This window comes from Cryptomeria japonica, chromosome 2, assembly GCF_030272615.1.
Source record: "Cryptomeria japonica chromosome 2, Sugi_1.0, whole genome shotgun sequence".
Taxonomy (NCBI): domain Eukaryota; kingdom Viridiplantae; phylum Streptophyta; class Pinopsida; order Cupressales; family Cupressaceae; genus Cryptomeria; species Cryptomeria japonica.
The window spans coordinates 44,871,525-44,943,613 of NC_081406.1; the positions used below are offsets into that span (position 1 = coordinate 44,871,525).

Below are 72,089 nucleotides of genomic sequence, written 5' to 3' on the forward strand. Positions count from 1 at the left end.
CCACCTTTGGAGGGGGTATCTTTCAACATCGACATGGGGACACTTGAGCGGTTTTCAGAGATTCCTTTCATCATGAGTATTTTTGCTTCATCTTCCCTTCATGGTTGGGGAGACTTCATGTATCCATCTTTGGTTTTGTTTCTTCCTAAGGTAAGGAACGTGGTTCGACGTTCGTGGAGCAGTTTCTTCATTCATCTTCGAGCTTCTATCATTGGTGCAGATTCCACATTGACAGGGGGCTTCCTAGTCTCTCTTATTCTTCTCTCATATGGGGGGGACTTTTTCCTCACATGGGGTTTTGTCCTTCACACAATTCTATGAGAGTTCTTTGTATCTAGTTTTCATCTCTCTTTCGGGGGAGGGTTTTTTCCCATTGGGTTTTTCTCTCTTTCCCCGCTTTGTGAGAGATTTCATTGCATTAATTTGCATGCATTTGCATTTGTACATGGGTACCTAACATGGCCTTGTAGCCAAAACCCATCTTGCATTGCTTAGTTGCATTGTAGACTTAAGTGCATTCCCCTAAGTTGCACTTAAGGGGGGGTGTTGGTGTAAATAATTATTCATCTTGGATATTATTACACCTTACTTAAGTTTACTTAGGTACATGCATTTCATAGTAGTTTGGGTATGAGACACTTGGGTGTTTGTGCCACATTGGGATGGTGTGTGTAGGAGAATTTCCACCTTTTATGGTGTGATCTTGTTGTTACACTTCACATTCAGTGGGTGATCCACCTCATGTGGAATATTATATTGTTTCTCCTACCTACCCACACCTATCTCCTACCTACCCTTGTTTCTTATTGAGCCACATGTCATGTTTGTGTGCTCACATATCCATATAGCCTTGCCTATATAAGCAGGCTCATATTCATTGTATAAACAACAACGCTTGATGATCCAGTTGACCAATATTTTCTCTTGATAGAATACAGTTTATTTCTATCATCTATTTTGTTCTCTCTTATTTGTGCTTTCCATTGCCTCTTGATCTTGGCAAAATCTCACAGTTTTTGTGGCCTTGTCTCTAGAGACCCCCACTTCTACTTCTCCTATCCTGCAGCCCTCCCCTATTGTTGGATCTGTTTTTGCTACTATTGTTCTATCACAACCTGATGTTGTTGTTGTTTTGCAGCCCCCTACGGCCCTCTTCCAGCCTTTTATTGTCACCGGTGTTGTTGACCCTGCAAGGGGACTTCTAATGGATCTTAGCATTGCCTAGTCTTTGGTTGCTCGCAGGCATAAGGGGAAATCTTCTCCCCAGCCCCATACCACCCCTCGTGGGGGTTTGGGTGGCCTGTCCCCCCCTTCAGTGGGTTTTGTTCCCCGGTTGGTTAGATTCTTGTGTTTGTTCCTTTCTGCCTTTGGGTTGTGGTTCTCTTCCAACATCATCTCTCTTGATGTTGCTTTTTGTTAAGGATCAGTGTCCTAGTTAATTTTGCTTTTTAATCAAAAACAAAGAAGAGGAATGTTGATAATTAGTTAAATGAATGTTGAGCATTTGACTATCGATGTTTCTGATTTTGAAGACTCTTCATATGTTGAAGACGACTCCTCTTGGGATGAGGTTGTGCCTCTTACTTTTGTTGGCCTTGTTGCCCCCCTCGATCCTACTCCTACCGATGTGGCCTCCTCTAGCCATGAAGTTTTTGCTCATATTCTACAGCAACAGTCTACTCTTGTCTTGTAGCAACACACTACTCTAGGTGTCAAGAAACACTCTAAGGGGATTTCCCCCCCTAATCCTACTTGTAATGATGCTCCTAATAGTAGTATTTTCTGGATCATTGTTTGTCATAAGCGAAAAGGTAATTCTTCCCCCCACCCAAACTCTTTTAAGTCAAATTGTTGATGATTCTTTCCACTTTTGAGTTAGGATCCTAGCTTTTTGCTAGTTTGTTGTTGATGGTTTGTTTGGTCTTTGTTTTGTTAATAGTGGCCTTCCCACCTACTATTAATGGCTTGCTCGACCTAAGCTTGTAAAGGGTCAACACCCTTGATTTGTTGCCTTTCTTTTATGTTGCATATGTGTTGTTTGTATATAGGGTCAGCACCCTTGTTTTGTTGCTTTTAATATCAAAAATAAAGGAGAAGAATACTTATTATATAAGCAATTATAAAAGATCCTCCCATAAGGGACACGATCGGGAACTAAATAAAGAATAGAAAGATTCTAAATACCAACTAACTGACTTACAAAATGGAAAATTAATAAAAACTAAATAAACAACTCAAATGACCATTATAGCTAAATATTACAATATTACTTTAATACCCTCCCTTAATGGTCATTCGACTAACTACCATGCAAAAACTTGTCATTATCTGTTGTTCTTTTGGCCATGAATGCATAGAAGGTTAGTCCCTTCTACTCTAAATGCTCTACGACATGAGCCTATTGTTGAGACCCTCCCTGATTGATTTTTTTATCATCCAACTACTTTTTGCAGAACAACTTCATATGACCAAGTTTACCACAATACTGACACACTCCCACTATCCAGAGACACTAAAAACGAGATTAAAAAATAGCTTCTCAAATACATTCCCTTTTTGTTGATAAAAAATTAGAAAAGAAAAAAAATCCCATGATTTGTTTTAAAAAATTGTGTAAAATTTCTAAATACCCATGATTTTTTGGAAAATTGGACTAAACCGTCATAGTACTTAAAATCCTCAATGTCGCCCAAAATCATCAAAAAAACTAGGTTAAAAACCCTCAACTACTTTTGAGAAAAATAGCAACACCCACGATTTTTTTTAAAAATCATGTAAAAACTCAATACTTTTGCAAGAATGTTGTTCGCCCCAAATACCCTAGGGATGACCTCAAAACGCTGCAAAAAATTGATACCCACGATTTTTGATCATGCAAAAAACCCAATCTCGAGCATAAACACCTTGTTGTGAGCAGAACCCTTATCAAGCAGATTGTTGTAGAGAAAATGCCCAAAAAACCTTCATTAGTCATTGAAAAAACCTCTTCCAAACATGCAAAAAAACTAGAAATAAGGACATGCAGCCCTAAAATTTGTGATTTGTAGAAGAAACGCACTGTCGTGCAATTCTTAGAAGCAAAATAACCACGATTTTCTTAAAAAAAACACATGCAAAAACACTAAAGAAAGTCGTAAGAGCGAGAAACTTAGGTCGTGCAAGCTTGAAAGTAGCAGAAATGGTCCAAAAAAACCCTCAACCATAAGCAACTAAAAACCTTCAATCATAAAATGCACACCAAAAAACCATGATTTTTATCGACAAAATCGTTCAAAAACCTTGCTGGTAAAAAACTTCAATCTCTAGTAGAAAAAACCACGAATTTTATTCTAGAAAAAATGTCAAAAAAAAACAATTTTTGTTTGAAAGAAACTGATCAAAAAACTATTAGAAATTTCCTTGAAATTTCTATGTAAATGTAGCATAAATTTTTTTATTGAAAAATTTGCCAAAAAAAAAAGATTATGCTTTGGTAGCATAAGCAATTACAAAAGATCTTTCCATGAGGGAAACGATCGAGAGCTAAAGACAAAATAGAAAAAAAATAAATACTAACTGGCTGACTTACGAAATACAAAGTTACTAAAAACTAAACGACTTAAATGACCATTATAGATAAATGTTAACAATGTTACTTTAATATCGGCATCTAAGTCCACCTTTTAATATGCCTCAAACAGAACCCTTGACATTTAACTATTCTACTGAACGCTTCATTAACAGCCAAGTTATCTCATTGTGCACTATTCTTGCTACCACTACGACTCCATTCCATACCACAAAATCTTTCATGAACCAACTCATGCAACATGTGGACAACTTGCAACATTAGTTTGCTTCACTTATACAACTCATTTCACTTTCCCATAGCTCGCAACCTGCTACCATTTACAACTGTCATAGCCACTATACTCAATATCCTTGTTACACCCTTTCCTATGGCTTTTAAGGTTCCCCATTTTGAAAAATATAATGACAAGGGTGATCCACAATCCCACATTCTACTTTCACTAGTGCAATGATTTACTCTTGCAAGGTAAGACATTTGGCAAACTTTTTCTTTGTTCATTTAAGGGTACAACATTGGATTGGTTTTCCTCTATTCCTAACCACACCATCGTGTCATCCACCCGTCTTATAAACACATTTCTATAAAACTTTGAAACAAACATTGGCCCACAATTCACAATTACCTTTTTTATACATTGCAAACAAGATACTAACAAAAAGTTGTAGACTCCATCCTTCATTACTTGTTACTCTTTTTAAGATCCTACATGCACTTTCTAATTCGGAAGTGCACGGTAGTTTCATCAAAAACCTTCAACCTCTCATCTGAGATAAAATTTTACTTATGTGATACCCCATCATTCCCACATTTGTGCACTACCTTGTGTGATTACCAACAAATCCATAGCTAATTTTAAGAATCCCTCTCTACCTCATCAGCTCTTGTTGTGCCATAAAGGCCCTCTACAACATTCAACATAACTATAAAAAGAATATAAACTTATTTAAGAATGCAACATCCTCAATAGCTAACACAAATACAACCTCACCATATTATTTGACGATGGCCTCGACAAGAAGATTGCAAAAACTATCATTTTACTCCACTTTCTAAATCACCATAGTTCATTCCCCAACAACTACTTTACCATAAACATGATCCAATTGCCTTCTATCTACCTCTTAACACAAAATGCTTCCCTCTTCTAATGCTCTAGCCTTTTATAAATTAAAATTGATTTGATGCTAATGCACTTTCAATAAATGCCTCCTTCCACCCTCATTTGAAAATTTATATGTTATGTTAGTTTTACTTGCATACTATCTAAACACAAACAAAACAATTGGATGTTCTATACACAATTGAAGAGAAGTAGAAGATCCAAGAAATTGCATAGTGGCCATGTTTGTATTTTCTTATTCTTTGAGGGTACTCTTGAGGAGTAGAAGAGCATGTGCTAAAAATTATATGTTATAAGAGGTAGAAGTTCATGTCAACGGTTGAACAAAAGCAATGTTACAAGATTTTGCTTTGAAAAAGAAAAGAATATGTAAATAAAGGATTTGTGGCTCTTTCTTTGGTCCTCTAACAAAGTAGCGATATTGACAAAGAGTAAAACTATGTAATTGTGAGCAATAATTAATTCCCATATTTTAAATCTTAAAACAATGTTTGCATAAACCCTTAATGTATGCATTGATAAAACCAACTTTAATGGCATAATCCAAACTTTGTATATAAACATCCATAAGGCATTCAATGGGCAAAATTTCAAAGCAACATGTAGCCTTTGTGTAGGGTTCCATGTTACATTAGTGTTGTAAAATGTTGTCAAGTCAAATAGAGAGATAAAACTCATTTGTGTCAAAAGCTATGTATTAAAAGAAAAAAAATGATTGAAAATTCAATATGACTTTTGTAAGTGTGGTCATTGCATTAATATGATCAAACACAAATGATATAACAAATTTAATTTGCAGACCAACTCTAAAACGTATATGAAGTGGACAAGTCACCAAGAATAGGCTCCATTGGATGTATGAATATTAAAAAATTAAACGTTCAAAAGTTTTTTCAAGGTCCTAATAAAGATTAGGAGAATAATTGTGTTACTTGTAAGTAAATATGAAACAATTAAAAAAATTTCTATTTATTAAGTCTAAACCCTATTCCCCATCTCAATTCAACTTCAAGATTTAACTAACTAGCTTGCATTCAAGAATGAAAAATGTAAAAAATCCCTAATCCATATTGCACCAATGTCGGTTGTGTTCAAAATAGATTAGTGTGTCATAAATCAAATGTGGTTGCTCACTTCAACAATAAGACTTTGCACTAAAAATTTGTCTTTTTTTAAATGAGTTCATATGGTGATATATTTATAAACTTTAGATGAGCACCTATGAATGAAATTAATTTAGAAAATCAATTACCACAAACGCTTGAAAAGATTCGATGCATGAAAAGCCTCCGAGTGTTACCTTTGCGATTGGCATCCATGATGAGGTCCACTGTTTTTTATTAAAAAAGCAACGTTAACTAGGGCACTAGCCCTTAACATAGAGACTATCAAAGAAAGCCTGCAAGCAGTAAAAAATAACACATCAAAGAAAGCCTGCAAGCAGTAAAAAATAACACATCAAAGAAAGCCCAAGACAAACAAGATCGAACAAGGAAACTTGTCCAACCTTCAACAACTCAGACCCAACTCAAGGAGGGGTAAGGACACCCGATCCTTGGGGGGGTGGGGAGGACTTCCCCTTCCGCCTACGACAAACAATAGTCCAAATGATACTATCATCAGGGTCATCTAGGAAATGACCAAGTGGTAAGGATCCCGCATGTAAACCATTAGTAAAACCAATAGAAGGTTGTTGCAAGACAACAACCGATTGTTGCAAAAAAGGAGTTAGCTGCAGAACTATAGGTTGTTGCAAAGCATCAGCAGTAGGACCACTAGGTGAAGAGCGAAGTTGCAAGTCAGAGGCAACAAGGTCCATCAAGATAGGAGCCAGAACAGTGGAATCGACAACAACATCAACCATAGTAAAAGGCACCTCATCCTCCTAAGAGGAGCCATCCAAATCAAAATCAGCAGCATAGGTGGTCAAGTGATCGTCAGTAGCATCCTTCCACCAAGTAGCAACACCTTTGTCACGTGAAATAGAGCAGTCCACAGCAAGATGGCCCATAGAGAAACATTTCCAACAATGGAAGTTAAGACCCTCAAAATCTAATAGTTGTGTCCAAGGCCAATCTCCAACCATGAGAACCACATCTCCCAAGAGAGGCAAAGAGATGTCAATATCAGCTGGGATGTAAGCAAAGGTGGTGTGACCCATGGAAGACGCGGCATCATCAACCTTTAAAAAACGACCTAAAGAGTTACCAATAGCCTCATAGCAAGAAAGCTCCCAAAAATAAAGAGGGAGATTCGGAAGGCGAACCAAAACTGGACGCACGTTACGCGGTTTAGTGAGAGTGTTGAAAGAAGTTGCCCAAGGCTTAACAACGAGGGAGTGAACTCAAGGCCACAGCTTGCCCAAAACCAAATCTCGATCAACCAAAGAAGTAAATGAAGTAATGAAATAGCCTTTAGCACAAGGAAAAAGCTCAATATTATGAGCTACCAAAGACCTCCAAGAGTCGCTCACCCATCGATGGAGGTCCGGAAGTGAAGGCCAGAGCCTAGAGAATCTGCACACTAAAGCACAGCGTTGGTAGAACCCAATATTGTCCACAACATCCGGCCCACAAACCACCACGAGGGAGGATTAGACACAAAGAAGAGGACGAACCGCCTTGGAGAGTTAGGCAGTAGATCTAGCGACACGATAAACTGTTAAAAAGAATGCATGGTGAAAATTAACTATTGATTTGAGATAAAGCTTGAAAATAATAATTTGCATCTATTTGATGTTTTTGAAAATTGAGATTAATGATAAACTTCATCACGAAATTTTGAATTTATTTCATTAGAGTTGGATTATAGAAAAATCTGTATTAATTAATGCTAGAAAATGATTGAATTGGTTATTATTAAAAAAATATTTTATTTAATACTGAGACAGGATATATGCAAAATGGATATGGTCAAATTTAAATATCCACAACACTTTTAATGACATGGTTGAAATAGAATAAAAAATTGAACTAAACAACAAAAAAATCACGAGCACATAATAGCTACAACAAAACATGATCTAGTGATAAAAGGTGATTTAATCCTTTGTTATAACGATGAGTATGACATTCTAAAGAGAAATAATGTATATATATGCTTGTTGCATCGACTATGCCAAACATACATTTGTGGCCAATAAAACAGTTAAAAGATAAATTGCAATCTGTATGAAAGAAAAATAGTACATCTAAAGATCTGAACAAAAAGTTACAGATGACCTTGATTTGAAAATTTGCAACCTTCTATCAACTTTGCTTAAGATTAAACTGTGGATACAATTCCTCGACTTATATTAGAATAAATATGCTCAAACGAAAGATAATTTTGCTTCTTTGGGGATCATTAGTTATTATAGGCCATTCATCAACCTAAGATGTCCAATTCAGCAACTGGTGCCACAGAAATGGGTGAATTAATTAATTATTTTGCTTGTTATCATGAACCTTGCATCTTTTACATTTAATAGTGAACAAGGGTTCAAACAAATCAAATAAATGCAGTAATAATAGAGCCATGTTAGATTTATACGTTGGGTTAAGATGTTGGCATTCGAAGCACTCCAATACATAAGAGCAATATTTGTACATATAAAAAAACAAAAATTTAAATATGAGACTTCATTTTATAAATAACACTTATATTAGATATATAAAACAAAAGAGTTCCTTGTATCTATATTTTTAGATAACACTGATAAGTTCTCATTAAATAACACTTATATCAAATATATAAAACAAAAGAGTTCCTTGTATCTATATTTTTTAGATGACATTGATAAGTTCTCATGTGTTCATGTAAGGGTCTACCTTGCAAACATTTGATCATTTTTATTTATAAGTGAATTAATTATTTAAAAAATATAGCAATAAATATGTTGCGAGACTAAACCCTGTAACCACAACTACCTTCCCAACAGTAAAACCCCACCCAACTATTGACTAATCTCCCCAACTGTATCATCAAACGACATGCTTGCATAACTCAAAAATTTGATGGGAAACACTTTATCATGTGGGTAGAAAACATTATAAAATGATCAATTGCAGATTATTATAGAAAATACGATCAAGAAGTGAGACATGTAAATAACCAAATCAGTTATGCCAGAAATGGTAATTGATGATATATCATCAGAGAACTAATAAAGAACTTGCCGTCTTGCGAACCAAATCTCTATGAATAGCAAAATTAATCATCACAAAAACATTGATAAATACCTACATCCTCTCCACGAACCAGATCAGTCCAGATGGTCAGCTTCTCGGATCTAAACAATTCTCTTTGTCAGAACCTTATTTGAAAGGCAAGAAATCAATGCCTAGCATAAAAGGTCTTAGAGCTTCTGGAATTTCTACACCATCTTGCTTCTGACAATTCTCTAAGATGCAACATATAGTCCTTTCTGTTGCAGTGAGGGTTGAATTCAATAGATGAACATATTGTTTGGTTTGCTCGTTGCTCTGCAATCAAAAAACAAAAGAAAACAGTTAAAATCAATAACGCATTTTATCCTGCTGCTCTTAGAAACTCAGATCCGAATTTTTATGCATAAGCTAGACTTGCCTTCTTTTGTCCATAACGAATTTCTAGTTTCCTGGACTGGTAATCAGTACAATTGGAACAAGATACAAGCTCTCTGTGTGTCTTTGATGCAGGAAACCATGCTTCCAAATCATACTTTTTGGCAGCAGCATCATTTAAAGCGCCCGAAACAATTGACACAATCCGATATGGAATATTTAACTGCTATGCAGAATTTATGTTAGTGAATCAACAAGATATTTCCTTTAATAAGGAAGCAAATCCAGAGCAAAAAAATTTAAGCCTCCATAATGAGAAATCATCTTCTAGACATAGTAAATTTCAATTGTGCCACAAGAGGTACCTCCTTATAGAAGTCTTCAGAATTTTTAAGCATCTCCTCATGCATGTCCCAAGAGTCATTTCCATTTGGGCTAGTTATGCAAAATTGTTCTACTTTTTCAAACTGGTGCACTCTAAAAATTCCCAGTGTATCTTTTCCATGAGAACCTGCTTCTTTCCTAAAACAGGAAGAATATCCTGCATACCTGCAGAACAAAAGTTTTGAGAACTCATTATCATCTAAGCTAACTGTCAGATCCGGACTGTACTCGTTTGGTTAAAAACTAGTTTGAAAAACAAAACGCCTTACAACATATCACATGTTGATTCATCCCAAACCAAAAACCATTCCTTACACATAATAACCCAACAGCAAATGGATCAAAAGAACAATCACCTTATGGGTAATGTTGTAGGGTGAAGCCAATCACCCCGATGATAAGAACACAATGGCTGCTCAGATGTTGCAATGAGATACTTATCATCACCTTCACCAATTACCTGTCCATTTGGAAGTTTATTATATGATTGTTGAATTTTAAGAGAAAGATCTGAACTGTAATATAAATGAATCATTTCAAAACCTGTCAGTAATAACAACAATTTCAGCTTTTACAATAAAAAAGCCTAGTGAAGTAAGGTCACTCTTTCCAAATCCACAACTAATTCAAAATTAGGTTACTAAGAAAAAGATGAAAAACTACATTTATTCCATGTATTTGTTGAATAATTTTTTGGTACTGACTGGTTCTACAGGAAAGGAAAGTGCATAGAAGGACCGGTCATTCCATCTTGTTGTCATTGAGAGTACAGACTACAGCTATCAACGAGAAATGTCCTAATTTCTTGGTACTGACTACTACTGGCGAGGAATGTCTGGACAGGACTAGTCATCCATTCTGGTTGGAACCCGTAGCTAACTACTATCAAGAGAAACTATAGTTTAAGCAGCTGTCTGAACACAGATTCTGTGTTTAGGTTTTGTATTGGAAAAGAATAAGTTTAACTTAGTTTTACTTCATAGAGGTGTGGTAGATGATAATGGAAACTTATTTCTTTATTGAATTAGTTGTGTTATAATGCTCGCAGTTTTCAAAATGGATTTTGAGGATGGTATAACTGTTGTCTGTGACAGTGGATAAGGAATGGTTAAGGTAAGTTGATTATTTTCAGTTCTGATTCTTTCTTGGTATTATTTGGCACCTGCTGGAATTTTCTAATGCCTCGTATATGTTAAAAGAATTTATTTTGTTCTCTTTGATGAAAAACTCTGCTTTGAGAACCCCGTTATTCTTCACTAGACTAGATTACCGGAGATAATGCTCCTAGAGCTGTATTCACTAGTGTCATAGGCAGACCAAGACACACTGGAGTCATGGTGGGTATGGGGATGAAGGATGCTTATATAGGCGATGAGATAATACCATGCTTTTTCTTGTTCAGCCACATACCTATTTTCCTCCACTTGCTTATTAGGCCATTGAACGCAGCATTCATCTTGTTAATTCATCTCTGGCACATAGAAGATTTTCTTTCATTAGTTTGATACATACACTTACCTTATTCTAGTCAGCATGTTGCTTGTACTACTGCCAAGTCTATTTCTTGTCATCCTAGTATACTCATTGCTCCCTGCTTGGCAGAGAATTTCAGACGAGTTGCAGGTAGATTCACTTACATGCACGCCAGATTGCTGTCAACATCCAAGTGTAATTAGCCTTGGAATTGTAGTAGATCCCAACGATTTTAAGCCCCAACAAGTCTACTGGAAGCAGTAAATTCCATATTAACAGCATATATCTTCCATGAAAGTTTCAATTTTGCATTAGGGTCCAAAAAATGACCCTGAGGACAGGTATTTAAAGTTATTGTCTGAAAGATTACAGTTCTTTGGCAGTCACAAAGAAGCCATCAAGCTGTCTGTGGGTTTGCTCTGAGACAACATGTGGTCATACAAGAACTTAACTGGTCTTTTGTAATACAAGATGGAAGTAAGGAATACAAGTTGTTTGATGGGAAAATATATCTCAAAGGCAGTCCAAAAATATGTGAGAGCTCTCCCTTCAGATTATAAATCATGCAACAAATTCTCAGAAGATATATGACAAAAAAAAGACTGATGCCTACTTGCAAAAAGTAACATAAATATACAAATGATGCCTGCTACAAAAAGTAACATAAGTATCCAAATGATGCCTACTTACAAAAAGTAACATAAATATCCAAAATATTTGATGCTGTCAAGAGAATTTAAAAACTAATCCCTTCTTCAACTTACCCAAAAGTTGCACCCATATGGTTTGTCATATCTAAGTCTCATAGGCCTGGCAAGAACAAAATTGGCAACAAAAAAGGTGAAGTGAAACAACAAAAGCTGACAACAGATTATATTTCTAAAATTAATGATCTTTCTCATCTTAAAGCCTTTGAATTAGCTTCCTTTTTAATCCAAGTATTGCTTGCTTCAAATTGGAACCAAGGGCAACTATATATATCTGTATCTATATCTATAGATATAATGAATGGCTTGCAATGGTTTTATGATCGTATGAATTTTTTCTGTAGTAAGGGACCTTGCAAGCATTAAAACTAGTAGATCTTCAAAGAATGATATGAAAATACTCAATCTGCAACATCCAAACTTCATACATGTATGTTTCTACAGCAAATGATGTGAGAAGATACTACAGTATTTATGTAGTGCCAGAATTCAAGATAGAACAGGATCCTTGAATTTTGTGGAATTGTGCAGTGAACAGCTGATGAATTTTGCAGGTCACCATGCAAGGTACTTACAACACTTAATTATCAAATGAGCATGAAACTTAAATTATCAAATGAGAATGAATAGTTTCAATTTTCAAGTTCCTAAACCAAAATGAAAATCAGAATAGTAACTATAAGAAGGTATTAAGTGGCATTTTATCGAATTTCAGATAATTAAAAAAATCCTTGTTGAACATCATTTTATGGGACATATCAAATAAATATTGCTGTAAGATCTCATGAATTGAAAAACTCTATTAACGTATGCCAATTATGCTGAAGACAGCAAACTCAAGGCCGATAAATATAATAATAAAAAACTAACACAAACATTAATTTGCATACCTTGTACAGCTCTTCATCAAATTGCGCTAGCTGAGCACATTCTGCCATAATTTCCTTCCTCATAAAGAAAGGTGTCTGTAATGGTGAATATCCACGCTTCCTCAAAAATGCAAGGCCAAAATTTATCAATGCTTGATTAAGAAGTACACCGTCACCTTTTAAATAGTATCCTCTCCCTCCTGCTATATCAGCACCTAATGTACAACCAAAGAAACAGTTAGGCTTCAGCAGATTCAAATTTCAGTGACTAATTTAGGTTCCACCTTTTTTAAGCAATATGTCAAAAAATAATGAGCACTTGACAAGACCTCATATTTCTATTTCTTACATGTGTTGATGTTATTGTAGCTATGGTCGGATTCCTTTAAGCTGACATAGAGAAGATAAATGTCTAAGTGGATGAGCCGACCTTGAAGGAACAATTCATATTCAATATGAAATAAAATTAATGTTTATTAATTAATGCATGAGTCATGTTCTTAAGGGCCGACCCTTTGTGAAAGGGTACCACTCATGTATATATATATGAGGTGCGACCTCATTCACACCACTATTCGATTATTCATTGAATACAAGAGCAGTCCAAATAAATAGCAGAGCAAATCGAATAATTGAAGAGCCGTTGGCATACCAAGACTACTAGGTCTTTGCATAAGAATTGTGCTCGGGGGAGCCGATAGCGAGATATCGTCTATGGTTGGGAAGGCAACAGTTCTGAGCCGTTGCCTGTGGTTAAACAAGCACCCAGTTAACATTTTTGTTTGCTTACATCTCTGATCTTAAATTCAACATGGTATCAGAGCCAGGTTGCGAAATTTGATCAGATTTGTTGAAGCAATCTAGACATCTCCTCATCCATGTTGGAGCTTCTGTGGCGTCAATTTCCTTCATCGAGTGGGAATCATGGATGTTCAAGAGTCGTGAATGATAATCAAATTGTATCTTGGACCCTGCATCAGACCTACATTCCATCATCCATGCGAAGGATTTTGAAGGGCAGATTGGCATCCATCCATGACCCTCCCACCTATGCCCTTGGTGATCAACAGACGGTGTTGGGCATTCACGCTACGCATTTGATTGCGATTGTGCGCATTCACCCTCGACCCTCACCTTCGTCTTTGTCATCGCTCACCCTCTAGGCGAGGTCTACGTCTTAGTCGGCGGCTCTACGCAACAACGCGTCTCACCTCCTCCATGCGGGCTGCACAGAGAGGCGAAGGGGGTCTATGGGAGCTCCTTCGCGTGGCCTTTGCAGAGCGGCAATGATTGGGGGTCTACAGCACTCAGGCAACACCCCTTCGCACGCTTAGCCACCCTACGGTCATGGGTCATCCACGTCATGACACCCCTCAACAGCGATAGAGAACATATAGAGGTAGCAGCGCAATGTGCACAGAGAAATGGGCTCTCCTCCCCAGAAATCCTACAGCAAATTCGAACTGTCTAAACCAGAGAAATTCCTCGAGCTCCAATATATCAAAATATCGGATCCTTTGTGTTAGCAGCTTTCCATATGTTGGCCGCATGGAATAATGTTGGTGTGGAACAAGATATGGAGAGCTTCAGAGAGTTCTTTAAGAATCCTTCTTTCAGGGCTGATGTGTCATGTCCCCATTTCTCTAGTGGCTATATTGATGTTTGAATTTGCTTAACATCCATCCCCACAAGCGAATTCACAGTGTAGGGGGATGATTGTTTAGCCAAAGGGGTCATTTGTTTAGACATATTTTGCTTTGGTGAACTTATAATAATATTACTTTATAATTTTATGTTATAAAGTTACTTTTTTTCTAAATATAGAAAAAGATTAATAAAAGTAACTTATAAGTTGCTAATTAATTCAATAAGTAACTTTATTTAAAAAGTTACATGACCCTCTTCCCTAGGCAATTTAATAACTTAAAAGGTGGTCAAACTTCATGTTGAAGTCACCCTTGAGGTTGAGCGCTCAATTGGAGGGAGAATAAGATTCTTTAGCATCTTTGGAGATGCCTTTTGGAGGTTCGATGAGTTTATGAAGCTTTTTTTGAGAAGAGGCAATTCATTCTTTGTTTTGTGTTTTATGAATTTTATGCATCCTTTGGGTTGTGGAGGTCTGCAGCAGCATGAATTTGCCTGAGCAGCCTTTGGAGGACGTGACTCCTTCAGATTTAGGTGGTGTGGACGAAATCCCACACTCCTCTCTTCACCACGGCAGCACCATTAGAGGGTAATTTGGACTTTGGAATTCAATTTACTCCAAGATTTTAATCTTCACAGCATAGTCAGGTCTGTTATATAAGATCTGAGCATTTGGATCAGAGTTTGCAGCAAGGAATAAGCCACAAATGCAAGCCATACAGCTCCCTTGTTCAGCCGTACCATTCACTTGCTTGGGGTTTCAATAAAATAAACTAAAGGGTTTTGGCACCACTATTGGTGTATGAATTCATTGTTGGAATATTAATAAGTGATCACAGTTAGTTTGGTGTGAAGAAAATATCAGATTTGGGCAGCAGCAGCAATTCTTTGAGGAAAAGAGACATAATTTGAGAATCTTGCCTAGCAAGAATTTGGAATTTCAACTGGGTCTGAATAATTTTTCAATATTAGTTTTTGGTAATTATCCTAGAGTTAAATAAAGTCATTTGCAGCCATTTGTAGCAGCTGGAGGTGTTTGGATTAGTCACTGCTTCATTCCAGGCTCAAATTCCACCCTCAAACCCCAGCATTGGACTCCTGGTAAGCCTTGAACGGCTTAATTCTATCAAGAATCCTCTTTATTGTTTATTTGTGCTTGCTGCAATTAATAATCAGAATTCTGGAAACTATTATCAGTTCTATATTTATTGTATTGCATTTATTATTTTCCATGTATTGTCAAAATTACAATAAACTTCCAAAAACTCTTTTCGCTGGTCAAAGAATTTGAATTTGTTAACAATCAGCAGTTTGGTTAAGAATTCTAGTCAGGGATCTTTCATGATGGCCTTAAAGTTTATCCTCTTTAGTGAAAAATTGAGCAGATTCTTTGTGGATGGTCACAGAATAATTCAGTCTACTGTGTTGACAGCTCTGAGTGATCCGTATATGTTATCGTTGAGCTGAAGATAGATGATGAGGGATGGTGAGGGTCGAAGGCCACGCAGCCATCAAATCTTCGCTAGATGCTTTGGTATGAATGGAAATTCCATTGCTGAGCAAAATTAGAAAAGAAAAGTACTCTTTGTGTTTGAATAATGTTCATGAATTTTTCATTAAGTCATGCTTCATCATTGAATAGTGAATCATGTATTGACATTTCCCCTGACTATCATTATCTCTCTCTGAGATGTTTTGGACGAATCAGAGATTGCATTCAAGGAAGGAAGATTGCTTGCAATTCTTCGCAGAGGAAGAATCAGCATTCAGAGGGAGTCTGACATATCGTGAAAAGTAAACTTGGACGAAGAGGTCAAAAAGTTGATATCTGCTTCAGAGGGAGCATGACACTTCAGCTTCAGAGAGAGCTTGACATTTCAGCTTCAGAGTGAGCTTGACTTTTCAACTTCAAAGGAAGCTACATCTTTTGGTTAATGCATTTTTCTTTGTGATGGAGAAATTTAAGGTGAAAGCCCTTGTTAATAAGTTCTTCTCTGTGAGGGAGAAGTTTGAGGCGGAATCCCTTATTATGCATTCTTCTCTATGAGAGAAGTTTGAGGTATCAGCCCTTGTTGTGCATTCTTCTCTGTGAGAGAAGTTTGAGGTATTAGCCCTTGTGCATTCTTCTATGTGAGAGAAATTTGAAGTTCCAGCCCTTGGTCCAGCCTCTGCGAGTAAGTATGGTGTATCCACCCTCTGCAGGTAGGCATGGTGGATGCCATGTGAGAGACTCCATGACTTAGCACTTGTGTTTATTCACCCTCTGGGAGTAGCCATGGTGAATGTCATGATGAGATGATGACATCACGTTGAGTGATTCCGTGATGAGCACTTGTGTTCATTTGTATTTCCATTCATGGAAGCAGCCATGATGGACCCACCCTTTGGGAGTAGCCATGGTGGATGTCATTTCATGACTATATCGAGAAAGATTCCTCCCTAGCTAAGAGGGAGTGTTGATGTTACTGTAGCTATGGTTGGATTCCTTTAAGCCGACATAGAGAAGATAAATGTCTAAGTGGATAAGCCGACCTTGAAGGAACAATTCATATTAAATATGAAATAAAATTAATGTTTATTAATTAATGCACGAGTCATGTTCTTAAGGACCGACCCTTTGTGAAAGGGTACCACTCATGTACATATATATGAGGTGCGACCTCATTCACTCCACTATTCGATTATTCCGATTATTCATTGAATACAAGAGCAGTCCAAATAAATAGCAGAGCAGATTGAATAATAGAAGAGTCATTGGCATACCAAGACTAGTAGGTCTTTACATAGGAATTGTGCTCGGGGGAGACAATAGCGAGATATCATCTACGGTTGGGAAGGCAACAGATCTGAGTCGTTGCCTGTGGTTAAACGAGCACCCAATTAACATTTCTGTTTGCTTACATCTCTGATCTTAAATTCAACAACATGTGCCATCTAAGTCAACAAGCTTCTGTGTCAGCAAAACGTCAGAATTAATTAAACTGTCTGGCATTTGTAAGAAATTATCTTCTTAGCTTACAGTCATAACTCCCAACTGTCTTAGATACACCTAGTTCCATGGGCATGCCTGGACCAAACTGAAAATAAAATTCTAAAAACCCTAGGTAACCTTTAAAAGTGTCTTCTATGTCACTAACAAAACACAAACACTCACCTTGCACCCCTCATTCACCAAAAGCTTGACTCTTCTCATTGTTCAGAGTTACTACTTTTTTCAATGTGTTCAAGCATTGTAAGGGCATGTTTGGTAGAAATAAAATCCAACTACCCTAGCTAACCTTAAGAAGCCACTTTTATGTCACTAATAAAACACAAACAACCTCCCACCCTTCATTCACCCAAAACTCATTCTCTTCTCATTGCTCAGGGTTACTATTTTTTAAGTTTTAAAGCATTAAGAATATTTGTCAACTAGGTGTCACAGAGATCAAAACTACTTATCAAGGAGATTCATTGTTGACGATAAGTTTTTCTTTTAAAATTATTTTTGAACTCCTTTTCTTGAAATAAACATTTTATTGTTGTTATTTGTTTCCCTGACATATCCTAGGGATACATTACTTCTTTTTTTTAACGTACCCTAGGGTTTGGCTTTTTTTTCAATTTTCTTAATATATGTTTATTTGAAAACAAGTAGGTAAAGGTGTGTAGGATGGCTGGCAGCTCTAGCCCAAAGGACCAAAGTTTGGCTAGGGCTTTCAAATTTCACTCATCATCAACATGTCACAATGATTGACTGGCTCAGTGATCTTCTTGAAGGTGGCAAAAAGATCTTCTTGGAAGTCCCTTGTTGTCTAAGTTTGATCAAGTGAATTTCAGGCACTTCAGAGCAAATCATTAATCATCAACAGTCGTGATTATAGGTGATATAGGAATTAAATTTGGTCATTTTGAAATGTCAAAAAATGTCCAAGTCACTTGTAATTTTGGCAAGGCATTTAAAAAAGTCCAAAACTTCAAAAAACAAATTGTTCGTAGGAATGTGGAACTTCAAAGCAGTTTTGCTAGTTCACCATTTAACTTTCAAAAAACTACGAGCAGTCTTCAAAACTTGATGTGCCCGAAATAATGGGGGCCTCAAGCCCCAGTGTTGTTTAATAACACCCCCTATTCGTGCATTTCATTGTTTTCCAATAAATCACAGGTTCTTTTTATATGGCACTTAGTTTGGGTTTGTGGCATGCTTAGAATATATTTTCTCTGCCTGGGAATGCGCAGGTCTATTGGGACGATACGCCCGATAACCTACGGCAGGGTAAGGACAAAACCCCTTCCCTGATTGAGTATAGTCTGAGCTATCTCTGTTTTGATACATCCAGAATCACAATCGATAATCATTGCAGGTGAAGAGGGGAGTGAAGATTGCATTTGTCAAAGCGAAGCAGATTAGAAACCAATCAGTCCGCATCATCAGCAATTCATATAGGACAGACCAGAATATCGTGTAGCTGGCGTCAGTCACCAAGGGCCACGGAATTGGATATGCAGCGAGTAGGAGAAGAAACTGGTCATTCGTTAGTGGTGCCCTTCCATTGGCACCCAGAGCTGGGGCAGATCAATCCATAATGACACAACCATTTTATCGCTGAGCCAACTGTTAGTGGATCTAAGGTCCAAAAGTATGTTTTGTATTTCCTGAACACTCTATGCTCAGACTGATAACTATTATTAATTGTGGTCCAGTTGAACGTTCGACTGATGTATATAACTTGCAGCCTAAGAGTGGAACAGCAGATGACATGGCTCAATCTATGAAGGAGGTTCATGAGCAAGTGAGAAAGGCTCTTCAAGATACCTCCCAAAAAGTCAAGGTAAGAGTGGATGCTACAAAGAGAGATGTTCATTTTTCTGTAGGAGATTATGTGATGGTTCATTTGAACAAGACAAGGCTACAAAAGGGAGTTCCAAGCAAACTTCAGATGAGGAGAATAGGCCTTTGCAAAATCTTGGCTAAGTATGGGTCTAATGCTTACAAAGTTGATTTGCCTACTGATGTTTCTTTGTCTCCCATTTTTAATGTTGCAGATTTGATTGCTTTCAAGGGGGCAGCCACCTGAGGAGATTCAAAGAGTTTCAGATGTTGCACAATCCCTTTTTGATCCTTCTCTCCCTTCTCTTTCTATTCCTCAAGCAGAACAGGTTCTAGACTCCAGGATTCTCGAGAAGACAAGGAATCACACCTATATGGAGCATCTAATCAAATGGAAGGATAAGCCTATCTCAGAGGCCACATGGATACCTGAAGCTGACTTTCAGAAAGCTGGAATACCTTCCTCTTTGCTGCCTCAAGGAGTCACATGACTTCTTTGTCTTTGGGGGAGTATGGTGCAGGAGCACCTAATTGAGTAAAAACTCTCCTTTTTGAGGCTTTCATGCTTTCATGTTTGTAATTTCTTGTGTTAGGTTTATGATGTTGTTTTAGGTTGTTGTGTGTCTTTTCAAATGGTTTTGATCTCATTTTGTGCTCAAGAGGTCACGTTTTGTCTTTCAGGGTGTGAGTTGACAATTTTGGGTTTCTAGGCCAAAAAGGGCAAAAATGTGAAAAAATTGTCTGAAAGGTCTAGAAATGCTTTCCAAAGCATTGCAACATGTTTGCTAAGTGTTTTTAAGCATGTCTAAGGTGTTTAGATAAGTTAATGAGGTTAGGTTGTCAAAAATGTCTTTTGGAGCAAGAAATGTTGTCATTTGGGCTTGTAAAAGTTGTCAAAGTTGTCATTTTTTGACTTTCCTAGCAAAATGAAGTTGTGGAAGCCTCATGTCCGTACTAGGGCTTGATCACCTACTGGAAAAACTATAAAAGGCCTCCCTTTTCCTTGGAAAGGGTTGGTGATTGTATTAGCAAAAGAATCCTAATAGAAAAGCATGAAATTCTGGTTTTTTTCACTGTGTTTTCCTTCTTTGGAGTAACAGTCCGTACTGTAGCATATTGGTCCGTACTATACCTTCTGATAAGTGTTCCTATTACTTGTCCAATGCTCTCCAAGTGATCATTGCATTGGTTTTCCATTTGCAAGTAGATTAGATAAAAATTCTTTCATTTTGTGTGCTCACTGCCCTGTCAAGGGTTTGGGGTTTAAAAATGTAGCAACTTGACTAATCCAGGCCTGGGCTCCCACCAAATGGATTTGGTCAAGTTGGCATGCATGTACATGTTGATGTGTATTCTGTACACGACCTAACACAGAATAAAATACCCAGAGGTATCTTATCCTCTCTCGATTAAAGCCTCCAAATGCTGAAGATGTCGCGAAAAGGATCAATCGGGATGACTTCAAGGTTCTTTGTTGTAGGATCTCTACGTGTGGATAAACACCAGTGGTCGTTGTGAATGTTGTTTCTTCAAGGGGCCTTACGTACTTTCAAAGAAAGCTTATCCGTGTTACTCTCTTTCCAAATGCAGGAACAAGATTTTCCTAACACTAACAGATTTTCAAAAAATGTCAAAAGGTAAGGGTTTCAAGGAAGGGATGCTTAAACTATTCCTAAGAATGACTCAATGAAGACTAGACTTGATAAGATTTTACCAATTTCAGTTTCGCCAAGAAATTACAACTCTACTGGAATTGATGCGATCTTCTAAGGGGATTCAATAGTTTTTCAAATCATCAGGGATATAGATACTATCATAGAGATACATATCAATACTTCCAGGAATGATTGAATTCTTAATCAATCTCAAGGTTTCCAGTTGACCACACAAGGCGTCCTTACAATCAGTAAGAAGCTAGTGGTTTGGAATGTGAATCTTACCAAAGATCAAGCACAACACTTAGTCTTTCAAACTTAAACTTAAGTTCTATTTCAACTGAGAGTGATTCAAGAAGATAAACAATCATAAAGATAGCCACAAGTATTGCAATAAAACACCATAACTTCAATATTTTATTGATCTCATAGCCAAATAGACAACAATTGTTCAAAATTCTTTCTTCCCTACTCAATCTTGCGACAACAATAACTTTCTAACTTTCTTCTCTCTAAGCTCGCTCTCTTCTCTAACTTTTCTAACTGTAACCCTTGAAATGAAATGAGTGAGGGTATATATAGCATCCTCAAATACAATGAATAGCCCCGATCAAAAGAAGATCAATGGCTGAGATTTTGACACCTAAACCCTAATTAGGGTTTGTTACAAAAAAAGTCCCCATTTAGATAAACATCACTAATCCATAGCCAATAAAGAATTGGCACAAAAACCGATGAGACATAGACCAATAGGAATTAAGCTCCCACATCATCTTATAACAATTTTTCATCTAGAATGTTGTTCCCTTTCCTATGTTCTTTCTTAGCATATTCAATGAATCTAGACACAATTCCCTCAATCTCAGCAATGGGAATCTCAAGAAGATTCTTCATTCGTTCTTCCAAGTGAAGGACTTGATCAAAAGCAGTGAGAAGAGCTGTCTCCCATCCAGGTTCAAGTTCTTTGGTCTTCTCAATCAGGAACATAGTAGTGTACATCTGATCTCGTTGCTTATCTGTGATGATGTTCTCCTCTTTGCAAAAGATGACCTTGACTCTCTCCTCCAACTCTTGGATGTCCACATCTGTCTCAATCTCGATCCGCCTATCAAGAATGGTACACAATACCTCAAACACCTTATCTTGAATTGGATGAATGATACCTTCAACTCGACTGCATCTGGTGTTGATGTCTTCAAAAAGGACCTCTTTCATCTGGAGCAGAGCTAACCACTGTAGGAGGTTATGGGTTCCTCCATCCATTATCTTTACTTGTGTCAGAATCCGCCTTGGTGTTTGTCTTATTACTTGTAGGACAAGAATGATAACATCTCTAGTGTGAGTGAATGCAGCTACAGTTATCATTAGATTATAGATAATCTCAAGGACCTGGATAGCTCGATGAACTATCTTCATCAATCTTGTTGCAAATTCAACGGCTACCGTGTGGGATTTATCAATCCAAGAGCTCATAAGCTGAACCAAGCTCTTCACCCTTTCTGCCTCGCCTACTAATTCAAGAGGGAGTGCATGTAAAGGAGATACTACTGGATCCTAACGTCTCGAGCTGATTAAGGTGACTAAAATAGTTCCTCCAAGCACTGACCTCCCTTTCAAGCTTCTTATTCTTTTCCATTTCTTCTTTAAGTTTATATTTAAGTGCTTCAAATGAATCAGTTGCTTCTTCCATTGCTTGATCAGAGGTAAGTGGACCAAGCTTAAATGTTTCTAGGTCATACTCATCTGCAAGAATCTCATCCTCATATTTGTCCACCACTGGTGTAGCTACCTGTACTTTCCTGGATCCTGTCTCCAATTCATCACTCCTCTGATCTTCCTTGATGGGAGCCTACCGACTAGTAGATCCTCCAGCTTTGGGAGTCATCATTTGATGCCTACACAAAAAATTTAAAATTAGTCTTTAAGCATCATACCTTAAAGTATAGAACTTAAGACCTTCCAAGGGAATAGTTCAAAACATTATTTGAAAATGACATGATAACTCAAGAATTATGAATGAAAATCAGATTGCACAAGACTTAGATTTTCAAAGGATTGCTATGAGATCAAAACAAGTCTTGAATATAAACTTCATTTAATTCTTCATACCTCCTTTGAAAGCTTAACTATGAACCTTGAAAAAAATGAAGGAAGAAAATCAGACTTTGCTGTATGAGGATTGAATTGCTGGCCTTCTTGGATGAATTATGTCTTGATCAACCTTCAAAAGAACGTCACCTTCACTAGCTTCCAACACTTAGCAAATTCTGGAAATTTAGCCTCCAAACTGCTGGGATTCACTCCTTTAATCTGCTCCTCAAAATTCGCATAAGAGGTAATGAATGAATGATTTGAATTTTGGAACAACACTCCTTCTTTATATAGGGCGCTCAACCTAATTTAGCATTAGGCTGACCTAGCAAATAAGGCAAAAAATAAAAATAAAAACCACTAAAAAGGAGGCCGACTTGCTTGTAAAGGCAAGTAAATATGTTTTGAGCGCTCACCTTGTATTTTTTAAAATTCAAAATTAGTTTTAATGCCTTCAAGGTGGATTTTCAATTATTTGAAGGCCTAAAAATTAATTAATTAAATTGCAAATGCTTCAATTCATGCAAATTTAATTCAACCTCCCAAATGTCTTGAATTTGGGTAATTTAGTACAAATTGGGGAATATCAAGGTTGGATTGAGGCTTAATGAAGCTTCCTGATGATTTCGCCCTAGACCCTCTGATGATTTCGCCCTGGACCCTCTGGAAGGGTCAGGAGCGATTTTTTCAACTTGGTCCCGAATATCCCATTCCTTGACTCCAAAATCTCCTGGAAGGTGAGTTCATATGTGTCTTGACCTAATTAAGTTGTTGCATTTCAATTTTTTATCATTTGTTATGAGCATTTAGGTGAAAATGTAAATTTCGCCCTGGACCCTCTGGAAGGGTCAAGAGTGATTTTTGCTTATTAGGTCAAAATTCACCTTAATTTGATCGTTGACCTGCTCCTAGGTAACCTCCAGAGTTCATTTCTCTCCATCACTAGGTTAGCTCACCAGAATTTTGAAGGAAATATTGCATTTTCAAGAATTTCGCCCTAGACCCTCTAGAAGGGTCAGGAGCAAAATTCTCTCCTGAGCTCAAAATTCTCATTATTATAAGTCCAAAACCTTACCAAGGCATTCCAAATGGCATCTTTCACTGAGGTCCAAGCTTAGTTTCATTCAAATTAGGAGGAAAAAGGTGATTTTAGGGTTTTTCGCCCTGGACCCTCTGGAAGGGTCAGCAGCAATTTTTCCTCCTTAGGCTTACTCCTTCATCAACTTAACTCCAATCCACCTCACAAGGTTAGGCAATGATCCTCTTCATTCACTCCACCCAAGTTTTGCTTGTTCTTGCAAGGTAAAATAGGGGTTTTTTAGATTTTCGCCCTGGACCCTCTGGAAGGGTCGAGAGCAATTTTCCCTCTCTGACCTAGAATCATCAACTTTTGAAACAAACAATTACTCATCAAAGGTCTTAAAGGTCATTTCTACCTTGGTGTATCCTTGCCTTAGCACAAACTTAAAAGGAATATGTTGATTTTATGATTTTCGCCCTGGACCCTCTGGAAGGGTCAGGAGCGAATTTTGAGTTTGAGGCTTATTCCTTCATGCCTTTTAACTTCAAATCACTTCTAAGGCATAGAACATCATGCCTTACTCCCCTTTAAGTCCGGAAAAGCGAAATCTTGTCTTAAATTTGCAAGAAAAAAGGAGAATTTAGAAATTTCGCCCTGGACCCTTTGGAAGGATCAGGAGCGAATTTCTTCCTTGGCTTCAAAATTTGCATCCTTAGCAATCCAATTCAACTTCAAGGCAATTCAAACGTCTTGTCAAACCCATGTCTAAGCTTGGTCTAGTCCAATCTTTGGAAGAAAAGATAGGTTTTAGGATTTTCGCCCTGGACCCTCTGGAAGGGTCAGGAGCGAAAATCCTTTTCTAGGCTTGGTTGCTTCCTCTTGACCATCTCAATTATCTTCAAAGGGCAAAACATACTTCTTCACATTCATTCAAACCACAAAAACCAAAAAGATTGTTTTGACCTTGCAAGAAAAAGGTGTTTTTTAGGAATTTCGCTCTAGACCCTCTGGAAGGGTCAGGAGCGAAATTCACCATTTGGCTCAATTCCTTCACTTTTTGATGATTTCTTGCACTCTTAATTCACTCCCAAGGGCAATTCTTTCAGTGTTTGACCTTATCCCATGCTTGGCTAGCAAAATTTGATAGCAAAATGTGCTTTTGAGAAAATTCGCTCTGGACCCTTTGGAAGGGTCAGGAGCGATTTTCACCATTTTGACCAAAATCCTTCATTTTCCTCCTTGAAAGTTCTTTGCTAAGCGGGATTTCACCTTTCACTTGTGCTAGGAATAGGATTTCATATCCAAGAAAGGCTAAAAATGAGCTTATAAGGGATTTCGCTCTAGACCCTCTGGAAGGGTCAGGAGCGAATTTGCCTTTCTTGGCTAAAATCTCCATCACTCAATGCTATCGAACACTTCTCAAAGCAAGATCATGTCCATTCCTCTTTTCAACATGCTTTGGGCATCAAAATTTGGTCAAGTTGAGCAAGAAATGCCTCCTATAAAGTTTTTCACCCTGGACCCTCTGGAAGGGTCAGGAGTGAATTCCTCAATTTAGGCTCAATTCCTTTTCCTTTCAAGTTGATTTTACCTCTCAAGAAAAAGACACTACTCTTCCTTCATCCATGCCAAGCTTGACTAGATTTTTGCAAGAAAAATAGAAGGATTTGAAAATTTTCGCCCTGGACCCTCTGGAAGGGTCAGGAGCAAATTCCCTCTTTTGGGCAAAATCCTTCATTTCTTCATGACTTCTAACATACCTAAGGGTTTGAATATGCTCATTCTTCCTTTCATGATGCCTTAGGCTCCTCAACTTGACCAAACAAGGCAAGAAATATTTCCTATAAAGATTTTCGCCCTGGACCCTCTGGAAGGGTCAAGAGCGAAAATTAGGTTTTAAGCAAAATCCTTCATTCTTCAAAGTTGAAACTTCTTCAGGAGGCAAAAGGGAGTTGTCCTTGTTTCATTCATGCCCAAAACTTGACCTTTTTCATTGCAACATGGGAGCTATTCAAAATTTCGCTCAGGACCCTCTGGAAGGGTCAGGAGCGAAAATTACCTTCCTTGTCCAAAATTCTTCATTTTGCATGCTTCTAAATCTTCAAACGTATCAAATGATGTCCAATCTTTCCCCCAAGATACCCTGCACATCACAATTTAGCCAAAATTAGTGACAAATAAGCTCAAATAAGATTTTCGCTCTGGACCCTCTGGAAGGTTCAGGAGCGAAATTTTCATTCCAGGCTAAACTGCTCAGTCTTTAAGTTTCAAACCATTTCACAAGGCAAGGTTAGATAATTTTCAAGGCCAGGAACCGGATTGCAAGTCGACTCAAAGCAAGAAATTGTATTTAGGATGAAATTCGCTCTGGACCCTTTGGAAGGGTCAGGAGCGAAAATCCTCTTTCAGGCATCATCTTGCTCTCCAAAATCAATCAAATCCCTCTCTAGGCAAGAACACATAAATTCATCTTCAAACATGTCAAAACTCAGCCAAAATTGTGAAGGAAATCCAGTTTACAAAGATTTTCGCTCTGGACCCTCTGGAAGGGTCAAGAGCGAAAATCAAGCTTTGAGCTTAATTCTTGACCTTTTAAACTCCAAATTTCCCTAAGAGGTAATCAAAGACCTTCCTTCATGCATCCCCATCAAAATCCTATCTTTCATCAAGAGAAAATGAGAGTTTTTCAAAATTTTGCTCTGGACCCTCTGGAAGGGTCAGGAGCGAGAACTAGGTTTCCAGGCTAGATATTACCTTGATTCACTTCATTCTCCCTTTAACTTAACCAAATCAACTCCCTTTCTTCACTGACTATGATTAGCTGACTCAGACTCAGAAACAAAAAGGACCTTACCAAGAAAGACCTTCTTTCAATCTAGACCTGACCTGAGACCTATTCATCCTGCCTCTGAACTAACCAATTTGACTCTCCTGAAAGGCATGTTTCATTTTGGCAATCTTGAATCCTCAGGCAAATGACTAACAATTCCCCAAAATTTGGCTAGACTTAGCTTGAAAAAAAAAAACGTGCTTCCAAGGTTTAGCCCTAATCCAGCCAGCCCAGGCAAACCACTCACTCACTCAAAATCCTAAAAGCAGAGAAAAAAAACAAGCAAAGAGAAAGCAAAACCAAAAACAAAAGAGGGGGTCCCGATTCTAATGGGGCGATGTGTGAAATGGTCACAACAGTACATAGTGTATATATATTCATTTTATGCCAGAGTTATACTTGGAAAGGTGAATGTGAGCACTTATTAGGCAAGTTGTCTAACTTGGCTAGTATTCTTCCTCAAGGCTCATAATTTGGATTCTAAGCATCAATTGTTGAAACCAAACATGGACAGAGGTCTGCACCTGTCCTAAAGGCATTTTGAAGGAACTGGAGCTCCAAATTGTACTCATTTTGCATCATTATGTGCCACTGTTTGTAAGGGGCAGCGGATTCCCTGTTTTGGGAAAATAAATGGTTTTTGGTATCAAGATTGTTGTTGAAGCTCCTCATGCATGGAGACTTCACCTTGTTTGTTCAATGCAGTGTTAAATTGATTGTTTGAAGGTCTATCTATGTTATGGTGCAGACATTTGGTAGTCTTAATCCTCCATTTTGCAGACATAACAGTGAATTGACAGAAAAATAGTGAAGGACAGTGAATTTTGCTCATCTACAGCTTGATCACCAAGTGTTTCGCATAATGCTTGTTTATCAGTGGCAAGGAATGCTTTAATTTGTTGTGGCAGAGGTCACCTAGTAGTGTGGGAGTTTGAACCAAGTTTGGTAGTGAGAACCTATGGTAGATGCATCCAAACCCTCACTAAACCCTACATTTAAGCCCAAAATTGAGGATAGTCACTAAACCTGATTGAAGGAGCCTAAGACCTGAAAAATCCTTGAGCTTAGACCTCTAAATTATCATCCATGACAAGTTTGTGGAAGGATTTGGCCATCGTTGAACAAAATGAGCAAAAAAGTGACAATTAGCCCTCCACGGGCTACAAGCGTTTTTGACTGCTAAAATGCATTTTTCAAGAACCCAATCACCTTGAACTCATTCAGTTTGGAGAGATCTTTGTAAGACAGTCCAAGACAATGAATGAACTTTGAGAAACCTCCATGACATCCTTGTGAAGCGTTTTTGGGTTTTGAGACCTAAGGAGTTGGTTTGAGCAAGTGAATCTAAGAAGCCAAAACAAGAAAATGAAAACAAGCTTTTTGAACAAAACCTTCATCTAGTCCCCTAAACCAATTGGAGGTGCTTGTAAGGACAGAGAATAGTTAGAATCATGCCCAAAAGGACAGAGGAGTGTGTTGGAAGAAATATAATGGTTTGGCATAGCCAATAGTGGATGAGCAAGGGAATGAGCTCACTCAAAAGGGGAGTTTGTTTGGAAAGTGATGCATGAGTTGCTTGGCATTAAAACCACTATATGCTGGCTGTCTGAGAGTTTCATTAAATCTGAGAATAACTCTTTCTGATATTTGACATCTTTCAAAACTCCAACAATGTTAAAAGGGATGATATCGAGATAGTTACAATGAATAATCATTCTTTGATTACTTCATAAGAGAAAAGGCAAGGTCAATTGGCAAGTTTGTGGTGAACTGGAAGTTTAGTGCACTTTTATGATGCATGTGGAGCAATAGGTGGAGATCTGGAGTTTGCAAGACGACGTTCTAAATTAAAAACTAGTCGTTTTAAATCGACTAAAAAGATAAATAGCTAAATAAGTCAACAACTAAGATGACCACTAAGAATAGAAGATGACCATTATAGAATAGATATAAATATTATTTTAGTAAGAGGGAATTGGAGGAATCATCCATAAGATTGAAGAAGACAAGAAAGTCAATGGATCAAGGGAGAAATATCTAATTTCAGAATTAATAAGGGAGAAAGTCAGCAGACTTTGATATTTAGAAGGGCAAAATTTAGGGCAATCCCAAAAGGGGACATTATATACAAGCCCTATTCACTCTATTTGAATAGATGATCATTGAGGTACGGCTAGAAAATGTAGTCCAATTTATTACAAATAATATTGATGCTTGTGTTATTGGAAAACTTTGATGAAGTATCCCATAGTGTTTAAGAACCAATGTGTGACACATTGTCTCAATCTAACACTGGAAAGCATTAGCAAACTTTGATGGGTTAAGTATCAATTGCAGAGGGCCCGCACATTTACCAAATTTATAGACAATCAAACGAGAGTGCTGAGAATAATGTGCACCTTACCAAAGGGCAAAGAACTTCTTCATCCAAGGGTGACAAGAGTTACTACTCACTTACTTCATTGCAATTTTTTTGTTCACAAAAACATATTTAAAATGAAAGATTGTTTAAAATAAGTGGGTTAAATCTAGCATCGCTAACCATATGGATGGCACGACCATGCAAACTATGTGTCTGATGAGAGCTTTCAAGTGGAGGAGAGATACTAAATTGTATACTTTTCAAAGCCTCTAATAGGAGTTTTCAGACTGTGCACATGCCACAATGGGAAATCATTAACAAAAGATGGTATCAACAAAGGCATTCACCCTCAATACCACTAGATACTATCTCAATCTAGCATTGTTCGCTAGCAACTCATTTCAAGACAATGTAGAGGTCATTGCGATCCACTTCAAATGCATTGAGCTAATGCTGCCCAGTGCATGATCTATGAGTAGCTATGTCTAAGTTGCCCATAAACAAGCATACAATTTTTTTAAGTAATTGCAAAACTTGACACTTACTCTATATTGCACACATAAAGTATATCTATCAAGTTTTAACTAAATCGTTTATAATAGAATTTTGATAAATTTGTGTTTTTCAATGCAATGGCAGTAAGATTTTTTTAACGAAACAACCCAAAAACTTTTGATGGATATTGATGGGTATTTTAAGCAAATCATGCAATTTGTCTACTTTTGAGCATACCTAAATTGTGTTTTAACACATACATTCATAGGAGCACAAACTTTTGAGTCAACTACAGATAAATGATTTGGTATTTGTTCACCACAACTCACACCTTAAGCAAGAAAAATCAAGGTTAAAAAATCTAGCAACTGTAATTCTAATTTCTAATACTTATTTTGCTCACGTCACTAACTTGTGCATTCAATTTGATTGTATCAAGTGGCACTAAGAAAGATCAAACATTTGAACTTGACAAGATTCATTTAGATTCTTAATGATGAAGAACCACTTCTTGATAGGGATGACCTTTTTAGCACCCTAGAGTGGTCATATTAGGTGATGCATGCACCCCTAAGCATTCATTATCACAGTCTATTGCCCTCTAGTGTATTGTACATTGTCAAGACAATGTCATTATCACCCTCCTTTTTTAATTAATTTTTACTTTGTAGGTTGACTTTTTACAATGTAGAATGTAATTGGCTTTCAAGTTTGAACTTCAATGTCAAATAGTGTATGCCATGTAGCGTGCAGTGTAATCTAAGTATTAAAAATTAAAGAAAAAACATATACCAAAATTCATGGTGTAAACTCTCATTTCCTCTCTGTTGATTTTTAGTAATCAGACTGAAAGTAAATAACTAAAACTGAAAATACAACACATAACAGCACAAAACAATACAAGAACAACACAGCAGTACCCTGGGAAAAATTGGTGTGAGCTGCCATGGATAGATTTTTTAATGAAGAAGCTGCTTTTTTTCCAGGAGCTGTGTGTTTGGGTGTATGCCTGATATCTTCTAACTGGGTCTTTATGCAGTGCTTCTGTGGGAATTATTTAATTATGGCAGTATCGTAAGGTTTTGATAGTGCCAGGTTTGAGTTATTACATATGTCGTTTCTATCTTTGAAGGAGTTGAAAAAAATTCATTCCTTGGTGATAGCATTTTGGAAGATGCCATTAAATTTTATTTTGACCTCTGCAAATCTGACAGTGGATTATTAGTGTATGTCGGATATTCTGAAGCAGATCTTTTAGAAGTCTCTGGATATATATAAAAACGGCTCTGTATTCTGGGTTGCATGTTTTTTACTGGTGATTTGAATTCGTCCAAAAAAGGTTTTGAAAAGAAGTTTAAGATTTTTGAGAAAATGAGTTTTGGATGGAGTGAGACAAGTTAAATAAATTTTTTAAAGTATAGAATATATAATTCAAAGAATGAATGAGGTTTGATATACAAGATTTTCTGTGTGCCGCAGTTACAGTGGGAAGAAATTTTTCATTTGATTTTGTAAAAATCTTGTGCTGTAATGTCATTCTAAAAGTGCAGAGGTGTATTAAATCTGTCTTGTTCTTCAATATCAGTGAGGTCAGAGACTCAAGGTTTCTTTTTGTAGGAATTGGTGCTCTCTGTGAGTTGAAGCCCATCTTTGTATACTGAGTTGGTGCTCATCATGTTGGTGCCCGTTCTTGATAATAAAAGCTTCTGAAAGGACATGGTTTTTTACCCAAAAGATTTTTCCACGGGATACCTTGTGCACTTGTGTGTTAGTTGTTCTTCTTATGCTTTATGTTTAAAAAAATTAAAGTTTCTGCAATAATGATTCACCCCCTCCCCCTCTCAGTATTGTCTGTGTATTTTTCACTGTCTCCAATCTCAAGAAGTTACAAGTTCCTATAAGTGAGCAGACCTAAAGTAGATACTCCTCTATCCACTCAATTAAGTGCAAATGGTTGGCTGCGAAAAGGATGGAGTCGATTTATATGAATTTTAACTTGCACCTTCTCCCACATAAGCACTAGATTACAAGGAGGTAGCAATATAAAAATGCGATGCAGCCCCTAAAAATGCCAATTTGGATTCTTCTGTTACACAGCTTTTCTCAATCTCAATCAAGGATGAGAGAAATGAGGATTCTTCTGTTACACAGCTTTTCTTATGTGAATTTAACTTGCACCTCCTCTCACATAAGCATGTGGATTACAAGGAGGCAGTAAAAAAAATGGGATACAGCCCCTAAGAATGCCAATTTGGATTCTTCTGTTACACAGCTTTTCTCAATCTCTATTGAGGATGAGAGACATGAGACTACTGCACATGATGGACTTAGTGCAGCTGGTGGGGCAGCGTGGGGTTGCTTTTGGTTCTAATGAAGCAATTGATGGCATTGATCTTCTCAATGAAAAGCAATTTGATTAGTGAATTGTATTGATTTGAGTCTTGACATTTGACACTTTATTGTCAATTTTTCATACATACATACATACATACATACATACATACATATATATATATATATATATATATATATATATTCTGATTTTTTTTTGCAGATTATGGCTAATTTTGATAAATGTATATCAACACAGATTTTATATATATATATATATATTCTGATTTTTTTTTGCAAATTATGGCTAATTTTGATAAATGTATATCAACACAGAAAAAATCAACAAACTGTAAACCCACAGCTTAGTTCCCCACTCTTCAACATAAAGACTTGAAAAAATCAATCATTATGGAGAAAAAAATACCTTTCTTTAAGTCTGCAATTCCAAGAAGCTGAACAAGCTCAACATGATTTTTCAATTCAGGATCCTCCCTACATTCTCCCCAAGTACGGATGACAGCATTGTTTGCCTGCAAATTAAAAATGAAGGAAAAACTTGTAATTACAAAATCTATATTTTATTCAACAAATAAATACAACTCCAAAACAAACTGGTGATGACCTACCTCATCATCACTGATAGGTACAGAGTCATGTACAAGGTTCCCAATGACTCCCAAAAGAGAATCTAGGGCAGCTTTTGCTTCTTGGACCTCTATTTCCTTCTTGGCTGATAACTTTTTGTTCTCTTCTGTTTGTTTTATGACTTCAGATGCATCCTGCTTGGCCTGCCAAAAACAAAACGTGCGCATAAGTTGAAGCTAGTGACATATTCAAATAAACCCATGGAACTCTATATAACAAATGAAAGCAACAGAAAACTAAATTGTTATGCCCTTCACCCACTGGTTGTATCAGATAAGTGATTGCTGACTTGGGCATATGAGATCCTCAACTTAGTCATTTGTTACTTCCTAGCATTATTATTATAACTTATAGTAGTTGTAAACCTCATCAGGATTTGGGGATCACTGATGCAATGTCTAGGCAGTAATGAATAATTGTTGATCATCATATTGCAATTTTTGTTGAATTGTGGAGGTTGCACCATCGAAGTGGACCGATCTAATAATCAAGAGTGCCACTCTTATTTCAATTATTTGGCATCAATCTGCTATTTCTTGGGCATTTGTTCTACTATTCTGCTTTGTGATTAAGAATTTCATTATATAGACAGTCCCCTGGGTACATCTGCTACAGCAGCAAAGTTTTACCAAATGGCAAGAACTATTACACTTCTTACAAACTCGAATTCCACTACATATCCCCAATTTCTGTCCAAAGCGCTACGTTTCCAAGAGATTTGTCTAATAGAGATTACATGAAACCTGATACAAAATGTGCAGTACAGCTCGATGAGACTCTGTATTGATTCAAGGTAGTAAGTTAAACAAGGCAAGGGCAAAGTATGAGCTCTTTGCCTTGGATTAGTTCTCTATTTGATCAGAGGAAGTTTACCGCCCTTTTCTAATGATTGAAACAGAACAGTGCTCCCCGGGGACATGTCCTGCCTTGGTACCCCCATCCCAATCCCCAAAATGTGTTGGGAACTTAAGGACTGACACGGCCCCTTGTACTAGCAGTGACTCAAACTCGAGACCCGATTTTGATACAAGCCTACCAATGGCATCTGCTGATTATGGACAGCTATATATTTTCTATGCTTTTGTCATGTTAGAGTTGAAATTTGGAGCCTTTGGGCATTTTGTTATGATCCTTATATAATATGTATGCACATTGACAACAAAAGCATTTGAATTTTGTTAATTTGTTTGTCAATAATCATGTGAATTCTCAATTCAAGTCTAATGTCATATATTTAGCTTCTACAATGCCTATTGAATGTTTTATCAATGTTAAGATATGAATATTTGAATTTTCTCTATATTTTTTAAAAATTTCCCTACTTTTTAATAGTCGTCCCCTGCTGTCCTCTAAAAAATGGTCCAAAAGTCCCCCATAGGGGAAACACGTCCTGCTGTTCCTTGCCATCCTAGTCGTCAAAACTTGGGGGAGAATAGATACAGAATCAATTGTATCAGTTGCAGATCAAGTGGATACTTGTAACACAGCATTCCAATTACGTTACACACTATGAATACTCCCAGTTGTTCCACTTAGAATAAACAACACACTTGTTAAGATTGCAAACTTAATAACAGAGTATTCAAAATAAATTCATAAAAATATTTCTAGAAGATATTTTAGAACAGTCAAGGTGACGAGAGTAGGATGATAAGCATTTTTCAAGAAGTGCGATAAACCTTTTGAGACCATAACATTGTACATTTTATAAAGATTAAACAAATTATTTAGCACATACAAAATCAAGATTTGAATTTGTTATGGACACTCAGAAGAACAGAAGTGAGAACTGACCATCCAAATCCAGAGAAGTAAAAAGATTCATCAGATTACTGCTGTTCAAGGGATAAAATAAAGCTAGGAAAAATATAAACTAATAATAAGCAGGAAAGGAAGGAGTGGAAATCTGGGAACAGCTGGAGGAGTGGAAAGTTTTTGCATGGTGGCTCACTATTCTTTGGAAGTGAAATTCATAATGAAGTAGAATGTCGGGCATGGCTAGCAAGTTTTGAAGCAACAATACTCATAATTTTAAAAAGTTTGTAGTAGGTGGAGATTCATTGATGCTAATCAATACACTTGAGAAAAGTGCAATCCCTAATTGGCATCTCAATCATTTTGTGTAGGAGGTTCAAGGCCTGAAAATGCATTCTATAGATATAAGGTTCTCCCCATTTCAGAGGCATCTAAATTCAGCTGCTGATTATTTATGCAAAAGATTAAAGTTGATAAGGACCAACCTACATAAGAAATAGACAGAAGTCATTGAAAATTGTAATTGTTTGAAAAGTATTATTCTCTATGGAATGAAAGTAGTTTGCACTAGCAAACTGGATCAAACTAGGTTTGATTTGATTAATGCTTTCCATAAAAGTGAGCACACAACAAATACAAAGACATGCAACAAGCATCCTAACATTTCAAAAAGACACAAAAAAGATAACATTTTGAATATTTTTTGCTGCTCTTTCCCAGTGAAATTTTCAAGCCACGTAGAAGTAACTACTCCAGCATTGTGCAGGTATATTTTAGGTGAATGTAAAGATCCTTTTCAAGAAAAAAGAGTAAAATACAAGGTAGCTAGGGATTTCCTCAAGAAATTGAGTAACTAATTTGAATAATTTTTGCATAAGAGTGCATTAAAAAAGAACCAAGTTCATGAGAATCTGCCATCAATTATTTTAATCTAAATTCAGATATTGGTTTTGCAGATATCTCTGTTGCATCGTGGGTTTCAAGCCCTATAAAGATTGGACCAGTAGAGCTTCAGTTTTGTTTAACTATGGTTTGTAATGTTGCTCAAAGCTCCCAGTAGCACAAGAAGTTTGATGCTATTGCAATTTTTCCAGCAAAGCAACCCAACATGAATTTACGTTGTTGGTCTTCAACTTAAAGCACACAATGACAAGCCTTTGGTATATGTGCTCTCATATGTGCACGAAAAAAAAAATGATCACTACTATTCATAACAGGGAACACTGTCAAATATATTTTCCACTAGCTCTCTAATATCTGATCTACAAACACAACTGAGATTCTAATTATAATTTTTGTTACCACTTCAATGTGTTTTCATTTTGGAAAATTTAAGTTAATATCCACGTATTAATCTGCTTTAGTTTACCAAAAAAGATTGAACATGGTGATATTCAGAAACCCTAATTCGAATGCCTAAATACCAAATACAAAACTCGAATGAAGAATACAAAATTTCATTGTTAAATGAGCCTATGCTCAAAAAAGTCTTAAACTAACACTAAACTGCATCATGAATCACCAAACAAGAACTGAAATTTACTCACAATTTTCAACTTAGCAACCTCCTTATTTATCTTATTGAATTCTTTCCGTAGAGTATCCAACTCAAATTGCCCTGCAGTAATAATTAACACCAAAATTAACCAAACCCAACCAAATACCAAACATAAAAATCCCAACCAGGAATTAAAAATCTTTCTGCGAAAAAACCAAACCTAAAGTAAAGCTGAATACCAAAATATTCCCAAACTCGGTAAAATACTCTAAAGATTTAATCATCCTATACTAATTCTGAAAATAAGACGGAACTACGACATGTAATGTAAACGTCTGGATTCAACTGCATAGAATAATTCCTTTCCATCATTTGGAGCCTCACCAACGACCTCCTCGTCAAAGAAGAAGCGTCCAATATTTGCAACCTCGATGACCAACTCATGGTCGGCGAAGAAGCCTTCCACCGTTTCAAGCTTCACTACCAGACTTCATCATCACGAAAGAAGCCTTTGGTAACCAACAGAACAGTAAAATCCAGACACACATAAATATTTACGGATCTGCATTGCTAACAAACCCTATCAACTATAATTAAAATATGGCCAGACAGAAGCCATTTCAACAAAAGGTAAAAAGACATACGTTCACGCCATGCTTTATCAAGCGCAATGACTTCATCGACGACCTCCACTTTGGCGAAACGCCGCCTCTGTGACTCCCGCACGAGCTCGGGATTGTGTCCCTTGTCTTCTCGAAACAAATTTATGTCCAACATGTTGAAAAATCTGTGACCTCTGAGGCGGTGAAGAGAGTAATTTAAGAGGGAAAATACAGGGGGTCGTGTGAACAGCGAGGGTCCAAACCGGATTGGGGGTTTTAGAGTAGCCGTCTTTAATTAGGTCATTTACAGCAGAAGGCAAAAGACGGAATTCCTCATCGTTGTAAAAGAAGAAAAGTTATGTCACTGTTTATTCAGCCAATAGGCCTTAATATTGTGCAGGAGCTTTTTCGTCGCCCCGCAATACCAGTCACTATCGCTCCCGCTATACCACCCGTTATGCCAAGCCGGCGAAATAAAAAGTTTTAGTTTTGTTTTGGGATTATTTTCTATTCGAAACGAGCAAGGGTTTTCGATTTCGAAATTTGTGTTAAGTTTTGTGTACGTTTAAAATCTGTAATTAGTTCCTGCCATGGAATTATAAGGGAGCTTAATCAATTACACATCACATTATATGAAATGGACAGAGCTTATATTGTCTATCAATGGTGGAGATTATCATTCAAGACATGATCGTCACCGTCCATGGTCTTGGAAAATTACGAGCTCCGCCAGTTATTCTACTTTTCCCGGGCACCGTACAGAATAATAAACGCGTTAATTTCACGAATTGATAATAAAAATAGTGAATATTCACTATTAAATTTGTGCCTCTTAAGATTATATTCTGTCTAATTACATTCACTAACAACAAATAAGGTTATTAAATTGAAATTCATAACTTGAAATTATTATATCTTTTTAATAATTTTAATTTTAGAAGTTTTCAAGTATTCTATTTCGTCTTAAATGATAAAATGTAAAGGTAGCTTTAAAGAAAAATATAAAATTAAGAAAATATTATAATTTAAATTTTATATTTTAATAAAAATTCGATTTTTATTTTATATAATTTTTTCTTTAATTTACAATCTTAATAAATAAATAAGATACATAAATATTTTATAAATGTTAAAGTTATTTTATTTTACTTATCCGTTAATTATATTTTTTTTTTAACGTCTTTTTTTTTTTTTTTAATTAATCTTTTGTGGTTACTATATATTTTTATGTTTAAAAATATGATATACAATTTATAAAATTGTTAGTTTTTTAATTTTATTTATGATTACTTTTTAAAAACATTTACAATAGGTAAATTCTTAATGTTTTCAGCTATTATAAGTTATATGACCATTAATATAGGTGTTTCATAAAATCATAAAATAATACATAATTGATATTTCATTAATATTATGTTATTTTCTTTAATTTTTAATTTTAAAAAATAATTCAAGTTTAGAATTGGTAATGCTTCTTTAAATTCTTAGAAATCATAATTTTATTTTTTCCATCAAACGTGAAGGTAAGAATAAAGTTGGATATAAGATTAAGTACATTTTGATATATAAATTAGTAGAAATAATAATTTTTTACATTTAAAATATAAAATTAAGAAAAAAATAATAATTCAAATTTTATGTTTTTTTATTAAATTAGTTTTCTATTTTACTAAAATTTGTAAAAAAAAATAATTATATGCTTTTCTTTAATTTTAAAAATTAAATAAATAAGATACATAAATATTTTATTAATTTAAAATTTATTATATTTTACTTTCAAAAAATTATCACATTTATAATATTTTTATATTTGAAAGTATGATATGCAATTTATAAAATTACTATTTTTGTTAATTTTATTTATGAAAAAATCATTTATTACTTTCTAAAAATCATTTATTATAATAACAATTAAAAATTATTTGAGAATTAACATAGATGTTTCATATAACTATATATAATTAATATTATTTTACTATTATGACAATGTAAAAACATAAAAAATATTAATATTATAATAATAATTAAGTATTATAAGAATAACATAAGTATTGATTATAATATAATGGTATTACAAGCATAATATCATAATACAAGATAATAAAATAATAATATTTAAATATAATATATAATTGTTATATTTAATTATTATTATTTTTATTATATTTATTTGTTTAAAAAAAGTGTTCACCAATTACATTTAAATATTAAATGTTAGTATTTATTATTATGTGTCCTTATTAATATCATTTGTTTATCAATTATAGAATATTTGAATCTAAACTAATGAGAAAGATATACATTCATGTTTGAAATGGATTATTTTCTACAACATTCTAAAATGAAAACAAAATTTGTAATTATTTTTAATTGACTATCATTTTAAGTTTGATTATTCAAACCAAACTAGATGTCCATTCACCTTAAATTATCCATTTCCATGAAGATATTTTGGTCTCACGTTTGTGTTCATATTTTGGCACCCAACCTTTCGTTTTCATGCAACTATAAGGCAAGGACTTACAATGATTTTCATTAAAAAAAATACGTGTGCACTTTGGATATTCTATGAGAGGTACAAGACCATATTGGAACAAGTGTTATGCTGAACTAACAAACATGATCAACCAAATAGGGTTGCCCACTCCATTCTTCACATTAAATGTATCGGACACAAAGTGGTCAGATCTACAACAAACAAACAAATAAACATGAATCGTGTCCAAAGGCATACAAAATGCAAAGAGGGATCATGCTTACACAAGAAGAGGAAAAAACTACGATGTCGATACAAAGCTCCATGAAAAGAACAAATTATCTCTACCTTCTCATTCGACAATCTAATAAGAAGAATCTACAACAAATGACGATAGGTTAAACATGCACAATCCATAAATTATTTCAACATGGAGAGCCAACATAAATTGTCAACCTCTCATCTCACAAACACTTGTTTTGAAATACATTGCCAAGTATGCATCAAAAGCGAATAGAACATTTGAGCGTTGTGTTGATATGCTAACAAGAATATCTACAAACCAAAAAATAGAGGATCCAACCTTGATTGCATATCAAAAACTCATGACAGAATTTGTGGCAAATCATGGTATAAGAGCACAAGAAACATGTCATACGCTCCAAAAATCACCCCTTGTCATTATAATTAACTTTTTTACATATGGGATTTGTACCCTCCAATATACTATTCAAAGTATATTTTACTATTGACGTAACCAGTGCAAGCAGAAAGATTTTATTTTGGTTGTCCTTTATTTGTGACTGGACTTTTACCGCCACATCTTTCACTTTATTTTATTTTGTATGTACTCCAACAGACTTTAAATTGTTCAACAATATTAAATAGCAACAATATAAACTAATAATAAAAAATATTAGTATGCTGGGAATTAGCTAGTAAGAAGCGTTGTCCGATTTTAAAATACACAAGTTACAATGCTTGGTCATAGGAATAAAGCTTTGATAAATAAATTGTATTGAATGTAGGAAGGAGATTAGCTTAGGATTTGTAATGGCTATTATTTGGAGTCCTCATATTGATTTATTATATGTAAAAACATCTTAATTTCTCTTATCATTGAAAAAAAAAAATATTTGGGATCCTCATATCTCTCTCTCTCTCTCTCTCTCTCTCCTCTCTCTCTCTCTCTCTCTCTCTCTCTCTCTCTCTCTCTCTCTCTCTCTCTCTCTCTCTCTCTCTCTCTCTCTCTCTCTCTCTCTCTCTCTCTCTCTCTCTCTCTCTCTCTCTCTCTCATCTGTTGGTTTTGGAAATAAGCCACACCCGAATCGCGATGGACTGGTCCAAGAGGGGCCAGTAGCTCAGTGGTAGAGCACTCCAGCAGCGTATGGAAGGTCCTAAGTTTGAGTCCTAGTTGGTCCATGTCTCAACATGGTATCAGAGCCAGGTCCATGCTAGGAGCCTCAAGCACACAAGAGGTATGGCTTAAGGGGGAGTGTTGGTGTTGGAAATAAGCCACACCCGGATCGACGATGGACTGGTCCAAAAGGGAGCAATAGCTCAGTGGTAGACCACTCCAGCAGTGTATGGAAGGTCCTAGGTTCGAGTCCTAACTGGTTCATATCTCAACATGGTATCAGAGCTAGGTCTAGGCTAGGAGGCCCAAGCACACGAGAGGTGTGGCTTAAGGAGGGGTGTTGGTGTTGGAAATAAGCCACACCTAGACCGACGATGGACTAGTCCAAGAGGGGCCAGTAGCTCAGTGGTAGAGCACTCCAGCAGCGTATGGAAGATCCTAGGTTTGATTCCTAGCTGGTCCATGTCTCGACATGTTATCAGAGACAGGTCGAGGCTAGGAGCCCCAAGCATACGAGAGGTGTGGCTTAAGGGGGGTGTTGGTGTTGGAAATAAGCCACACCCAGACCAACGATGGACTGGTCCAAGAGGGGCCAATATCTCAATAGTAGAGCACTCCAGTAGCGTATGGAAGGTCCTAGGTTCAAGTCCTAGCTGGTCCATATCTCAACAAAGTCATTGGTTACACATCATCCCCTTTCCAATTATCTCCCTCTCTATCTATTTATATATATATATATATCCCTTTCTATCTCTATCATCATCTCTCTCTCTCACTCACTCAGACACACACACACACACACACACACACACACACACACACACACACACACACACACACACACACACTCATTATTTCCTCATCCTTATATCTATTTCACTCTCCCCCTAAACTATACATAACATATCCCTCTCTCCCTCTCTATTGGTTAAGCACCTCTATAATCTCCTATATATCTCACTCTTGATCCCTTAGTCTCTCTCTTCCCAACTCCCCCTCTCACTCTATAGTTGTATCTCATTATCCTGACTCTATCTTTTTCACTCCATCTCCTATATTCTCTCTCTATATATAGTCCTCCATAACTCTTTTTATATATCACTTCCTATATGTTTACCTTTCTATCTATCCATCTCCCTCTTTCTCATTATCTCCTCTCCTATATCCTTCTATCTCTCCATATCTCCTTATCACTCCCTCTTGAACTACATCTCTCTAATTCTCCTCTATCCACTCTCTACTATCTCAATCTATCTCACTCTCTCTCATACATACTCCATGCTTATCACACCCTCTCTCTTTCTCTCTCCTCGTGTCTCTATACTTTTATTACTATCGCCCCCTTTATCCCCTCTCCTCACACCCTTTCTATCTACATCTCATTATCTCTACATTTGTGATTCAATCTATCTCACTCTCTATCTATCCTACATTATATTTTTATCTCTATTTCTCTCTTCCTTGATCTCCCACAATCTCCTCTCTTTCAATCCATGTCTTCCTCTACCTCTATCCACATAATTATATATCTTTATATCTCTCTTTATCCCTTTATACCTCTTTACTTCACCATCTCTCTCTCTCTCTCTCTCTCTCTCTCTCTCTCTCTCTCTCTCTCTCCTCTCTCTCTCTCTCTCTCTCTCTCTCTCTCTCTCTCTCTCTCTCTCTCTCTCTCTCTCTCTCTCTCTCTCTCTCTCTCTCTCTCTCTCTCTCTCTCTCTCTCTCTCTCTCTCACATATCCTCCTATCTATCTCTCTATTTGTGCATCTCTCCCAAGTTATATTCCCATATATCTCTATATACCTCTCTTCCTTTTCCTAAATATTTATATCCCCCTTTCTCCACTTCTTTATGTTTTCCATTCTCTTCCTTTCCCTCTCTATCCATGTCTCCTTATATATTGATTTCTCTATCACTCTATCTCATTATCTATATATCTACATGTATCTCTCTCTACCCTTATATCTTCCCCTCTCTCTACCTTTCTCCATATATCACCTTTCTATATCTGTTTTTATCTTTCTGCTTCTCCCTCTCCTTTCCATATTCATCTCTTTCTCCAATTCCATCTTCGTCTCCTTATTGTATATTACTCCATATATCTATCTTTATCTAGATTATTCGCTTCCTTTCAATATATTTATTTCTTCCATCTCCATACCTCTATCCTCTCCATCTCTATCACTATCGTTATCATCCTCTATATCCCTATCTCCTTACCTCCTCCCCATCTCTCATGCTCTGCCCTGCTCTAACTCTCCCCCTTTCTATCCCTATCTCTCCCTATTGACCTTCCACACCTATTTGGCATACCCATTGCACACCAAGGTGTAATTGCTAGTTGTTAGTTTGTGTTTTAATGTTATGTTGGAGCAGGGAAAAAGTGTAAGTTTTTAAATCTGCAAGTCTATAAAAAAAGGTTTATATGTGATTTGATGAGGTTAAAATTGGTGAGAACAGATCATCATGGAAAAATTATAAGTTACTAAGGAAGAGAAGAGAGATTTATATAATCATAAGGTAAGAGAAGTGTAAGTTTTATTTATCGTAGAGAAGAGAAGCTTAAGTTTTTTGTCAATGGATTTTATTTGGATTTAAAAAAAATTCCCTGCTACACTCTCTCTCTTTCACATGTCTTGTCTAGACTTCCACATTTTTGCATACACCATATAAACATTCCATGTACACCATATAAATAGTCAACGTACCTTGTTCTATTAGGGAAAGGATCCAATTACCATCCATTGTCAATCACGATTCAAACCTTGTTCATCCAATTTCATAATTACTAATTTTAATATATATATATATATATATATATATATATATATATATATATATATATATATATATATATATAATCTATTAAAATATTTCACATGTATCAATAGTGGTCTTTGAACTTTCAATACTTAAAAGTTTTATATTTAATTGGAATAAGTATTGTAACTTTATTGGTAGTCAAAGTATGTAAGTATTGGTAATAACATTTATTAGAGGAATATGCATTGCATAAGTTAGTGCAAATTGTTTAGATGGTTGTAGTGCAAGGTTGGGGAATCTTTTCTTTTTACTATGGAACGAATGTAATAAGAGTTACAAGAAGACAATCAATAGACTATCAAAAGAGAAATACATCAGACAAAAAAGAAAGATAATAACAACATATACAATTTTTGTGATTGATACATGACTAATGAAAAGCCATAATACAATCTCAAACTACAATATAACATACTATTGCAAATTGCAATATAACAAACTACTGCAACTAATGCATGAGCAATAGACTAGTCGAGCACAAGGCAACTGTCACTTGCACAATAAAGGCCTAATACCCTAAGCTACAAAGATCTTCTCACTCTTGAGTAGCTGATCAATTTGGCACTTGATGCATTGAATTTGAAAGTCCATCCTCAAGTTCTTCTTGGAATCTGCTTGCAATCAAGAGAAGATATAGCTAAGACATTAAAATATGTCAAAGTAAAGATTTAGAACTACAAAATTCAAGTGATCATCGTGGTTATTAAAGACTACCTTACAATGGACGCTCCATAAATGAAATAAAGTAGTCTAACAGACCCCTTCACCAATAACATTATTATGTTGTCCAATGCCAAGTAATGCTTATTTCCAATTAAGACTATGACCAAATATAGTTGGCAAATAGAAAAAAATAAAGTTCCATAGTTTTTGAACAAATTAGCATCTCCAAAAAGTATTTTTTGACAAAAAGGACAACAAATGGATTGAACTATAATACACTTCAACTTGCCACCAAAAGGAAACTTGCAATTATGTAATATCTTTCAAGCCATTAATCGTGCTTCAAAGTTCATCCCTGATTTCGAGATTTAAGCAAAGAGTTTTGCCCTAAAAAATTTACTAAATTTATAATTCCATTTGATGTTCAAACGACATTTTATGGGCAAAGTAGGAAGCAACTGCAAATATATCTTTTTTAATGAAAAAACAAGAAGGATAAGAAGATAACCATAGTCAATCGTTGAAAAAGTTGCATTGAAATGGAGTACATAGTTTTATAGATAAATCTAGCCGCACCAAAGATTCTACAAAGATAGTAAATGTTTATATTTGTTATTCAAATTAAATTGAGATTTAACAAGATACCATGGTAACCAATTCAACGTATTAAAATCTCAAAGATCTTCGACTTTATTGATACTTTTTTCTAAAGAAAACACAGTCATTTTGGAAAGCAAGTTGGGGCATCTTTAAGTAGGTTTTCACCTCTAAATAACTACTTTTGACCTTTATGCACATAATGAATCATTATACACTCTGTGTAACTATCTAGAAGTTGAAACAATAGTTTTGAGTTCTTGAGTCACATGTGAAGACAACCCAAAAAAATGGTTGAAATCCAATGTACCATTTAGAAACTTCGAATGTGAAAAGTTACCTTTAACTACAACAAATACCCTTCATGTATTCAAATTAGAATTAAGAAATTATTTTATGTTGAATTGTTTTTATTTTAAAATTATAATAAAAATTAATTAACAATTCAAATATATGAACAATGAAAACCTCTTTCATTTTGAAAAAGTTTATTGAATTTTTTATTTTATTCTTTATTGTTTAAATTTATTTATATGTATTTTGTTTTCTCAATTAGAAATTTTAGTTATTTTACTTAAGTATATAAATTGTAAGTGTATACACCTAGAAATGGTCTGAAGATAATTAATTAAATAAGCAATTATTTAATTAATCCCCCTTCCTAATTTAATTGAATTCATTAGGCCATTTGATTAAATTCTCCCTTTCGTCTACTTATTAATAAATATAATGATTTATTTAATAGGTCATTTACATAGTCCCCTTTGATTAATCAATTCAAATTAATTAATCATCCCCCCGCTTCAATCAATTCTTCTAATCCTCTAATTAATTAAAACAAATCAATTTATGAGTTGTTGAGAATTAATTAGTCTTTTCCTATTATTTGAATTTTTAAATTCAAATTACCCACATGTCTCCTAACTTCTAACCACCTAACCTAACCATCCCCTAACCTAATCCATTCCACCTAACCTTGGGTTTGCCTAACCCTGTCCTATCTTGCACATTCTAACCTCCTTATCCTAACCTCCTATGGTGTGGATATTTTCTTCTTGAGGCACATGGCACGTTGGCCACATGTCTCCTCTCTTGGACACTTGTCACCACAGAGATGACAAGTGTCTCTTCCTCCAACCTCTTCTCCAAACTCCTCCAATTTCACCCTTGATATCTTTAGACTCAATCTTGACCGTTGATTCCTGCCACCTCACCCCCTGGTCTTGGAAATCCTATAAATATCCCCCATTTTGGAGCAATAAGGATCCCATCTCATAGCAATTTATGCATTATTACTATAGGCATATCATTTGAGCATTGTTGTTTTAACCAATTGCATCTTAGATTTAGTTTAATTTGATCATTTTCTAGCATAATTGTTGAATCATGTAGCTTAATCAATCTCTTTTATAGCTTAATTGCATCATCATCATAGCTTAATCATGCATATCATTAGCTTAATTAGTCTGTTGGATCAATCTAGCATAATCAATCTCATCTTTGCATATCATTATCATTTCAAATCCTTCGTCTAGATGTAGTCAAGTCACTGGGATTGCTTATCCAGATCTAAGAGCAAATCCATACTCACATCTCTTAGGAGGTGATAGGTTGCTTTGTCATGGTTCATCTTTGTTTGCTTATTATTTGCTAACCATGCTTGTAATGATCTATTGAGTGTTTTGTGTTGCAATTGTAGGTATCGCACATCACAAGCACGACATTTTAGTGCCCACTGTGGGGCCGAAAATCTCATTTTTGGCCTCTTAAGCATCATCAAATCTTCATTTATGGTCGGGTTAGAATCAAAATCTCGTACGAGCCCCTTTTCATCCTCATACGAGTTCCTTTGTGTACTCAGACGAGAATTCGTTCTGACTTGTACGAGCTTTTAAGGACTCTGAAGTGTCGTACGAGCTCTGTTTTGCACTCGTGCTGTCACAAAAGGACACTTGTATGATCAGGTAAATAATTTCGTACGCAATTATGCTTTTGTCTCTTTAAAACAGTTTGCATTTTAGGGGTTTCAGGCTTCAATTTGGTTATTACTAATGCTAACCTTGGTTTGTTTGTGAGTTTTTCGGCATCCTAACTGGTTTTTGCAGAACGATTATCAAAGATTACGCTTGTCAAAGCTTCATCTCATCCAAACATCATGACTACTAATGCATCTATTTTGCAGTTTGCCTAGGAGGACTCAACCAAACTTTATGTCTTCTTTAAGTTTTCTAGGCACACTTGATTTTGCTAATGGAAACGAACAATCATGTATTATGTGTTTTGATGATAGGCGAGTAGGCTCTCACCTTTCTTAGGTGATCAGAAAGCTAGACTTATCCTTTGCTTTCATTAGTGCATATCTTTAGCGGGCCTGCCCTCCCGAGGAGCTAATAACTCTAAGCCATTAAGGTCGGTGAGAGGGGAACGACCCAAGTGGGAACGGTTAATGCCAAGTACTCCAACCCACTATAAAATAAATGCGATTTGATGAAAATCAAGTCAACGGCAGTGCTCGGGAATAGCTCTCCTCCGTACCTTCGGGTATATCAAACCTTGGTTTTCAAGGCTGGGAGACCTCTTAATTGAGTATTATACCCCGATGCACTTAACATATCCCTTACTAGTTCTGGTTAAATTAGAAGCTACCTGATTCACCTCTGAAAGGGTGATAATCTTTGTGCAAGAGAGATGGTAAGTCTCCCAAGACACTTGCCATATCGTGCACCCATTAGCATTTGGAGTCGGATAATACGACATTGAGAATCCATTGTGTGAGACTTAGCGGTCGTATTCTGATTGGGTGTGTACCTAAGCTTGCAAGCAAAGGTTTTCTCTCTCAGCCAACTTCCTTAGGTAGCGTATTGTGCTTGAGGCCACTTATCATATCATGTGTTTGCTATGTATTCATCCTTGAAACAAGAAAATCAAATATTTAAAACTGGAAAACATAAGCAAAACATCAAACTTCAATGATAAAAAATATGTCCAAACAACATTTTTTTACGTTTGTTCTGTCTTGAGTCGTATGAGCTTGTGTTTTGTCATGCGAGACTTCTTGTTTGTCATATGGTTTAGAAAGTTTTGTCGTATGAGTCCTCTGGTTTATCATTTTGCTCAGTAAGTTTTGTCATACGAGGTCTCTGGTTTATCATTTTGCTCAGTGGGAATTGTCGTATGAACTTTTGCATTGTCATATAAAATTCCTGATTTGTCGTATGGACCTGTATGTATTGTCGTCTGAAGCTGGTTAAACTGTCGTACGAGTTTCTGTCTTTGTTGGTCTAGAGTTGTCTTCTTGCACATCTTTTTTAGGTCTATCATATTTGCTCGGTCAATTATAGTGATCATAAACACCTATTTATCTGTCATTTTATGCTTGGGTTGTCTTATTGGTTTACTTGGTCAAGTTATCATTTGTCAAATCGGATTCCAAAGCTAGACACCTCAAGATTTTCAAGTACTCAGATTCAACAAGTTCAAGATCTAAACATCTCAAAGTGCATTATAACCCTCTTTGATAAACTGATCACTCAAACATAGTTTCTCATCAGGATCTTTCATCCGCTATCATGAAACTACAACATTTGGTCAAGATAACTTTGTCAAACATCATAGGATATATCGTTCCTATTGGACTTGGTTTTTATCAAATCATCATCATTGGACTCCAAAATCAAAGATCGAAAAACTTGCAAACTTTTAAACACTTGAACCATCTTTTCGGGTCATATCACTCTATCACATTTCCATTGATAGTTGATCACTTATCAAAACAAATTTTAGACAATCGAATCCTAGCACAATATCTAGCACATGTGTATGCCCGTTCTAACCAGGGATCAAATACGAAAGATCGCATAAACGAAAATTGAAACATTGGAAATAATTGAAGAGCATATAACCATGGAACATGAAGATGAAATACAAGTTGAAGGAGAAATAACAAAACAAAATATCATAGACATAAAAAAGATCCTCAATTTGATAAATTTATGCAAAAATTATTGGAGGGAGAAAAAGAAAAATATTTCCTAATGTTAGCAAAATCTGGTGCTACACTTCCCCAAGATTTTGATGTGAACAAATTGGCACAAAAGAAAAGTGTCCCTCCCCCTAATAGCGAACAATATGAGGATATTTTTGGTCTCGAAATGAATGACACGTCAATTCCTTGTAACACCAGAACCAATGAAGAAACTTACATTCCCAAAAGAGATGCCGTAGAAATTCTAAATAACTTTCAATCCAATGAAGATACAAGAAGGACTAGAGATGATACAAGAAGAGATCCAGAACCTCCTGGAATACAAAATCATGGTTATGCAAGAATAAATCATGTTGATAATCCTATCACAAATCTCACACAACAAATACAAACACTGCAAACACAAATTCAAGATATGCAAAGAGGAAATGTTAGAAGATACTCACTTTAAGAAATTTGTCCTTATCCATTCAACATAAATCTAAACATGATACCATTTCATACAGGTTGTGAAACTCCTAGATACGAAAAATATGATGGACGCACTGACCCTCAAGATCATATATGAGATTTTTGCACAATGATTATGGAGTTTGCACATGAGGATACCTACTTGATGAGATTATTTCCGAAAAGCTTAATTGGACTAGCTATGGAATGGTTCTCCAAACTTCCACGTGGAATCGGATCATTCTCATAATTGGTGGATAGGTTTGTTTCACTATACTCTTACAACATACAACATGAAGTAACAATGTTAAACCTATGTAATGCCAAACAAAAAAGTGGAGAACCTTTCATGATATTTTTACAACGATGGAGACAGTTAGGTTCATGATATCCTCGTATAGTACCAGAGAATGAAAAAATGGACATATTCATCGACAACCTAAATGATCAAATGAGTTATCATCTAAAAATACAAGGAAATCAACGTTTATAAAAGATGATTGATAATGGAATCAAAATGGAGGAAGCCATGATAAAGAAAGGTGAGTTGAAAATATGCAAAGATGAAGTTCATCCTCCTAACAACACTAACAACAACCACAATGATAAGCCAAAGTTTTGGATTGGAAATCATAATGTCGTCAATGATGGAATAGTGAATAACAACAATGTGAAACCAAAGCAACCGGTTTTTAATTTATCCCACCACTCAGCAACGGCTCGGCAAAACAACTATCACCAAAAAGCAACTATCAAAAATTTCTTTCGAAGATAATTTACAAACATTGGTGAACCCCTTGGATCCACACTAAAGACACTTATTGCAAACAAATTGATTACTTTTCCAAAAGAAAGGAACTACGAACCTCAAGTAAAACCACCTTGGTGGAATGATAACCATTATTGCAATTTCCATCGAAACAAGGGACATCACACAGATAATTGTCAGTGGTTGAAACATGTCATCCAAGATTTGATTGATAATGGAGTAATAACAGTGGATGGACATACAACAAATGAATATCATACAACTTTTACAACTCCGCTTCCAAACTATGAGAAGGGTGAATCATCAACAACAAATAATAGTAAGGGTAAAGCAAAGGTAAACTACGCTCACACCTATGATAATGTGGTAAATGTGATTGTAGTTAAAGAAAAGCAAAATCAAGAACCTACTCATGCTATCGCAAGAAGCAAAGCTAAAGTTGTTTTGTCGGGTCCTACAACAAACACGTCATCCACTACAAAACAATATAATCTAGTGGAACAATTATAGAAAATGCCTGCACAAATTAAAACTTTTAAAGCTTTCACCTGCACACAAAGAAATTCTTGAACGAGCATTAGTAGATACAACAGTGTCTAAAGATTTGGATATCGATAAATTCCAAACCATGGTGGGACACCTCACGCCCTCACTTCTTATCATTCACCGAAGAAGATGACATGTCCTTGCAACATCCCCATAATTCTCTCTTTCATATCGAAGTCATCATTCATAAGACACGAGTTAAATGTGTCCTAATAGATGGAGGAGTTGGCTTAAACATTTGCTCTTTGAGTCTTATCTGTGCTCTAGGTTATTCAAAAGATGCAGTTGATCCCCAGAAAAAGATCACCATTAAAGCCTATGACGAAGAAGAACATTCCTCTAAAGGAATTATGAGGTTACCCCTCCGAGTGAGACCTTTACAGAAAGACACAGCATGCCAAGTTCTAGACTTGGACTTATCATACAAAATACGCTTGGGAAGACCCTGGATACATGACATACAAGTCGTTCCATCAACATACCATCGGTGCTTAAAGTTTCCCTACAATGGGCAGGAAATCACGATCTCAGTAGATTCAAATCCATTTTAGTATTGTAGTAATCTCAAACCAACTCAAGAAGTCATTGTTCCTCGTAATAGGGAGGCATCATCTTCAAACATGCAATCTAAAAAAAAATCATTTGCCTCAATTTTGTCGAGTATGGAAAAACAAATGTAGCTAAGAGATCGAGGGAATGGAGAATATTCAATATCACAGTTACCCCTTTCTCCTAAATCCTTTGGAAAACCATCAAAATATAAACAACAACCAATTGTGAAACATCTTTCGATATTTGATGGAGCATTTGTTAGTGCTGGAACCTTATCGAAATAGAAGACAAAGATGTACTACAGTGGCTATACAAGGATGAAGAAGTTCAAAAAAAGATCAACAATGTCTTCATACCTACAGAAAGGTATGGAAAATGATTTAACATCCTCAGAAAAATGGGATACACTAGAACAAGTCCTACAGGGAAAAGAAAATAAGGTATATCAGAACCTATCCAACCTTACACTCAATAGGCTACAGACAAAACAAGCTTAGGATATGGACAAGTTACTCTACCAAAAGACACATCTTTCAACCAACAACAAGAGGAATGTGAAAACAGACAAGAACAACCGGCAATTGAAAGAGAAGAAACATCAGCTAAGCAACAAACACAAGCAAATATGAAATGGGAAAAGAAGCAAGCTTCAAATCAACAGGAAAAACAAACTAAAAGCACCTCTCAAGCAACATTCAATCTCAATCAAAACAAGCACAAACCTAGTAATAAACAAGGAGAGCTCGTAGAAAAGATGACAAAACTCAATCTCGGTACTGAAGAGGTTGAATATGAAAGAAAAAATGATATAGCCACAAAACCTAAAGAAACAAATCAAATACTATATCAACAAATCTGTAGATTGCAGGCTGCAAGTGATACATATTCTAATGAATGGGAATGGGATTCCTATCACTCTGAAGACTTAGCTGAAGAAAATTGCTTTGAAGAAGATGTAGGAGTCGATGCAGTTCACACGTATGCAGGGCAAACGTTGGGAACTAGTTCACTTGAATTAAAATCACATTCGGTTGACTTGGACTCAACCGACGATGATCAAGAGCTTCTTGTGCAAGGTCATTCTGATGAGAATATCGTTCTAGACATCGACATACATATTGAAAACTTTGATACATCCATCAAGACCCTTGATACTCTTGAAACATCTCAACCTGAGGACCCCTACCTCTAATCCACCCTGAACTTATTGATTGGGAAAATGAAGGACAAATTGCCATTGATACTGACCATGCCATATATGTATATCTTAATGCAATCGAACCTGCAACAACTCTCACCAGGAATTTCAACAACGCATCTTCCAGTCAAGTGGGTGCCAAATCTCCTAGTCGCAAAAGGGAAAATAAAGAAAACAATATCAGGTCTAATGTTGAAAACCATTTCTTGGCAACATTAGATTAGGAAAAAGTAAAAAGAAAGGACGCATCTAACAGTGAAAACCTTCTCGAGGCGCTGGAAGATGGGAGATTTGACACTTTACCTGCACACTATCAAGAAAGGTCATCCATTTTGATCGAACCAACATAGACGGTTAACATTGGGACAATAGAGCAACCAAAGTTCCTACATCCAACAACTTCTTTGTTAGAAGAATAAATGCAACAATATATGGAATTCTTCAAAAGAAGGCAAATCAATTTCGCCTAGTCATATGCAGACATGCCAAGGTTAAATCCAAAGCTTATTATGCATCACTTAAATGTCAGTCCAGGAGCCGAACAAGTTAAACATAAATTAAGAAAAATGCATCCACATATTGCTCTCCTAGTCAAAGCAAAATTAAAGAAATTATTGGATGTCAGATTCATTAGACCTGTATCATATCCTCAATGGGTATCCAACATTGTTCCTATTTCAAAACCAGATAAAAGCATCAAAATATGCACAGACTTTAGAGATCTTAATAATGCATGTCCAAAGGATGACTTTCCTTTGCCTAACATTGACATCATTGTAGATTTAACTGCTGGACACTCCATGTTTTCTCTAATGGATGGTTTCTTCAGATACAATCAGATTAAAATAGCACTTGAAGATCAAGAAAAGACAACTTTCACATGCCCATGGGGTACTTTCTATTGGAACGTCATGCCTTTTGAACTAAAGAACGCAAGTGCTACATATCAAAGAGCTATGACAACAATATTCCATGACATGATGCATACATTCATGGAAGACTATGTGGATGACATCTTGGCCAAATCTTACAATAGAGAAGACCATATAGGAATACTAGAAAAGATCTTTGATAGGTTAGAACAGTATAAGCTACGACTCAATCCTAAGAAATGTGCCTTTGGTGTCACTTCAGGCAAGCTATTGGGATAGATTGTTTCAGCTAAAGGTATCGAAGTAGATCGAGCTAAGGTAAAAGCAATCATGGAAATGGCATCTCCCAAAAATATCAATCAACTAAGATCACTCCAAGGAAGACTCCAGTCAATCAGAAGATTTGTTGCTCAACTGGCAAATAAATGTCAACCATTTACTCATCTATTACACAAAAATGTTCATTTCAAGTGGGACCATCAATGTGAGGACACATTCAACAAGATCAAGGCATATCTCATGCAACCACCTGTCCTAATATCATGAATTTCAGGAAAGTCATTATTACTGTATGTATCGACCACTGAAGCATCGTTAGGAGTTATGCTTGCACAATAGGATAATGAAGAAAAAGAACAAGCCATCTACTACATCAACAAAACACTAGTGGGATACGAGCTCAACTATTCTCCAACAAAAAAACAATGCTTGGCAGTAGTTTTTGCTTCTCAAAAATTAAGACACTATCTATTATCTCACTCCATCAAGTTGATAGCTAAAATCGATCATCTTAAGTATTTACTCAACAAGGCAACATTAACAGGACAATTAGCAAAATGGATCATGATCCTGAGTGAGTTTGATATTGAGTATGTTGACAGAAAAGCTATAAAGGGACAAGTCATTGTAGACTAACTAGCCGAGGAACCACTTCAAGATAATCATCTTTTGTAGATTGAATTTCCCGATGTTGATATCCTAACGATCACCACAAAAATATGGCAATTATACTTTGATGGTTCATATACACAGCATGGATCAAGAGCAGGTACTCTATTCATCACACCACAAGGTCATACAATCCCAAAAGCATACAATTTTAGCTTTCCATGCACCAACAATACAACAAAATATTAAGCTTTGGTTACAGGTATCAATATGGCTATAGAATAGAACATTACACAACTTCAAGTCTTTGGAGACTCTCAGCTCGTCATCAATCAAATCAACGATGATTATCAAACAAAGGATGAAAACTTGATGCCTTATAAAAAGATGGTTGATGATATCAAGAAATATTTTGTAGAAATAACTTTTTAGCAGATTCCAAGGAATGACAACAAAGCAACAGACACCATGGTTACACTTGCTTCTCTACTTCAGAAACAGGAAAATCAACAGCGTTATGAATTCCTGGTAGAAGAGTTGTTTTACCCTGCTCATAATTGTCCTTATTCCCAAACTATATGTCACCTTGTTGGGCATGATTCCTCCCGTTACGGCCAAACTTACACATACCTGAAAGATAATATCCTTCCTCCTAACCTATCAAAAAATCAAAATAGAAACTTTATTCGCCAATTCTCCCATTATACTCTCGTCGCAGATACCTTGTTTAAACGAGGTCTAAACGGTACTCTTTTAAGATGTCTCAAACAAGAAGAATTTGAGAAGGCCTTACATGAATTCCATAACGACATTTGTGACACTCATGCAAGTGGTCTTACCCTTTCGAAAAAACTCATACGCTTGGGCTATTATTGGCCAACTACGGAACGAGATTCTTTTCAGATAGCTAGAACATGCAAACAATGTCAGATCCATGGGAATTTGATTCATGCATTGTAAATGTTGATCAATTTACAATTCAATATGCAAGTTATATTTCTATTTATCTGATATGTATTATTACGTTCTTTATTGTATATGTCTAACTATCTTCTTGCTTGTGGCAGATGAGAGGAGCATTTTTATATTTTCTATGTCCTATCTCAAGAATGCCACTTACTATAAGTATATGACAAAGGAGGCACGATCAAGCAATGCCTTGATCGGTCATGACCGATCAAGACATTACTTGATTGTACCTTTTCGTTAATACTAACAAAGGCATGTTACGGTGAATGCAAATCGGTGATCACAACTGTAGTTATCGGTGTATTTAACCCAATGCTAATGACCAATAGTATATCGGTGGCTGTCAATGCTAACAACCGATAGTTATCGGTGTGTTAGCCTTGACAACCGATAACTATCGGTGTAGACTAACACACCGATAACTATCGATGGTTAGTTCATTGCCACCCGATATATTGCGATATACTCTATATGCAACCCGATATAATATATATGCAATCCGATATAATATAACGTGCAACCCGATATAATATATATGCAATCCGATATAATATAACATGCAACCCGATATAATATATATGCAATCCGATATAATATATATGCAATTCGGTATATATTAATCAGTGTGATCATTATTGTTATTCATCTAAATACAAAATTCATTATATAGATGAATATGTGATTATCCATAGATTGCTCATATGCAAATATAGAATCGCTATCAAGGATGAATTAATTGCTTGATGATTTTATCATAGTTAACGATATGATAAATGATTGAATGAGAGACTTCATTTATCTCTCATTCAATCATTTATCTTACCAGAGCTATTAAGTATTAACACTCCCTCTTAGCTAGGTAAGATGAATGTAGACAATATATTCAAGCATCATAATTTAATTGATAGTAATCATTTTAATCATTCATGAGAATCATACCATCTATCCATTTGGTATGTAGTATCACCTAAACACGTGATACTGAAGTTTATCACATCAATCTTGCAATTGATAGGATATCACCTAAGCATGTGATATCAGTATTGCCTACACGCAATACTTAAGGATAATCATATGAGGAAGCTTTAATTTCTCACCTTATCCTAGTTGTGATAAGTGCACTAACACTTTATACACGTTTTATCACAACATAATCATGGCACATCCATGACATACCAGAGATCCAACATGATAACTGGTTTGGACATTATAAGATCATTTGGACAATGCCAACAAAGATATTTAATCAAGGCCCAATCGGTTATACACATACCGATTTAAATAATATTACTTTGCTTATTAATCATGCATACAAGGGTTAAATGAATAGTGTATAAAGCATGGTGATAGTAAATAATTGGTTTACCAAATATGTAAGACCGATAGGCTATTTACATATTTGGTTTTAGTTAGTCGGCCTGTAGGATTACTATCGACACTATATATATTATCAACACTCCCTCTTGGATAGGGAAGATAAAGTTACCATATCTATCATCTCATTTCTTATGATGGTCAGGGTTCCTTGTGAGGTTTCATAATCTTACTCTACATAGGATTATACAATTCAAATATGAAGTATCACCTAAACACGTGATACAACGGGTTAGTCATATTGTAATGACATGATATCACCTAAGCACGTGATATCAGTATTGCCTACACACGCAATACTTAAGGATAATCATATGAAAATAATTAACTTTTCAACATATCCAAGTTGTGATAAGTGCACTAGCATTCTATTTCAAATGTAATATCACAACACAATCATGGTACATCCATGACATACCAGAGATCCTATCACGATAACTGGTTTGAACATCATAAGATCGTCACCTTATGATGTTCCCATACAAGTGTATAATATTTGAGAAGTCATCACTTCTTGAATATGAACATGGGAGGTTACACCCATAGAAATCCTAACACGACAAAGAAGTTTACACATTAAACATCTTATTGATATGCAAGTATAATTTACAAAACAGATTACCTTTCTATCATACCCAAACCTTTTCTAAAGTGATCAACCTTCACTCTGGAAAGGGGTTTGGTCAGAATATCTACAGTTTGGTCTCCTATATTCACATACTCCAATTGGATCACATTTTTGTCTACCATATCTCGCATGTAATGGTATGGGATCTCAATATGCTTGGATCTATCATAGAACGCTGGATTCACTAAAAGTTTCATGCAGTTTAATTGTCGCAATGTAGGTTTCATATGATCACCAAACAATCCCACAAGTAACTTTCTAAGCCACACTACTTCTCGAGCAGCCATGGAGGCCGCAATGTATTCGGCCTCGGTGGAACTTTGCGCTACAGAAGACTGCTTTCTGCTGATCCAGGATATCATGGTTGATCCCAAACTAAAGCAACACCTAGAGGTGCTTTTCCTGTCAGTCACACTTCTGGCCCAATCTGAATCTGTAAATCCGTGTAGATTAGGATCAACTTTCTCATACTTGAGACCGAGATTTAAGGGGCCTTTTAAGTATCTCACAATGTGTTTTACTGCAACCAGGTGTATCTCCTTTGGCTCACACACAAGCTGACTCAAAGCATTCACTGCATAGCAAATATCTGGCCTTGTATTTACCAGGCACACAAGAGACCCAATCATCTGCCTATACATGGTAGGATCTACCAGATCTTCATGATGATGTGGCTCCCTCTGAAGCCCAAGTTCTTGCATCAATCTCTTGACCTCCTAGTCCAAGGTTGCCTCTGATGGATTGTCAGACTCCCTCTGAATGTTAATTCCTCCTCCTCTTTTGAAAAAGTGTCTCCAACCACTAACTCAGTCTCATAGCAGCAATTTCCAAGTTCTTCCTTCCTTGAATACAATCTTTATTCAATCTTTCGTCACCCTTTTGCTCCTTGATCCGTACCAGAAGCATTTTAAAGAGAGATTAATAATAGTTCAAGGGATCAAGCTACTTGTAGAGAAATAGACCAATGCTGGAAGCATACATGATTCACTATTACCAATGTTATTGCATGAATTTATACCACACATAAAATTCATGATCATTAATCAAGGGTACAAACAAACAAATAAATACTTATCTCTTAATTGTTGGTATGAATTGTGCTAGACCTGTAGCTATGATTCATCTTCACCGCCTTCAATGTTGCCATCCCATGCAACCAACCTCATAATTTCCAAAGATAGAGGCTCCCCAACTTCTAGCGATTGCCTCAGTTCACGTGCCTTGCTAGAATGAAACTTCATATTGTTCAAATCTTGCAATTTGTGTCCAAAGGCTCACACCAACTGTGGTCACAATCTCCTACGCTTAGCAAATGAGAATCGCCACTCAATCTTGAAGTGTCAAGCAATAAGAGGATCCCATGTCCCACAAACTTTGTCAATACACATGCCTCACTAAACCTATATTGTCACCCAACAACATAATATAATATGGCTGCCAGAGTTAAGACATTCCATCGCTCGACAATAACATCTAAATATGATGCCAGTACTGGAAAACTCTAACAAGTACTCGTATAAATTGTTTTGCTTGCAAGACTCGACATTTTAGGAATCTTCAATTGTTAAAACTCTCTGCAAATCTTTCACCCCTGAACCTGATATATATATTTCACTATGCTATGTATAGGAAACTCATACCAAAACCGCAGTATATATTTGAACTGTTGTGTACTTAATATATCATTGATTTCCCATCTGGTCTTCTTTATGTCTTTGTCTATGGATTCAATTCAGATCTTAGAATCCTTACCTGATTTTACCAAGGGATAAATTTGCCTTCATATACTTATGTTATAACAGTAAGTCAAATTTCCCCTTTTTTTTTAAATTTAAAATTTGGGCAGGCGATAATCTTAATCATTCTTATCGATTCATCATACATCGATAATTGTTTTCTATTTCACTACTGCTCCAAGACATTCCAAATACCCACGATTACTCCCTAGCAATTAGCGGTTTGGTAACACCATAACCTTATATCGATTAACAGTAAAAGTGCCCATCTCTAAATTTATATTTATCGATACTCCTGTAATTGTTGTCTCTGAAGGTCGTGATCAATGTATTTCATAGTCATTTTGCTTTAAAGCTAAACTGCAAATTTGTCCGATTAAAGTAATTGATTTATTATGTCGATATTCATGCTCATCCAATGCTTAATGATCAATCCAGACAATCAGATGCCTATCGTATCCAACCTTCCCGATGGTGGAGGATAATTGATATGCTGATTATGATTATATCTTGACAGCGTAGTTTATAATGTTATTTGGTCTTCCTCCATGTGAATAATAATCAATGTGCTTTTGTTTGTTCCTTTAAAAAACATAATTCGACAGTTATATGATATGTGCAACAACATAAACGTATTTGTATTCCTATGAATCAGACTAGAAGGAAATCATGATTTTCCATTTGCCATATATCATCTCCAATGTCTTTTCACCGATGACCACCATTGAGTTCCGTAGCGATGGCCCTCACACCATTGTCATATTCTCGGTAATCAACAGACATGCCTATGCATCCGCAACACAACAAATTCTAATAATATCATGATCATCAACCATTCCTTGATTGAGACCATAAATATGATCACAAGGATTTTAAACTGCAGACCGGCCCAATTTTGAACTTGTTCAGATGCCATGTTCAATATAGCGCTAGCCATTAGAAGAATTGTGATGTTGAATATATGCTTTGCTATGAATTTTCCATAAAATTGAACAGCCTTAGGTTCAATTCAACCTGGCTCTGATACCATGTAAATGTTGATCAATTTACAATTCAATATGCAAGTTATATTTCTATTTATTTGATATGTATTATTACGTTCTTTATTGTATATGTCTAACTATCTTCTTGCTTGTGGCGGATGAGAGGAGCATTTTTATATTTTCTATGTCCTATCTCAAGAATGCCACTTACTATAAGTATATGACAAAGGAGGCACGACCAAGCAATGCCTTGATCGGTCATGACCGATCAAGACATTACTTGATCGTACCTTTTTGTTAATACTAACAAAGGCATGTTATGGTGAATGCAAATCGGTGATCACAACCGTAGTTATCGGTGTTTTTAACCCAATGCTAATGACCGATAGTATATCGGTGGTTGTCAATGCTAACAACCGATAGTTATCGGTGTGTTAGCCTTGACAACCAATAACTATCAGTGTAGACTAACACACCGATAACTATCGATGGTTAGTTCATTGCCACTCGATATATTGTGATATACTCTATATGCAACCTGATATAATATATATGCAATCCAATAAAATATATATGCAATCCGATATAATATAACATGCAACCCGATATAATATATATGTAATCCAATATAATATATATGCAATTCGGTATATATTAATCAGTGTGATCATTATTGTTATTCATCTAAATACAGAATTCATTATATAGATGAATATGTGATTATCCATAGATTGCTCATATGCAAATATAGAATTGCTATCAAGGATGAATTAATTGCTTGATGATTTTATCGTAGTTAACGATATGATAAATGATTGAATGAGAGACTTCATTTATCTCTCATTCAATCATTTATCTTACCGAAGCTATTATGTATTAACATGCACCAGCACAAGAAATTTATGCTTTGGCAACATCTTGGCCTTTCTGTCAATGGGGTCTTGATCTAGTAGGAAAGATAAATCCTTCTTCATCTAATGGTCACAAATTTATCCTTGTCGCTACAGAATATTTCACAAAATGGATTGAGGTAGTACCTCTCACAAATATCATAGGAAAACAAATTGCTACCTTTATCTTGAACTACACCATCTGTCGCTATGGAATACCCATGACCATTATCACTGATAATGGGCGATCATTCAAGAATTAGGATGTACAAGAACTATGTGAGAAATTCAAGATCCAACACAAATTTTCCACACCCTACTATCAACAAGGGAATGGGCAAGCAGAAGCATCAAACAAAACTATTCTGAAAAATCTTCAAAAAGACAGTGAATGATGTTGGAAGAGATTGACATATTCAATTGAACCCTGCTCTATGGGCCTACCGTACCAGTATCCGTACGCCAACAAGTGCCACACCTTTCTCTCTTGTTTATGGATCAGAAGCAATATTGCCAATATAAGTAGAGATACCTTCTCTACGAGTATCATTAAAAGGTCTTATTCTAGATGAAGAACAATAAGTATCTAGACTGCAGGAGTTAGAATTGATCCATGAACGAAGACAAAATGCATTTGATCATTTAAAGGTATATCAGTAAAGAATGTGTCGAAGTTATAATCACAGGGTCAAACCACGAGTCTTTCGAGTTGGGGAACTAGTACTAAAGGAAAATCCACGCAACCAGACAAATCAAGAAAAGAAAGGAAAGTTTGAACCAAACTGGTTAGGTCCGTTTGTGGTCACAACAATATTTGGATCAGGAGCATATCAGCTATCAACACGGGACGAAGATCAGCTTGACAAACCCATCAATAGCATGCATCTGAAGAAATTTTATGTCTAAAAAGGCAGAAAAATCCAAAAACAGTGAAAAAGCAGAAAAATAAAAAACAGTGAAAAAGTAGAAAAATAAAAAATAGTGAAAAAGCAAAAAAATCCCAAAATAGTGAAAAAGCAAAAAAATCCCCAAATAGTGAAAAAGCAAAAAAATAAAAAACAATGAAAACGCAAAAAATACAAAAAAAAAAGTGAAAAAGCAGAAAAAAATAAAAAATAAAATATGAGAAAAAGTGCAATAAAAACAGATGGTGAAAACCTGGCAAACAGGTGCTATTTGTCCGCTAGCTCTTCCATCTATTAGTTCATACATCCTTCTTCTTGCATTCATTTAGCGTTGTTCATATCCATAATAAAGCCTTGTACATACGCAGGCATCCTGGGTGGCTTCTCGCCATGGTTTGGATCATTGGGTATATCATAATGAATTTTTTTTATCATCGTATCACAATTTATCAATCAATAGCTGGGGCATCCTATCGAACCAATATCATCATCAAAATGAGATTATTCTTTGAATCAATGTGTCATCACACCTCGCTTCAAAGAGGGGCAAAATGTATACACCCAAAAATAGTCTGAAGATAATTAATTAAACAATTGCTTATTTAATTAATCCCCCTTTCTAATTTAATTGAATTCATTAGGCAATTTGATTAAATTATCCCTTTCATCTACCTATTAATAAATCTAAGAATTTATTTAACAGGTTCATTTCCATAGTCCCCTTTGATTAATTAATTCAAATTAATCAATCATCCCTCCACTTCAATCAATTCTTCTAATCCTCTAATTAATTAAAACAAATCAATTTATGAGTTGTTGAGAATTAATTAGTCTTTTCTTATTATTTGAATTTTTTAATTTAAATTACCCACATGCCTCCTAACTTCTAACCACCTAACCTAACCATCCCCTAACCTAATCCATTCCACCTAACCTTGGGTTTGCCTAACCCTATCCTACCTTACACATTCTAACCTCCTTATCCTAACCTCCTATGGTGTGGATATTTTCTTCTTGAGACACATGACACTTTGCCCACATGTCTCCTCTCCTGGACACTTGTCCTTTTACGAGCAAAGCTCCTCGACACTTGTCACCGCATAGATGACAAGTGTCTCTTCCTCCAACCTCTTCTCCAGCCTCCTCCAATTTCACCCTTGATATTTTCAAACTCAGTCTTGACCGTTGATTCCTGCCACCTCACCCCCTTGCCTTGGAAATCGTATAAATATCCCCCATTTTGGAGCAATAAGGATCCCATGTCATAGCAATTTATGCATTGTTACTATAGGCATATCATTTGAGCATTGTTATTTTAAGTAATTGCATCTTAGATCTAGTTTAATTTGATCATTTTCTAGCATAATTGTTGAATCATGTAGCTTAATCAATCTCTTTTCTAGCTTAATATCATCACCATCATAGCTTAATCATGCATATCATTAGCTTAATTAGTCTCTTGGATCAATCTAGCATAATCAATCTCATCTTTGCATATCATTATCATTTCAAATCATTCGTCTAGGTGTAGTCAAGTCACTAGGATTGCTTATCCAGATCTGAGAGCAAATCCATACTCGCATCTCTTAGGAGGCAATAGGTCACTTTGTCATGGTTCATCTTTGTTTGCTTATTATTTGCTAACCATGTTTGCAATGATATATTGAGTGTTTGTGTTGTAGCAACAGGTATTGCACATCACATGCACGACAGCAAGTATATATATAAGTAAATATATCATTTATTTTGTTTATTTTTTCAATTATTTTTTGGTAATGACGTAAATTGAAGTTGATGTTATGGAGATATATGAGTGTGTTTTTTAATGCAGGTTCTTGGACTTTTTGTTAGGATTTCTCTTTGTCAATTAGGAAATCGAGAATCAATCAAAACACGAAGTTCATAACCAATCCCAAATCCTAATATAACCAACAAAGTTATCAAAATGAAACATTACTAAAACAACAAGTATCAAGCCATCATCTTCTATGTTCCTTTGATGGTGCTTCGCTACTTCTTATTTCTTTTCTAATGGTGATATGTTGCTCTAAAGATGTGAGGTGCATTAAATAAAAGCGAGTGATTTGATAGTGAGAAATAATAAAAGTTTGACCATCAAATTGACCGAATGACAAAAGTAATGTGATGGCGTGATTGTGACAACTAAATTGACAAATTAACAATGCTTAAAGTAAATTAGTAGACTGTTTCAATAAAGTAAGGATGTTAAAACTAGATTCAATTTGAAAGGAGAAAGAGGTTTCGATTTCTAGAAAAGTTGAGATTCGGTGAACAGCCAGGATCGAATTGATTTTTGGTTAATCAAATAGACCTGATTGAGCGCACAACAAAGTTGTCATTAGGAGAAGGATGGAAATGGAAGAAAGTGGATAAGAAGATATCCCAAAATTTAATAAATAAAATCCTTAATTATCTTCTCATGAAAACCAAATCAGAAGGTTGAAAATATCAAGGAGAATTTAATAATTAAAAATTATTTAGAAATCTCTACACAAGATGATAAATAAAAGAATTAAAGATTAAAAAAGCAAGGATTATCCCCACACGAGAGAATAAGATGGAGATAATTAATAAATTAAAATTTATTAAATATATCCTCATAAAGAGTAGATAAAGATAAATTAATATAATTTATTAACAATATTTATTTTAGAAGAATACAAATAAGATAAATTAATAAATATAATTTATTACTCATTTTTACAAGTTTTGTAATTAAATAGAATGGATTTAATTAATTAATAGGATAAGGGGATAAATAAATAAATATTTAATTAATTTATTTAATTTTTAGAAAGATTAATAGGAAAGGGGGTTTAATTAATTAAATCTAATACACAAATAAGTCAAACTAATGTCCAAATATCTTAATTTGGTTAACTTGTGTCAAATTGAGTCAAATGGGAGGCACCGAGAAGAATTAGGAAAATTAGATCAAAACGGGCAAACTGGGTCAAAATAGGCAATTTGAGTTCAAGTGGATCAAAGGATGTGAAAAGGGAATGGAATGATGTAATGCAACAAGAAAATAGGACAAATATTGCCATTAGGACAAGAATTGGGAGAAAATGATGTCGCAGGATCAAAATGGGAACGAATTGACATCATCGGGACAGGTTTCGAGACGAATTGATGTCACATGATCAAAATAGGGATGAAATGACATCAATTGATGGATTTTGGGTCAAATTGATATCATGAAATCAAATGGGAAGAAAATGATATCATCTAGACAAAAAATAGGAAATGAGAAGTGAGATAGGATCGACGAATAGTAAAGACTATATGCACGATAAGTTAAAAATAGGTGATGCAGGCGTTGACCATTTTTTAGTGTCTATATTTTGCCCCTCTTTGAGATAATGTGATTTAGAGAATCATTTCAAAGAAAATTTCAAGAAAAAAATCACATAAAAACATGCCCCGAGCATGGCAGGGTATAAGGGTGCCCTCTCAAAAAGAGAATAGGTTAATTTATCAACAATGATACCAGGATTCCAAAATCACGAAGGAAAGTGAAATCGGAGTTGAAATGCAAAAGATACAAGTCTTGGAAGCTGAAAAAGACTACAACTAATGCAAATGGGAGTGTATACACATCCATCTAGGCAAGTGAGAGGGATTATAAAAGGGGGTGGGAGGGTGAAAAGGGATCATTTTCACTCTCTCATTCGAAAGAGTTGGAGCTCTAAAATGAGTAAGAATAGGCAAGGATGGTGTGAATTTCGAGGGAGAGTCATCATGGCGAGCGCATGCGGAGCTAATGACAACCGGGGGCATAGGACCATAGGTATATACTTTGATGCCCACTTATCAATTTTTAATTTGAGCACACTTTTCTAGGTTAAAATCTTTGATGCGTGTCAGGGGGTTTGGGGTTAGATCTTCACAATTGGGTGTGCTTCCTATGCAATTAAAGGTCATAATTGTGCAATTGGGGCTTGAAATTGTGTTGTTGGAAGCCATGGATATGCAAATTGATGGCCCAAACTGCACAATTAAGAGTTGAAGTTGTGCATTTGACTAGGCCAAATGGTAAGGTTGACTAGGGTTTTGGTTAGGTTTTGACTAGTTGAACCTAGGGTTTGGATTGGTTAAGGTTTGGCTTGGGTTTATGGGATATGATTGATGTGATTGGTGTTAACATAATATTGTCCCATTGTCATTTAGGTGGATTTGTCTACATTACAAATGTGACAGAGTCAACCAACATGCATGTCACTACGACATCAACTGAGGGGACACGTGATAGATTGTCTCTTACGCTTAGGACTATATTATATCACATGTATGCCTGAGATAAGGGAAAACAAAGGACTCGTTAGTGCATTAGCATAGAGATGGCATTCAAAGAAAAAATTATTTCATTTGTTGATGGGGGAAGCGATGATCACATTGGAGGATGTTTGGCATATATTGAGGATTCTCATCCATGGTGAGATAGCTATGTACAAGCCTATGATAGGGAGGGAGGTGCTCAATCATATGTTTCAAGTGGATGCAAATGAGTTGTGCATTTTTTACTATGAGATCAGATGGGAGACAATGGTTGCTCAACATTTGAGAGTGGTGACTATTACTAGTACTGTCATAGTGAGATTAGTAGCGCGAAATAGGAGAGAACGTGGATTCCTGATTGGATGGGGTTGCAAGCTAGAGCGGATGGTGATGGATGGGACTATATTCGAATGGGAACCATGCATGTTGGGCATGTGGCATATAGATTAACATTGACTATTAGTTGTGGGTTAACATTGTTACATGTGTGGGCATTTGACCACATAGTACTGTGCAGACCTATTCCAGATAGACATGTATGACCAAGACTGCCTTATGTACATTGCTATGATGGGGCACTATCATAGGGACCTTTGGGGTATGCATTGCACTAGAGGCATGCTCTAGATTTCCTTAGAGATTTTAAATGGAGACCGTATAGAGATTACCTCAGTTGGCTGATGATGATGATCATCTCCCTTATTGTAGACATGAGAGATACTTGATAGGCTAGACTATTTTGAGGTGGATAATCTTTAGTTTAGTTTCCAGAGAGGGTACAATGACAGTTTCGGAGAAACGAGATGTCCCTTTAAGTATGTCATATAATGCATGATCCAATATAGAGTTTGGAGATTGAGGACCAATCATCATATCACATTTAGCATTTACAAATTCTAAGAAATTACCGCCTAGAAAATGGGTTGTAGGTCTAAATGTTATATATGTAGGCATGACAATGCCATATGATAGGTGGTTTGCAAAGCACAAGCCGATCCCTTTGATAGACCAAAAGATTCCAGTTCAAGGGTGGCACCACGACAAGATCAGAGGAGAGGACAAGATGAGTGGGACAAGGAGTCAGATCAAGATGAGGATGAGGAGTCAGATTGGGATGTCATGGAGGAATCAGATGAAGATGAGGAGTCAAAAGATCCCGATGTATCAGGCCGATGGCATACAGTTTCCATAGGATGTGCCCTATGGAAGATGTGGTTGTAGGCGATGAGGTCAAGCATATTCCTGATGACAGGGTTGTGAGGGCCTAGGTGAGGTATCAAAGAGAGAACATCTCATTATTAGAGAGATGAATAACATCTCTTTAGGTGGATAGGACAACTTGGGATGCTGAGTGAGGATCTTTTATTGCAGGTATGGAGAGACTGACAGTGGAGAGGGATCACTTGAGTGCAAAGAGGGCTACATTATTGGCAGGGAGGGATACTCTAATAACTTCTTGAGATATAGTAGTTAGGATAGCTTAGGAGGTAGAGTGGGCACTTCTGATTACAAATAGGGACAAAATTATAGTAACAACGCTACACTTATAGACTCTCCAGATACAATTGTATTCAGAGCATAGAGAGCATATGAGGATGTTTAAGAGCTCATCCACAGTGTCGCAGATATTAATATGCATAAGGTTATGCGATAGATAAGAGAGCTAGGGAAGGAGGTCAGGTATTGGAGGGATTTGTATGTGAGCGTGGTGCCACCAGAGCAAATAGCAACATCATATTGGGCACATAGCAAGACACATAGTAGGACACACTCTTGGAGGATATAGAGTAGTGTGAGGGTGATAGGGCCATTGAGGCCACCATGATAGGCAAAATCAGGGACAAGAGTCTAGCATTGTCCTCAAGACGAGATATGGGTTAGGAGGACCAAGGGAGCACCCAACAATACTTTCAGTGATTACATAGTGCTTATGTTGTAGACAGTTTTTTGAGATTGTATTGGGCTTATGAGCTCTATTCAACACAGATACTCTAATTTTTGTACTCTAATATTGTTTATGATGTATATATAAGATTCTATATGAGATTACGTGTTGTTTTTCAAGTTAGATTAGCAGGCAATGAATCTTTTGGTTTAAATTTTTTAAAAATATAAAACCTTTCTTCATATTATGGACTTCTAACTTCAATGTTGAGAATGATGAAACTTGCAATTCATGGTGAGGATGTTTCATTCGTTGCAAGAAACAATAATCTATATTGACCACCCTATCAAAGTTGTGTATAACTTTATGGCTTTTTCATTAGCCACAAATATTTGGACCATACCACACATTTCTAACTCATCTTCCCTTTCCTTTGTTTCACTTTATTGTATAATCTATGTAATCATAACTACGTGCATATAGTTTTACAATAAGGATTATTTGCATTACAAAACAAGCTATGTTAATTAAGGTCTTTTTAGGGTTTCTCTTTTTGAGAAGTGATAATTTTGCAAATGAAACCAAGCGCATCAGTGAAAATTGCATACCCATTCCCTTTTGAAGGCTCAATTTAGTTAAATCATCATATATGTAATAATCAGTTTACAAATAGTGCATTATTGTATAAATTTGGCTCAAAACATCACACATATTGATCTTTTACCATTGATTCATGTAGTTTTGATATAATTCATAAACATATTGTCCATAAACATATTATCCATTACCTTAAATAAAATTAATATGTGGAAGTAACACTAAATTTAGCTCATTATATCACACATATTGATCCCCTTTATCACTAGTCCTTAGAGACTAGATACCGGTCCCTTGTTGATCCCCTTTATCACTAATGCTTAATGATTATATCCTAGTCAAACATATCTATCCCTTTTATCACAATCATTATTGATCACCACATATTAGATTCACGAGTGTAGATTTGCCACAAGTCATTTGAACTCATAGATCTAAACCTTAACCTTTTAAAATTTGTAATTTAATTTTAAATATTATAAATTATTTTACTAGTCATGAGACTAATCCACTGTAGACGTTGTTGGTTTATGGGATCCATGTTTGAATTTAAACATGTTCGCTCATTCATTTTAAGATCATCTTAGGAAAATTCTTAGGAACATATGCTTAGGAACATTCTTCTGTGAACCTTGTGGAAGGGGATGGAGAGGTGGAGTCAAGTTAAGAGGACCAAAATTTTGTCCTCAAAGACCTTGAGCTGTCATTGATATTGTATTTTGTACATATTGATATGGAGGTATCACAAATATTTGAACTTGTGGTATTACCAAAGTTATCTAGCACTAGAAACTCCACATGGAATAGGAAATCTTTCACTTGTAGGAGGATAACTTATTGTTCATTGCAAAGGAGATACTGATCTAGGAGGAAAATAGTCAAAATTGTTCTTTTGTAACAGTTCAAAAACAGGATCAACAATAATTTGATTTCGTCTTCGACAAGTGTAATTTCGACCGGTCAGATTAGCAACTTTAGAAACTTATCACAAGGAGAAATACTGATAACAATAAAAACAAAAAAGGAGAACCAATATACTTCAAACAAAAGCGTGAGGATTTTGAATGTGTATCGTATCCCTAGCGAAGTCGCCAAAAAACTGTTGATTAAAATTTTGTCAACTCTAAAGAGTTTACAAACTTGTGGTTTCAACCACAACAACACGAGATTAAATCTCTCCTAATTATTAAGGGAAGACCCCCCTGTGATTCACTACTCTATTCTAGCAAAATAAGATACAAATTGCTAACTCCTATTCTAACATGGGTGGTACATCATCCTATCCTCTTTTTTTAGGATGGATGCTATTCTTTTCCTCTCTTTTTAGGAAAGAATTTACAACATAGAGCAACAATAATTCTTACAATTTATTTGTTACACATTAACTTGGAAAGCAAAAACAATTATTATAGATAAGAAAAGAAGCAAAGTATCCATAAAGGTGCAAAGTCCTTCGTTGCTTCTCCAAGATTGGAAAGAGTGTTTAAGCTCAAAGTCTTAAATTCACTGTTGTCCTATCAACCTTTTTAAAAATTCTTTTGTAACCCAAAGAGTCAACCAAGAAAATGAAACTAAAGCTAAAAATTTTGAATATGATTCTTAGCTTCACCTTTGATAATGCTTTTGTGAAATAATAATATGAATCTCAAAGTCTTCAAGCTATTGTTTCCTTTTCCAAGATGACACGATCAAGCACAAAGTCTTCAAAGTGTAACCTTAAATACAACTATCTTTAACTTGAAAATACCAAAATGAAGCACAAAGTCTTCAAAATGACAATATGATCACCAATTCCTAATTCTAACAACAATAGTCAAGATATGGCACAAATTTCACAAGTTAACAATTGCCTCTACACTTCAATGATAATCTCTCAACGCACCTTTACTTGAGCAATAAGAATTTATAATGAAAATGACATAAGAACACTCCCACCATAAACACAAATGAATCCAACACAACGTCTGGATGCCAAATCTTTCTTCTTATTCCATCAAATTTGCAAATTCACAAGAGGAACACAAAGTTTCACTTTTGCTCTTCACTTCGGCAGAGTTTCAACATATAGATTAATGACAATGGATCAAAATTACAATGAGAAACCTCATATATATAAAAGAGAGGTGCAACATGCATCTAGGAAAATACTAAGAGTAACTCAAAGAAGAGTCTTAATTGACTTTGAACTTGTGCATTGCCTAAGTGCAAAAACTAAATACAAAATTGACACTAGAGGTGTCAATGTCTTATTCAAAATTGCATGTACTAAAAAAATTACTGAGTGTTACATGACACTCCATTCTGATCCTACTTCATGAATTCCTCAAAATTTTGTAGAATCACTTTCATCTATTATTGGTCAGGTCCAACTGGAAATCTTCTAACATCAACCAAGAGTTGAAGTCCTTCTCATGTGCTTCTAATTCATTAGAGAACAAATTCAAAGTTTTATCAATTTCAAATTTCACCTCCTCCATATTGTTGACAAGAGTAACTACTGAACATAAGAGATTTATTCCCTGACTCGGCAGTCTGTCCATCCATTCACCAACTATCCTCCCACGAGAATTCACCTGTTCAACTTGCCTGACAATTTATTCATCCACTGAAGAAGTGATTGGCTTGACTACCTCTAATGATTTGGTAATATTGATTAGGACCTCTATGAGCTGATCAACTTGTTTCTTCAACTTATCTTTCTTCACTTTCTCCTCATTGAACACTGTCACAAGATGTTGGAAAGAAGTTTGAGCATCTTCAATTGTACCCTCATGTGTTTGTTTGCCCAAATGAATTATTTTGATGACATAATTTGTATCTTGTACTTTATCCAAATCTGTGTCCAAAGGAGGAATTATCATTCATACATACTTGTTCTTGGATTGATCAATCCTCAACCTAGACAAAGTTTTGACTTTCTTTTGACCTTGGGCTTAACTGGTACCAATTAAATGAAATCAAAGTCATATGGGGAGATGGCTTGCTTCTTCCTCGTAGGAGTGTTAGACACTAGCCAAGGTGGCAAAGAAGCGTGTTCATCCATTTCAGAAGTCAAAACTTGAGTCACTAACTATCAAGACTAAATACTGGTAGTAACAATAGGTGGAGTTGAGGTGATAGTGGCTGGTGGATTTGAAACATTAGAAACCTGAGGAGGATTTTGGATTTCTGACATAAAACTATCAATATCTTCCAACATGGAAGAAGTAACCTCATCCAAATTGGGAAGGAAAATAATATCAAGATTGTCATGAGGTGTATCTAGGGTAGACTCACTTGGTGAAGTGAAGGGAATAACATGTATTCCAGGAGCTTGTTAAGGAAATGATAGAGTGGAACTCAAAGGAATAACCTCAGTAACAAAGCTTGCGGTAGTACTTGTGATGCCACACGATACAAGAGGAATACCTTCATGTCTCTTGAGACTGGGAAGTACTTGGGATTTCACGTAACCACTCCTCATCAAATTATCCTTCCTCTTTTTCTTGTTCATTCTCTTGTTCATCTTCTTGTATTCATGTTTGAAATCATCGAATCTAAGCTAATTAGAGTAAAAGGACGAATCACAAAATCCTTAACTAATCAAGTTGATTTTAAACACAAAGCAATAGAATAAATGAAAGAAGTGGAAGAATTAAACTAATTTAAACTTCCTATTCTCCATATGTGCTTCCATTGTTCTTCTCCATTGTTGTTGGTGTAGGTGGCTCTCAGGTATTACACTGATTTCCTGCATAAGATGGATAACAATTTTGAAGACTATGATTCTCTAGAATTCTGGATGTTGTGATTCTGAATGCTAGATTGATTGATGTGAAATGAGGTTGAATTTATAGATTTTAAACACAAAAGGGGTGATAACTTGAACTCAAGTGTTGATTGATAGACAACTAAAATTGATTGATATGTTAACTCATTAGATTGAGGAGTCAACCAAATTGATTGGAGAGTGAACTCAATAGATTGGCTAGTGAACTGAATAGACTAGTCAGTTGACTAAATTGATTGATTAGAAGACTGAATTGATTGAGGAGATGACTGATTAGATGGGTTAGAAGCTTGAAATGATTAATCAGTCATAAAAATATGATCTTGAGTGAAAATGGAAGATTCAAGATTTAACTAAGTTAACTAATTAGATAATTGATTTGATCAATTAGTTCCGATTTTAGCATGTGTTGTGGGATTTTGAAATTGATTTTGATTTTGATTTGGACTTTCGAATGTTGAAGTGCGCATGGAATTAACTGAAATTCAG

The 72,089-nt window shown here is 35.8% G+C and overlaps 1 protein-coding gene across 1 annotated transcript; it reads right to left on the reverse strand.

Annotated features, from left to right (window-relative positions):
• Positions 1-8,719: 8,719 nt before the first annotated feature.
• Positions 8,720-36,982, reverse strand: LOC131075024 (serine--tRNA ligase). The gene is made up of 9 exons (XM_058011800.2): positions 36,432-36,982; positions 35,837-35,907; positions 32,516-32,677; positions 32,314-32,419; positions 12,669-12,862; positions 9,955-10,058; positions 9,580-9,763; positions 9,258-9,437; positions 8,720-9,154 (listed from the first exon to the last, which is right to left on the reverse strand). The coding sequence occupies exons 1-9, from the start codon at positions 36,562-36,564 to the stop codon at positions 8,987-8,989; spliced, it is 1,302 nt and encodes a 433-aa protein (XP_057867783.1). The 5' UTR covers positions 36,565-36,982; the 3' UTR covers positions 8,720-8,986.
• Positions 36,983-72,089: the final 35,107 nt, after the last annotated feature.

Excerpts from the sequence above, each read along its gene's own strand:
- LOC131075024 (XM_058011800.2), bottom strand. The coding sequence starts at position 36,564 with ATGTTGGACATAAATTTGTTTCGAGAAGACAAGGGACACAATCCCGAG. Across the intron at positions 32,678-35,836 it reads AGGTTGCTAAGTTGAAAATT|GCCAAGCAGGATGCATCTGA; the intron begins GTGAGTAAATTT and ends TGTTTTTGGCAG. Across the intron at positions 12,863-32,313 it reads AATTGCAGACTTAAAGAAAG|GTGCTGATATAGCAGGAGGG; the intron begins GTATTTTTTTCT and ends GTTGTACATTAG.